This window comes from Pagrus pagrus, assembly GCF_965226575.1.
Source record: "Pagrus pagrus genome assembly, chromosome: 12".
Lineage (NCBI taxonomy): Eukaryota > Metazoa > Chordata > Actinopteri > Spariformes > Sparidae > Pagrus > Pagrus pagrus.
This window is the reverse complement of record NC_140196.1, coordinates 11,601,161-11,658,502: the sequence shown is the minus strand read 5'-3', so window position 1 is coordinate 11,658,502 and position 57,342 is coordinate 11,601,161. Positions and strand designations below refer to the sequence as shown.

At 39.5% G+C, this 57,342-nt stretch overlaps 6 protein-coding genes and 1 long non-coding RNA gene across 12 annotated transcripts; 4 read left to right on the top strand and 3 right to left on the bottom strand.

The window, feature by feature from the left end:
* The first annotated feature begins 528 nt into the window (after positions 1-528).
* Positions 529-5,390, top strand: LOC311266676 (RING finger protein 11-like). The gene is made up of 3 exons (XM_084369171.1): positions 529-1,162; positions 1,576-1,745; positions 2,733-5,390. Exons 1-3 carry the CDS (start codon positions 1,040-1,042, stop codon positions 2,902-2,904), a joined length of 465 nt encoding a protein of 154 aa, XP_084225297.1. The 5' UTR covers positions 529-1,039; the 3' UTR covers positions 2,905-5,390.
* Positions 5,391-7,113: 1,723 nt separating this feature from the next.
* rpe65a (retinoid isomerohydrolase RPE65 a) lies at positions 7,114-12,476 on the bottom strand (the record flags this gene model as incomplete). 2 transcript variants are annotated; one of them, XM_084368693.1, is made up of 14 exons in its annotated part: positions 7,114-7,503; positions 7,595-7,706; positions 7,802-7,896; positions 8,481-8,595; positions 8,681-8,810; positions 8,905-9,044; positions 9,138-9,270; positions 9,374-9,455; positions 9,539-9,686; positions 9,810-9,951; positions 11,173-11,280; positions 11,701-11,851; positions 12,005-12,087; positions 12,388-12,476. In XM_084368693.1, 14 exons carry the CDS (start codon positions 12,396-12,398, stop codon positions 7,358-7,360), a joined length of 1,596 nt encoding a protein of 531 aa, XP_084224819.1. In that variant the 3' UTR covers positions 7,114-7,357. The 2 variants fall into 2 exon arrangements, with proteins under 2 accessions (XP_084224819.1, XP_084224818.1); XM_084368692.1 differs by lacking the exon at positions 12,388-12,476 and having other exon boundaries at positions 12,005-12,110.
* A 1,893-nt stretch (positions 12,477-14,369) lies between these two features.
* LOC311266655 (uncharacterized protein) lies at positions 14,370-22,113 on the top strand. Of its 4 annotated transcripts, none has more exons than XM_084369117.1 (12): positions 14,370-14,657; positions 15,831-15,964; positions 18,690-18,805; positions 19,543-19,623; positions 19,736-19,773; positions 19,872-20,005; positions 20,125-20,203; positions 20,297-20,416; positions 20,506-20,595; positions 20,730-20,813; positions 21,187-21,352; positions 21,480-22,113. In XM_084369117.1, exons 1-12 carry the CDS (start codon positions 14,536-14,538, stop codon positions 21,666-21,668), a joined length of 1,353 nt encoding a protein of 450 aa, XP_084225243.1. In that variant the 5' UTR covers positions 14,370-14,535; the 3' UTR covers positions 21,669-22,113. The 4 variants fall into 4 exon arrangements, with proteins under 4 accessions (XP_084225243.1, XP_084225242.1, XP_084225241.1 ...); XM_084369116.1 differs by having other exon boundaries at positions 21,187-21,361; XM_084369115.1 differs by having other exon boundaries at positions 19,516-19,623.
* Positions 22,114-22,637: 524 nt separating this feature from the next.
* On the bottom strand, positions 22,638-34,520 carry LOC311266210 (ankyrin repeat domain-containing protein 13C-like). Its single transcript, XM_084368463.1, has 13 exons — positions 33,674-34,520; positions 33,513-33,554; positions 32,827-32,931; positions 29,526-29,611; positions 29,275-29,320; positions 29,115-29,181; positions 28,790-28,934; positions 28,569-28,700; positions 27,404-27,565; positions 27,219-27,298; positions 26,763-26,861; positions 24,158-24,258; positions 22,638-24,060 (listed from the first exon to the last, which is right to left on the bottom strand). Exons 1-13 carry the CDS (start codon positions 34,047-34,049, stop codon positions 23,930-23,932), a joined length of 1,572 nt encoding a protein of 523 aa, XP_084224589.1. The 5' UTR covers positions 34,050-34,520; the 3' UTR covers positions 22,638-23,929.
* A 79-nt stretch (positions 34,521-34,599) lies between these two features.
* Positions 34,600-36,595, top strand: znf830 (zinc finger protein 830). Its single transcript, XM_084368466.1, has one exon. The coding sequence runs from the start codon at positions 34,688-34,690 to the stop codon at positions 35,726-35,728; it is 1,041 nt and encodes a 346-aa protein (XP_084224592.1). The 5' UTR covers positions 34,600-34,687; the 3' UTR covers positions 35,729-36,595.
* efcab14 (EF-hand calcium binding domain 14) lies at positions 35,967-42,786 on the bottom strand. Of its 2 annotated transcripts, none has more exons than XM_084368464.1 (9): positions 42,042-42,786; positions 41,160-41,308; positions 40,857-41,002; positions 40,375-40,473; positions 40,158-40,265; positions 38,841-38,993; positions 38,178-38,286; positions 37,974-38,090; positions 35,967-37,547 (listed from the first exon to the last, which is right to left on the bottom strand). In XM_084368464.1, exons 1-9 carry the CDS (start codon positions 42,215-42,217, stop codon positions 37,369-37,371), a joined length of 1,236 nt encoding a protein of 411 aa, XP_084224590.1. In that variant the 5' UTR covers positions 42,218-42,786; the 3' UTR covers positions 35,967-37,368. The 2 variants fall into 2 exon arrangements, with proteins under 2 accessions (XP_084224590.1, XP_084224591.1); XM_084368465.1 differs by having other exon boundaries at positions 41,160-41,305.
* A 101-nt stretch (positions 42,787-42,887) lies between these two features.
* Positions 42,888-56,688, top strand: LOC311266692. Its single transcript, XR_014623757.1, has 3 exons — positions 42,888-43,037; positions 52,610-52,690; positions 56,164-56,688. It is a non-coding gene; the product is annotated as an uncharacterized lncRNA (long non-coding RNA).
* Positions 56,689-57,342: the final 654 nt, after the last annotated feature.

Here is a 57,342-nt window from a genome sequence, read left to right as displayed (position 1 = left end):
ACCAGAGAACCACAGGAGGCTACATATACTGTGCAGTCTGACGGTACACATTCAAAACACAATATTACATCGTTGATGGATTTAAATTGTGTTTATAGTGTTGAAAATGACATTAAAAATCTGACCCAAAGTGTACACTTCAAGAAAGTAAGAGAATCTGGCTGATCTTTTACAAAATAGACGCATGAAATAAAAAAACTGGCAGGATATATGTTTGCTGTGCAGGATTTTTAAATGTAAAACCATCTTGGATATTCAGAGTTTGTGTGGTGCTACCCAACTTCATTCCAGCTCCCAGTGTATCTTCAATAACTACATTTTTTTTTTTGGTGTAACATTTTTACATAAATGTGATGATCTTCTTAAATTATTATTTGTTTACAATAATGAATTATTAACATTAATCATCATTATTTTTAATTATGTTATTGTATTTATCATTGAAGAGGGTGGGACTCTTGGACACACGCATGAGGAATCAACCAATCACCGTGCAGAATCACACCCATACGTCATATCCAACGGACCGATAACATGTCCTCTGGTTGAAGAAAAAGCTAGCAAAGAAGCAAACTGTTTAATGTTACTCACGAAGTTTAAAGGCGGAGATGTCGCTACGCTTCAACCCGTAGACCGCTCACTGTTACAGCCACAGTTGCTGCTGAAGTTGACATTTTGCCGAAATTCTGATTCTTACGAAGGAATGAGCGATACTTATCAAGGAAGTAGCCCAGCTGGCTAGCGAAAAAGTAGCTAGCTAGGCTGCTAGCTGTCGTTAGCAAGGGAGTTCTTTGTTTTGTTTTTCAGGTGGAGGTCCGTGTAAACATGAAGAGAAACTAGTGTGGACACCTGCTTTAACGTTCATGTAGGAGTTTTATAATCATGTACATGGTGTCTTTGGTAGTAAGTAGCTGAATTGTAAACTAAATGGTTTCTGGGATATTAGAAAGACAAAAGTAACATTAGCAACCGAGAGCAACTTTAGCAACAAAGATCGGATTTTTAGCGTCGGGCAGGATAGGACTGGAGACACGAAGATATGGGCAACTGTCTCAAGTCTCCGACATCAGACGACATCTCTCTGCTTCATGAATCCCAGTCAGACAGGGCGAGTTTCGGTGACGGGACAGATCCAGACCTGGAGCCACCTCCGCCGTATCAGGTGAGGGGCTGCTAACACTGAACTTCCAGGGTATTGATTCAAGACACAAAGGTTTCTGACACACAAAGAGCAAGTGATCATGACAATGAGATTAGCTGGCAGGTAGTGATGGTGAAAATATGTATTTCTGTCGTGTCTTTGAGGATAATCGGTGACATGTCTGTGGCCTTTATGTAAGTCTGGCTCCAGTCCAGTACAGTCAGTAGTTTACCTGTGTAAACAAACGGATATTGGAGTCATTCCCACTGACTGGCCTGTCAAGACAGTCCAGTCCAGACCAGACAGCTGCTTTGTTTTTCAGTGTATCCCTGCACAGAGCCTCACCAGCCAGACCACTTTGTCTAGACACAATGAGCTGATACAGGAAGCTAACTGTTTTTGTTAAATGTTGGTGTTTCTTTGTCTTTTACCAGGAGCAGGCTCACATGCCCATGTACCATCCCACACCTAGTCAGGCCCGTCTGGCCACCCAGCTGACGGAGGAGGAACAGATCCGCATAGCTCAGCGCATCGGCCTCATCCAGCACCTCCCTAAGGGTGTTTATGATGGAGGGCAAGATGGCTCAGAGAAAAAGATCCGAGAGTGAGCGTTTTGCCTTTTTGCATGTGAAAAAATGTTGCAGGCCAACAGAGCCGAGCAATATTAACTGACTAAGCCCTCATATTTGTTAGAGCTGCACAATTAATCAAAATATATTTGAAGTTGCAATGTCTAATTCACAGAAGCTTTAATTTTCTGATAATGTACTGAAGCCATGGAAAGATTTCCTGGCCTGCAAATCTTGATCTCCAGATGTAAGAAAACATATTTAGCTTTAACATAGTACAGACCCCAACAAATGTCACCTAGTCATGATTTTGATATTTTTCAGTGAAAATAAAAATTGTGATGCGAAAATAATCATTCCCACTAATCATGAATCATATTGTAATTGTAATATTCGTCAAGATAACTGAAGTATTATTTTTTCCCGTATTGTGCAGCCCTAATTTTGGCAAACATGCAGGGAAAGCTTTAATGGTTTCATTTATTTAGCATGTCGAATAAAAACAACTAATAACCGCAGTACTGCAACTACCTATTATTTCAGCTATTAATACATCTATCAATTACTCTTTGATTAATCACTGTGTCTATATAGTCAGAGTCTATAATATCAATTTCATTTATATAAAGAAGAGAAAATCAGCAAATTCCATTAAACATTGAATAGATTATCAAAGTTGTTGCCACATTAATTTTATTAATAATAATTAATTTCAATATATTATATAATTAATTTATTCATAAACAAACAGTATTAAAGTTGTATAAAGCTATTATTATTATAACTAGACTATGATGCTGCTTTTGCTGAATCATTTTATTTATATTTTTTTGTATTTGTTTTATTTATTAGCTCTTACCTAGTTGTCTTTGTTCTATATTCCGTTTCTAGCCAAACAAAGTTTCGTTGTACCTCGGTTTAATGACAACAAAGATTAATCTTACTCTAAGTCTCAGAGGATTTACATTCTCATGTCACTAAATTAGCTGCTGTGTAAGCATTTTCTTTCATCCCCTTTTCAGGTGCGTGATCTGTATGCTGGACTTTGTATACGGGGACCCCATCCGGTTCCTGCCGTGTATGCACATCTACCACATGGACTGTATAGACGACTGGCTGATGAGATCCTTCACCTGCCCCTCCTGCATGGAGCCTGTGGATGCTGCCCTGCTCTCCACCTACGAGACCAACTGATCTTTCACCCCTCGCCCCCAGCTTAGGTCGAACACAACCCCTCCAGCCCCAACACTCACACAAACCCAACAACTGCCCTCTTATAGAGTGAGAGGAGCTAAAACATGTCTTCTCTGTTTTCTTGCACTTTGAAAAAATCTTAATCTACTCACCTAATGTTGGCCTTCCATGCCCCTTCTGGTCAAAAAAAGAAAAAAGCTGGTCTTAAACACCAGTTACACAGCTCAGTAAGGAACTGCTTCCAGACGACCCTGCGTGATTGTGTTTGTGTGTGTTTGTCATGCTGATGGTGAGCGCTTGGGATGTGCGTGTTTGGGCTGTTCGATGCATTTCCACTTGAGCCGGCCTCAGTGGTATTCCTCCCCAGTTCACCGTCATTCCCACTTTGTCACTAAAACGGATAATTAGGTTGACAGTTTATTGACCAAAATGTTACACGGTGTTGCCTGAAAATTCATTTTTCTGTGGCAACCGTAAGCAGAAACTTCCTCGACATATTGATCTCCCGGACATGCCCTCATATAAAACTGGCCATACACTTTGGAGTTATGGGAATACACAGCTAAAGTTTACACTGTTGGTGTTAGATAACAAAGAAGAAATTACTGTCCATGTAGTCAATACTACAGAAAAATTATGCACACGCTTAACAGAAACCACCCAAAGTTTATAAGTACACCGTCTACACCTAAAGGAGATCAAGGCTACATAATAACTGGCCACTCCAAATTTCCAGACTTTAAAGAAAATGCTTTGAGCTGAAGGGAAGATGACGTTGTGTAACATGAATGTTTGCCCAGACGGTGTGTAAAGTAGCTGGCAGCCAATGTAAAGGGCTCATTTGTGCACAGGTGGGTGGATCAGTCAGTCAAAAACTACAAATGCTTGCACACACTTTTCATCTGATCCAGAGATTTGCACTTTACTTATAGGACAGTATCTAAACAATATATTAATATATGTACCTTATAACCTTGCACTATCAATACTTCATTCCTTAATTTCCTGAGATGCAAAAGTTATATAGCTGATAAAAGAGATTTTCAAAGCTGTCAGTAGTCACGTCGAAGTAAGCCTGGATATGTATTTCATGAAATCTGTGATTCAGTAGTGTGATCCTCCGCTTCGTTCTGCTTGATTTTTTAAATTCCTGTGTGTTTTTGTGTGTAAGTGAAGGGACAGAGGCTTGCTTCAGTTTAAAGGAGACGTTCTACATTTCTGGGAAATAAGCTCATCTGTGACTTTCAATCAAAAGATTGATGTCACTCTAATTCTGTAAAGTAAGGAGCAGGAGCCAGCATGCCATTAGCCTAGCTTAGCATAAAGACTGTAAAGAGGGGGAAACTGCTAGCATGGCTAAGAATCTCAAAGGTATGCCTACAAGCACCTCTAAAGCACAATAATTGTTAGTTTTACGGGGACTTGAAAGTTTTTGGTTTTGTCACATCATTAAAAATAAATGTTGATTGCACAATGTAATGGTTTAAGAACAATGAATGAACGTTCTTCACTGTGCTATTCTTTCCCTCCACCTGGTATGAAATCTTCCAGGAAAATGAAGGCTGATTGGCACCATTTCTATCCATCCGATTATAAACTAAATGACTGAGTAAACTCTCATTCATCGTGTGTTGTTGGTAGTTGTTACTCTGAGGAATACGGAAAGCGATCCAATTGTCTAGCAGCAGCAACAATAACACCACTTGAAAAGACAAGGGAGGAAAAATCATCTGCTTGCACTCACAGGAGAGATTAAACAAATGATTTATAGTAAGTTTGTTAATGAGCTTGAGAGATGCAGGTGGGCCTTTTCTAGAATTTGGACAGAGCCATGCTAGCTGTTTGCCCCTGCTTCTAGTCTTTATGCTAAGCTTATTGCCTCTGGCGTCTAGCATCACACTAGACATACAGTGAGGAATTAGCACATTTCCCAAAATGTCGATCTGCTCCTTTAATAAAGAAAAGAGGCTACATTTAAGGAGAACTTGAACTTATTTTGAATCCACATTAGTACGTCACTCTCTTTAGTATACGTCACTTTTTTTGTTTTATTTCACCATTATTGATGTATTTCGTTGCTTAGTTACAGTTATTGATTTCCTTTGGATTTGTGGCATTGGATGGTGATAGAAAGGCTGTATTTTTTGTGTGACTTGTGTTTTATCTCCTTCCTTCACATTTTTGTTACGTTAGTGTAAAGATCCACTGAATATTTAGGACAGTAAGTATATAACTTTTACACTGGTCAAGCCGGACTGTGCAAACCTCTGTCCCAAATGAATTTCAGAGTGCAAGAGACTTCTTTTATGGTGTGATAGTAACAACTGAGATATCAACTTTTCCATTCAGCTTTTCCTTTGCTGTGTTTTTCAGCTTAAGTTTATTCTGAAAATTAATATTTCCTGTAATCTTGTTTTGTTTCTTTTCTTTTTGGAAGGCTAAAAAACCTTCATGTAAAAAAAATAAAATAAACAGGATAAAAAGCATATTTTTACTGTTGTTATTATTTAATCAAACGCATTTAAGAAATCAGCTGGCATCAGTCAGACCAAGTGGACTGGATTTGAGGCCTTATGATTACCAAAATGAGAGATTAAAGAATACACGATTGCAAAATATTCCCCTGAGCCTTTCATTACTTCAATCCTAAAATCTGGCAGTGGAGTGGAAAACGTGACTACATAATCAGGGTGATGTAGCAAGCAAGTCCATGCCATATTAGTAATGTTTGATGCTTTGTTTCCTCTGCTTGCATCAGCTGTGGGGGAAACATGTGAGTCAAATTGACTGTTTTATATGTGACGCACACACATCACAGTGGAATTGTAATTAAAAATTTGAAGGTTACAGAAGGTAAAACGCTGCGTGTACCTTTCCACACAAGGTCCAGTCAAACGATACATGTCTTGTCTATGTGCAATTCCGATCCCAAACACAGTTGGGACGCTGTGGTTCTTTAATTTTGTAGTTGCAGGCATCAAATCCAAAACTAGAATGGCACTCAAATTGTACTCACTCATAGAGACCAGACACCTAAAAACGCCTGATGTTGATGCTATGTTATTTGGCCTGCCCACCGGGCTTGATTTTTCCTGCAAAAGTGAAGGCCACATTACGGCACAAAGGAAGCGAGTCTGCCAACCAAACAGGAAGAGGCATTGTTTTCCCCGGTTGCACTCCGGAAACGCTCGGAGGGGGTAATTTGAAAAGCTGTCTATTTCCACTTTTAAGGAAAATTAGAAAAGAATTCCTGGATCTATCCCTTTAACCAGATCTGCATCAAAATTTAATGGGGTCTATTCTGGGCCGAGACTCATCCTCCACCCACGTTGCAGTGAAATCTTTGCAGTAGTTTTTGAGTAATCCTGCTGACAAACCAACAAATGGACACGGGTGAAAGCATAACCTCCTTGGTGGAGGTGATGAGTATATATTTACAAAGAAATAATGAAGTTTATCCGTTTGAACATTGAATATACTGTCTTTGTAATGTCTTCAGTTTAATATGGGTTGAAAAGGTTTGCATGCTGTTTTAATTTATCGTTACATAGCGTTCCAACTTTTTTAGAATCTGGGTTGTTCATGAATCTTGCATTGAATGACCGGGTATATGTTGGCTCATCATGACTTTACATACAGGGGTCACACATCCATCTTAAAGACATACCCTTTCTTTCTTTCTTTCTTTCTTTCTTTCTTTCTCTCTCTCCATTTGTTTTTCTTTCTTTCTTTCTTCAGATTAAGTTGTGACACAGTTAATCAGCTTTGCCGTTCTGCAAGACCTGCAGCTTTTGCCTTTTTAATCACATTCAGACAGTGTTGAGCAACACAATAGGGACCGACTTGGAAAGGTCACTCGTTCAAATGCAACTATAATAAGAATTTTGTGTGGCAACATTATAAATCTGTTCAAACATCTGAAGAATTTAGGCTGAGGGATTATTTGTAGTGTTAAACGATCTACAATATATCAAGAGACAGGCCTGTTTGTTATAAGAAAACACGGAGCATTACAACTGACCCTTATTTTAACATCTTGTGGCCTCACGCAAAGAGTGAATTCAGTGACATTTTCAAAAGTGTTTATATCCCTAATATGCAGTCTCACCGGGATTGAAGTCTCTGCTCAGTTTGCCACTCTGCTTCCTCGTACATAGCTCATGAACATATCACATAGCAGAAGAATACAAAACAGACACATGTTATGATTTTGTCAAATTTATTTTTTCAACCATTACATATCCGCAGCATGTGATCAAATCCATGTTTTTTCTCATTATACCAGCGCTGATAATTCAGGGTCAGGACATGGCAACTAGACTCAAAGAGGCGATTTGATTTGTGAGAACATTAAACCATTTTGTCTGATAAAGCTTTATTTTCCTTGAGATGATGATACATTAGTCATTATTTATCCTGTTTTAATACTGAGTGGCAGTTGAGAAAAGCACTATTATGGTTTGTACATCCCGTGAAAGGTGACGGGCATGCTGCACTCCACTTCCGCCCGGGCGATCTCAGACAGGTCCTTGGCGTTGAGGATGAGGAGGTATCCTGGTCTCTGGGAGCCGGGAGCCACCACGATGGTCAGCAGCACACCTGAGGGGACAGCATTACATTATCATAAAACCATTCTTATCATAGTAGGTGTCCGATTTGCTATATTATGTTTACATTGCTGTTGACATACCGTCATCCTCATCCACTCCATCAGGAGTCTGAACAAACAGGGGCTCTGAGGGGTAGGAGTCTGGTTCTTGCCATACCCAGGTCTCCTTGGTCTTCACATTCAACTTGCAGATCTACACAGGAATAAAGATCAAAATAAGTTAATGGAAAAGTATGTTTTTACACATTCTGTTATGTTTATAATTGAAGGTATTTATTTTTTATTTACCCTGTCTGGAATGAAATGGTTGAGACCCAGGCCGTAGGCGTACGTGTAGTTCTTCCCTGCGTATCTTTCATAGTTGATCTGAGGGAACTCAAAGGCTACAAAAACAACATGAAAATGATTACATAATGAAAATATTTCGGTAACAACAGGTCTACACATTCCATGATAAGTGGGTGGAAGTTACCATGTTACATTTGAAATTTCTTAAAATTATCCCAGTGCTAATCATTAATAATATTCTATTTTCCAATAAGAAGTGAATAAATAGATGGTCATTTCTTTAATAACATTTCCAGGAAACTTCCAACTAGTTTATATCTAACTTCCCCTTAGCAGGCCACTGTATATGTCACTAATTAGCGATTTATGGTGGCTAACTATAAAAAAAGGCATTTAGGAAAATTGTTCCAATGTCGGGTTGATCTACTGAAATTATAGAAATCGGTGAGAATGTAAAAGGTTAAAAACAAAAAAACTGTAATTGTCAATAAACTTTTGAGTCATTTATTGTGGTAGTTTGGAGGTAATATAAAAAATTAAAAATATGTTGCTTAGTAATTACCACCTACTTATAATGAAGTTTACGGACCTGTAAAAAAAATATTTCAAGAATGTACTAAACATTAATGTGTCCTCCATGACACACTGAGTGAACAAAGTTTGTTGGGTGTGTTTGCACCTTGGCGCGGCCCGGAGAACAGCACCTCTGGCTCCAGCCAGATCATCCCGTCAGCGTGCATCACCGCTGTGGCTGTGGTGTACGGCAGGCTGACGAGGTTCTTCCCCTGCTCCTCCTACGTCAAGTCAGAGATGAGGGTAAATAATGTGAGACTTTACATCTGTAGGTGGCAATTTGTGCGAGTGAAACAGTAGACTCACCTTGTGGACGTCCAGGGGAATAACATATCTGCGGACCTCCGGCTGTGGTGCCATCATGGCCGCTTTCTTCACCTCTTCCCAGTTGGCTCTCAGGTTGGCCAACCACAGGTAGTTGTAAACAAACTCAAAACTGCACAGATAATGAAAAACAATGTCTCAATCAATCAAACAGAAGAGAAACAGGATGGTTGGAATAAAAGTCCAGCATTTGGTTCTTTAGTTACCCTTTCCAACCACAGAGGTCAACAACAATGAAGCCTTGGTCCTCGTAGGTGTTGATGTGGTGAAACATGCCAATGGGAGCCCCTTTGAACTTGTGATCGATGTACTCTCCTGGGTATTTCCTGGCAATGTGAAACAATGTCTGCAAAACAAACATTGGAACAGATATCATGAGATTTCAGAGTGAAAAAAATTGTAAAATCACTTAAAATACAATTCTACTTCTAGGTCTTACTCCTTGAGCCTCGTTGGACTCAAAGCAGTCCATGTAGTTGGAGCCTCGGATGCTCCAAGCGCTCAAGAACTTCAGCAGGTTGATTTTCACCGGGGTCTCCACAAAGACAAAGTAGTTGTCTGACATGCCGAAGCTGGAAATACGAAAGGAGAGAACGTCAAAACTTTCTGCGACAACATTTGATTACACCAAGCGGCTCGCTGACAAAAATCCTGTGGGCTGGAGTCTACACACACCTGTGCACATAGGAGGGCTTGAACCTCTCAGCACTGGGGAACTGCACCACCACCTTGGACTTCTCAATGGGATCAGATTTATCTAGGGAAAAAAAGGCAGAGGTTGTCATATTTACTGACCTTGAGAAAAAACACATTTTATAAAGTGTTAGCTGTGATCCAAACCTTTCTGTGTGGGTGGAGTCCTGACAATGTTGTAGGCCAGCGTCGCTCCTTTCCCCATGCAGTTTCCAATGTTATACACCGTACCATCTCTCTCGATATGAGGATGGGCTGTCACTCCATTAATGTTGACATAGTTGCACATGTCAACCTAGAGTAAAAACAAGGATTTTTTTTAACTGGGCTTTAATATGAAGAGATGCACAGTATGAAGTTGAAGAACAATATCAGTTTTACACTCCTCACATTTTATGACATATTTGTGCTGATGTACCTTCTTCAGTGTCTCCAAGGTGTCAGTGTTCACTTTAGTGATGAAGTTGGTTTCTGTCACAGCATAATAATCCTCACCAATTGGGTACACGTTCACCAGGCAGTTGTCCGTGACCTCAACACCCTTAAAGTAAGAGAAGAACCTGCAAGCAAAATGAGGATTTCACATAAAGATGTTGTTAAGTACGGAAGCCCTAAAGAGCCATGCATTCATACATTTTATTTCCTCTGTTTTCCCGTGATAACGAGTTAATTTCATTTGTTTTCTCGAGATCTCGAGTTATTATATTGAAATAACAACTGCCGTTTTCCCGAGATAACAATATAATTAATTCAAGATCTTGAGAAAACAAAACGATAGTGTAGTATACAAAATCATTGCAGGAAACATCATTCAGTGTAGCAATGTCAGAGGAGCAAGAGCACATCGATCACCGCGTCACATATCTTTTCAATCAAGGCCTGACACAGGCTGAAATAGCATTATGCCTTGCTATTACAGATAATATACACATTAGTGTGCGTAATCTAAAAAGACGGTTAGCGAGGCTTCAGCTATATCGTCGGCGCAATCTAAGTGAGCCTGATGACGTTGTTAACTACATAGCTAGCATTATCTCGAGATCTCGAATCAATTATATCGTTATCTCGGGAAAACAAAGATTCGTTATCTCGAGATCTCGAGAAAATTATCCCGTTATCTCAGGAAAACGGCAGTTGTTATTTCGAGATAGTAAAGCGAGATCTCGAGAAAACAAATGAAATTAACTCGTTATCACGGGAAAACGGAGGAAATAAAATGTATGAATGCATGGCCCTTTAGGGCTTCCGTAGTTAGGTACAAATCTGAGATACTTTGCGTCTTTTCTCTTCATGCCGCTTTTTTACTCCACTTGATTCCAGAAGGAAATATTCTACTTTTTACTTCACCACAATTTTTTGACAACTGTAAGCACCAGTTAATTTAATTGAAGATTTTCATGCACAAAAGATATGAAAAGCAAGTATGAAGGCAGTATCAGGCACAAAGCGGTAGAAAATTAGAACCGCAACCAACTACAACAGTTAAACCTGTTTTTATATTAATGCATGAGTAATAAGATTCTTATCATATGATCTATAATAGTAACGACAGTCACAGGGGACATTTGAATATTTCCTCCACCACTGGGTAATGATAATGTCATGAGTTAATGAGTCTGGTGATGTGGCACATTCATTAGGAAAAAACACAATATACATTTATTGGATCAGTTTTCCAACTTTAAAGTACATTTTTGTGTCTTTTTCTTTACAATTAAAACCATCCGGATGAAAGTGAGGACAAGCTGGAGACAATTCTGTGTGTTTACATAAAAACCCACCTGGAGAAAATGTTTTTGCAGGGATCAGGGTACGCAAACGTCCCGAACTCTGTGATCACCACACGCTTCTCTGTGATGGCTCTCACGTAGGCATCTGTTCTGACAAACCTGCATGAGGGAAAGAATGGAGAAGAATCTCATGACAAAACATCATACACACATTTAAAAAACAAAAAAATATTTAATAGAAATTTATCGTTCAATATCTTTAGAACCTTCATATCCTTACAGGCTACCTATTGAATATAGGTGTTAAAATGGCAAATAACTAAATTTAGCTTTACCATTACCACTATCAACATTACCATGAGAAGATCAACTTGCAGAGAACTTGCATTGTGTCACATTGGATATCAGGTAACAGTTGTATGAGCAGCTTGATCAGAAAGGTCTGCACGGCATTTACCATGTAACAATAACATTAAAAAATGGAGATTTTTGAGTCTTGAGTCTCTGCAGGTTGATTCTGTTACGTGGCTTTAATGTAAACGATGCAAACAGACACTTGTTTTGTCTTTAAGGTCTTACTTTCGGAAGTAGGTGACCTGGCCATTCTTGAAGTCAAATTTGTGCATGAGGGCCTGGCCATCGAAGAGATGGTAGAAAGGTTCATCTCCAACCTCAAAAAGTCCAGGACCCAAACGGAGAAGACTTCCCTTCAGAAAAGAAGGAATCCTACCTGTAAAACACCAAACCAGAGATTGTTTTGTAAAGAAGGCATTCAGGGCCTAGTTTGAATGCTGGTGCTGTATTCTCTGCAATCAGTGCGGTATATGACTGTCACAGACTTATTTGCCTGCAGTCTATTTCTGTCTGAAATATGCAAACAAACCTGTGACTGTTGCTGGAAGAGGCTCAGCCAGTTCCTCACATGTCTCAAAAATCTTCTTGTATCCACCAGCTGGGTGTTCAAATCTGTTATCGAAAAGTGACGACATTAACCAACATTGCAAAGTACATTAAACTTAATTAAATTTCCAGCGAGTTAAATGTACGTGTCTTTTAGATGAAGTCACTAAAAGCTGAATTTCTGACTGGTCATGCAGTTCAGCTTGAACCTTTAAATCCGTCTGGAGCTCAGTCAGCTGCAGACACATTGACCATTTAAATCACTGTATTTAGTTTTCAAATATGCTGTGCCCACTTGTACCTCGCTGTAATCAACATGAGATAAAAAATTTCATTTTGAATAGTTTTGATTGATCAAAAACTCACCGGCTGACCATGTTTCCTTCTCGTTGTGGCAGCAAACAAAGCAAACTCTTGAGAAAACCTTCTGGTCACTTCTGAAGTGGAAGTCTCTGATCTCCCAGTGGATTTGGGGATATTTATTCGTTTAGTCCACCGCTGCAATGTGCCCTGTAAACCTTTCTCCTGACCAATCATGTCACACCATGAACAAGAATCCCATTGTGCCAATATCCTCTGCTGGATGACTCAGTGGGACCCCCACTGAAACCGGATTTATTGCAGAGAATATTTATTGCGCAGAATTGGCAAATGTGTTGCAATAGTGCATGTGATTTTTTCCCCTCAACTGTTCCGATTTTGTGTTTGAGGAGTTAAGCTGAGTCATACTGTGTAAGTGCAGTATATTTCAGAGTATGGATGTAGGGCAACAAAACAAAAGAAAGGGAATGTGTACTTCAAAATTTACTGTACTTTAATTTAGAACATGTGCAATCTACATTACTAGCCAGTACAAACTGACACACTTTCAGGTTTTAAGAGGTCTGAATATATAATAAGAATTGTGATAAGGACTTAACTTAAAAAAAAAACCCAAACCTCTTATAATATTAGTGCAATAACACCACTTTATTTTAGATTAAAGAATACAGAAATAGAAAAGATCCATTATAAAACAACAATAACAATGAACTTCCACTGCTATTATTAGGCAATCTTGAACAATGTGATGGTCACACACTGTTCTAATTGGACGAAATGTGGCCAGTGGTTCTTTGGTCAGAGCACAAAATGCCTTAACTTGCTTGTCTCGGTGCAACTATAATCTAGGTGTGGGGATTATGCTCGACGTAGCCTGAAGACAAACGCTGCATTGTTCCTCCTGGGAAAAAACACCATTAGTACAGAGAAAGTTTCACCAGAGGCAGTTTTGTCAGAGGCAGTGTTGTGACTTGGCTCCTCCAGCCAACACGTGGACTGACTTTAACCAGCAATACACAAAATCTTTATAATAATAATAATAATAATAATAATAATAATAATAATAATAATATGTTTTATTTATAAGTGCCTTTCAAGTCACCCAAGGACACTTTAAAAAAGCAAATAAAAACAGTCAATACATAAAGAAGACAATAGTAATACAAACCACGCAAAAAAAAAACCCAGTTAGGGAGCATCAGAGAAATGATCTTATGATCTATTAATCATGTGTTTTTTATTAATTTGGAAGACAATGTTTATTACAATCCAAACTCAAAGTCCACTTATCATGTTATTCTGAGGCTTTCAACCACATCACATGGTCCTCAAGAATGGATAGAGGCTGCTCAGTTGTCATGGATCTTCTACCAATTTATGGAGATCATGACACCTGCAGGTTTATAGATCCATCTTATGAAAACTTAACAAACAGCATCTTCTGATGAAAACTCTGCATTGTGATTGAGAGCTCCAGCAAAAAGCCAATTAGCAAATAGGAGCAAACTAGTTGTGGGCACGTGATTTAAAAAATCCAAAGGCAGATTTATCTTTTTTAGTTTTTTATTTAGTTTTAGGTTCTGGATGTGTTTGATCAGGTCAGCACATGGATCAAAAGCTGCAGAAAAACTTCCTTGAGTTGAACTACTTTCAATGCAAAAATGGAACTTTGATTAATATATATGGTAGGGAAAAAATGCAAGATATAGGACCATGTCATCATGACTGTGATGTTATAGGTAGGCCTATGGCCAAGGTATACATGCTCTACTTTCCCATTGTCCTTGTTTATATCATGTATAAAAGCGGAGGGAGACCTCTGTTGGTTATTGACTGAAGTTCAAAAGTTGACCTACATAATATCAGTGTCTCACAAGCTGGTGAGCAAAACTAACACAACGTCGATCAAGTAAAAGAGGTGAAAACAAATAATAATCCTGAAAACCTGAGATGTTTTCATGAATCTGTTATTTTCACTGCAATAGAGATTTAACTGCACGCATGCGCACTTCGCTCGGGAATTACAATATGGCGGCGGAACCTTACAAGTGTGTTGATGTAGTCGCTCGCTAACACCTAGCCCGCTAATTTCCTTCAAACAAGCGGCTTTAACCGCCAGTGGTTAACTGTTACTCTAGTTTAAGTTTACTTATTAACGTTTGTTTCGTTGTTTAGACGTTTTTAGTCGGTAAAATGAATTACACCACCAAGGTGGTCCAGGTGACGAATGTGTCTCCGAGCACAACATCGGAGCAGATGAGAACACTGTTCGGGTTTCTGGGAACCATCGAGGAGCTGAAGTTGTTTCCACCAGAGTGAGTTAACTAGCTGGTTGATTCAGTTGCTCGTTTACTTTCATGTCAATGCAGTCACATATTATTCGTGTAGTTTTTCCCAAACATTCGTTGAAAGGAGACGTAACAAACAAGGAGGCCCGACGTGCTAACCAGAGTTGTAGCTAGCAGTAATTTAATACTCCTAACCTGGCTAACAGTGTTGATCATGTCTTACACGAGTACACACACGTTTCTTTAAATTGTGGCTAATAGGGAAAGTTTAGCTGAAACAGCAGCTTAATAATTATAGCGAAAATCTGACAGCAAATATAGATTTTAAATTAATTTGGGCTGTGACTTTAACTCCTGTGGTATTTTTGTTTGTGCAATAGTGAAATCATACACCTTCTTCCAGTGTAAAGTTGAGTTTGTTAATCTACTTCAAGTATACAGTTGTGTTTTTCAGCGTGTTGTTTTCCTTTTATATCAGTGTCGATGAGTATCTTGGAGAAAAAAAAGTGTAATTGCTGTTATGATAAAAATAAGGAATGAATCACATACAAATACTCATTTGATTTATTATTTCCTAAGATTATAATTTGCCTGAGTAAGACAAAACTTTTTCGCAGCTCAATGTCACAGGTCTGATTTATGATCTCATATTTTCCCCTTACTATCATTATTACATCTTTGTGCATGATATACAACGATTTTCATTATTGATTTGTCTTGTGATAATGTTTGGATTAATCTAGAAATAGTTGAAAATGTGTGACCAATCAAAATTTAAAAACCAAAGAAGAAAGAAGTAGAAAATGGCAGCAAATTATCACGTTTCTTTCTTGGGAATGTTTGGAAATTTGCTTGCTACTGTCTTGATTAAATTTCTGTTATCTGACTAATCAATTGATCAACTAACTAACTTTTGAACTTACTACATCATTACTTTAATTTGAACTTTTTAACCACCAGAGCAGTGAAGTTGTAGTGATGAGACTCAAACTCTGCATGGTTCACATTTGTTTTTATGGCAGTATTGTGTGTAGATATCCGGATTTAATGGATGGACTGAATGCACTTTCATATTTATTTGTTAATGTGCCAAATCCACAGCGCGTTACGTTATCAAAAGACGTGATAAAACAAAGGGTTGTAATTTGATTGATTGCCATTTTGTGCTGTATTAATGCATTTATTTTACTTCCCCCACAGTGATTCTCCGATGCCGGTGACATCACGGGTGTGCTTTGTGAAGTTCCAGGAGCCAGAGTCTGTTGGAGTGTCTCAACATCTGACTAACACCGTGTTTGTGGACAGAGCGCTGATAGTGGTCCCGTTTGCTGAAGGTTTGTCTCTTTGATATTTCCTTGTATGAGTGGTCCATGTTGATCGAATGGCATGCTCCTTGAATAGTGAAAATGTAAAAGAGTAAGAAGGATTTCATCCATTCCATCTGTGAACTGCACAAATCCACTCACCTTGGTCTGTTTATATGAACTTTTTTGATAATTTGAATCATACTGGTAATACCATTCCCTCCCATTGTATGTAAGAAGAGTTTAAAGCAGACCTGTCAGATTTTTGGTATACTGTGTAACAAGTCCCAAACCAACACAATGATTTTTCATTTAGAAAAAACAACTGGATTTTATTTTTTGATGGGAAAGTACATATGAAGCTGTTTATGTCTGCCTGAAAAAATAACATCTGTACATTGAAATGGCAGTATACCAAAATCTGCTTTGCAGACTTGGAGTTGAACACTCTCAAGCTGCGGCCGCCACAGACACCTCAAAATTCAGAAGTGAAGTTGTTTGAACTCTTAACCATGTGCATTTTATTTTCTCCCCCATATTGGACTTTCCTCTGTTAAACTTCTCTCTATTTGTTATTTGTGTGTGTATGTGTGTGTGTGTGATTTTTGTAGTGAAGAAGGCCCTCGTTGATGGCTGAAAGTGGTCCTCTGCCTGCCAACAGGGGATTATAGACATTTGCAAAGGCCAGCAAGCATTCAAGTCCCACCCCACTCTTTTTGTGTCCTCTATTCTCTCTCTTTCTCTGCCTCCTCTTTCTCTTTCCTCCTGTCTAATTTATCTTCATCTTTACCCTGAAGCAGTGCTCATTTTGCATTGTTTTGAACGCTGCTTAGCCATTTGTTTTATGGCCTTAACGAATGAGGCTGGCAATATTTTAAAATTTTTGATGTCAGCAAAAATCTTGAAAAGACCAAAAGAGCATTGTTGTCCAGAAAACTATTAAAAGCCCATCAGTGAGCGACACCTTTGTGCTGGTTGACATGCTTATTCATTCTGATGCCACAGGCACCATCCTGTGGTTGCTTATAGTCGCTAGCACTCTAAATGTGTATTAATCCGCCACTGAAAATGTTCCCCACCAAATGCAGTATTTAAATCTTCAGTTCCCATTTGTTTTAGCAATCACTTAGCCTTCTTATTAAAACAAAATAATTTATGTGATAGTCACAGATATGGTATAGAAGGCAGAAAGAAGGGCTATTGTTGGTTTTGGTCTTTTCATGGGATTTGTTGAAAATAACCGACAAGCCAACCTCATCCTGTAACAATGTGCAAGTTAACCTTCAGAAAAAAACCTTTGAAATGCAGTAGGGCTGCAGCAAATTAAAATATTATCAGAATCACAAAATATTGCCAAGTGCAATATCCAAATGGCAGCAGTTGCAGTTTTTTTTTTTGCTAAAGGTAAAATGTGTGACAAAACAGCCTTTTTAATGAAGTATTGTATTGCTGCAGAGATGCCCTGGTCTACAAATCTCCCATCATCATTTTAATGATGAATAAACTTAAATAGTTTTTTTAATTGTGATGCAGAAATGATCATTCCTACTAATTTTGAATGATATCGCTCTTATAATCTGTTTCAAAACGATCACGATAAGGTTTATTTTTCTAACCGTATCTAAAGCCTTAAAGTGCAGTTATTTGGGTCTGTTGGCAAAAGGCTTTACAAACATATGGGGTGTGACAGACATACTTACTGAACCAATATGAGCAGCTTATTTTGGGACTTAGAGACAACACTAGTCAGTGATTGGTTTTCTTACACAAAAGTCAAACTACAGCTGCCGAGGTGAGACAATGTTGGTAAAATCTATTCTCTTTAACAGTGGTCTTCTTCTTTTGTTGTTGTGTTTTACAGTTCTTTTTCCTGGCTCAGCCAGTCCTGTATACCAGGCCCTGCTGAAAATACCATCCAACAGTTTTGTCTCCTGCAGCAATTTCTCTCTTCAGTGTGCATTTTTATTTAAATGTTGTCTTTGTTGTGTGTCCGTATCAAGGTCATGTCTTTTTGTGAAAGAGTTGTTTTGGGGGTGGATTTATTGTGACATGATTATGAGGTGCTTATTTGTTAATTGGGGCCATTTTTAAAATGAAATCAGTGGCTTATTGCAAATAAAGATGATACCATTTATTTTAAATTGGGCTGTGGTAGCGCAGATTAATCAAACCAGCTATCCTCTGCCTAGGTTTGGTTAATTGATGCAGTGGCAGGTAAGGATACTAGAAAAATGATGTACAGCCGGCACGCTACCCATCCTAAGTTCTGCTATTGTCAATAGTATATCTGACATTTGTGTTTTTGGTAAGTAAACACTGATAGCTTGTGTAGTGTTCTTGCCAAATCCCTAAAATTCTCTCTGTTGTGTGTATCTCGATTTTTCTCTGTGTGCTTTTAGTAGCGAAGCCGCCAACGTGAGTCGCTTGTTTCAGTAAACGTCTAAATGAAAATTGAGGGCACACCCAACTGGAGAAGCAGCTGTGCTTGCTAACGTTTGGTTCATGACTTAAAAAACACGTTCAGGTGATATATTCTTGGCAGTGTTCATTGGAGTAGTGTGATGTATTCCAGCAATAGTTATGTCACTGCAATGATTATGTTGAGTTAAGGGACCTCTTCTCTGATCTGTAAGGTAACCATTTTGTTGAAAATGCAGTGTGAAGACATTTTTTTTCTTGTCTTTTCCAACATGTCTTCTCTGTAGTTGATGTTTGTGAAACTCCCTCCTAATGCCTGTATTTTATTTTCCTGTAGGATCTATTCCAGATGAGGCTAAAGCTTTGTCACTGTTGGCGCCAGCAAACGCTGTTGCAGGAATTCTGCCAGGAGGAGGACTTCTTCCAACGCCCAATCCCATCCCCAATCCACCTGTAAGACTTCAAATTCATCGTTTGGTACAAATGTTGACTATGGGAAAATATACTAAAGTGCATGAGATTACAAAAATTGGTAGAACTTTAATTTATGATAGTGGGTATGCTGTGCATTTTAGCAGATAAGCATGCTCCAGATGATGTGAAATGATCTGGTTTTGTTCTGACTGTGAGGATTTGCTGTTGGCGTGCAGAAGCAGGGATGTCGTGTCACATCAGATTATGCTCTGTAGACTAGACAATCCCACCTAAAAGTCAATTTGATAGTACGGCTGCACGATATTGGAAAAAACTGACATTTGTTTCTCTGCGATTATATATGACAATATTTTATCAAACAAACAAAGCAGTAGGTTCGTGGTGCAGAGCTTCTTTGCATTTCTCTCGTAACCAACAAACTCCCTACATTTGAGGTAATGTCAAGTTAAGTAAGTGAATTACTTTGCATTACAATGCATTGTGCAGCAGTATTTGATAGTTCAGGAACTTTCGATCAAATCATATGACATTCATCAGGAGATGAGGTTAGGATCTGCTCAGTTATCACTGAAATTACATTACGTTCTAATTTGTGGCTTTTGTGTTACTGGGATGATGATTCAGAACTGAATGCATGGCCTCATCTGTCAAAATGGGGAAATCATATTAACACCATTATGAGTATGTGAGCACAACAGTAGGCTAGCATAATAAAAGTGCCTTTACAGGCTTGTATGTCTTTGTTTTTACCTCAGATGGGAGGGAACCCTTTTGGTGCTCCGAACATGGACGCAATGGCTGCATTTGGATTCCCAGGACCCAATATGAATCCCCAGGTGGGAGGTTTTCTCGAATGACCGTGATTATTAAATCTTTTCCATAAACTCGTTAAGTTAGACACGCAATGTATTTGACAAACCTTTAACCTTCTGTCCTCTGATTTTACAGGCTGCTGATCAGCTGTTAAAGTTCATGACAGATCCAAAGTAAGTCTTTATGAAGAAATTCCTTTGTGGTCTGACAATAGATGTGTTGGTGTCTTTGTAGTGATGATGAGTCAACTAACTAAGATCCCTTTGTGTAGACTGAATCCTTTGGCTGCAGGCTTAAACCTGAGTGCAAGCCTGAAGGCAGATGCATCTAATAAAGAAATTGAAGAGGCCATGAAGAGAGTCAGAGAGGCCCAGTCGCTCATTTCTGCTGCCATTGAACCTGGAAGTGAGTGTACAAAAAGCTGCAGTCATAATTCTTACCTTCCTAATTTTTGTATTTTTTAAAGTTTTTGTAAATTGTACCTTGACATTATTAAGTAATTTCTGTTTTTTTCTGTCCTGCAGATAAGGAGAGCAAAAAGAAGCGCACTCGATCCCGGTCCAGGTCCAGAAGGAGGAGGTCAAGATCACGTTCAAGACACAGGTGATGACTAATGTACATTATCTGAAGAGTTGAGATAGAGAGGCCTTTTGTATTTTGAGAATAAAGAGAAATCGGCAAATTATCTGATTGCAGGAGATCTAGGAGCAGATCCCGACGACGGTCAAACTCCAGAAACAGGAGGCGCTCCAAAAGCCCACGCAGAAAACGCACCCACTCCAGAGACCGGGGCAGGCGATCTCCAAGCAGATCCAGGTGGGTTAACTGTTCAGACTTCTTTATGGCAATCATAGCTAAAGATGTAACTGAGCATGTCTGAGTTCTTACATCAAATTCATCTACAGAGACAGAAAGAAGGATGATTCAGGGAGGAGAAGATCCAAAACACCACCGAAAAGCTACAGCACAGCCAGGAGGTCACGCAGTGCGAGCAGGTGAGATTTTTATGAGCTAAGGCAGAATGTAATTTAAAAATATATACAAACTTTTCTACTGCAGCCACCTAATCCTCTCAGTTTCGAAGTTGCAGAATAACATTCTCAGCTTTTTGTCCCGGTCTGCTACACAGGAGACGCAGGAGAAGTCGAAGCGGCAGCCGATCCCCTAAAATTTCTCCTAAAAGGAAAATCTCCAGGTCTCCGTCTCCTAGAAGGTTGGTGTATTGATGCTTTTTATTTGTATAATACCAAAAACTGCATGCCTATTGTAAGTTTGTGGTAATGTGTTTTTTTAAAACGATGAGGCTGCTTCCACACCTGTCCTGTTTGGTTGAAACAAACTCTGGTGTGTTTGCTTGTTTGGTTCAGTACCTCACAGAGGAACACAAGATTTGTAGTTAAGTACAGTACTTTTGTAAATGTGCTAAGTTACATTCCACCACTAGTGTAAAAACAGACCGGACCAGAACTTAAAGGCGACTCTTGACGTCTTTTCTTTGGTCCCGATCACTAAACATCCTTTGTGTGGGTACATCCAGGGCATTCTTTGACACCTCTGTCTCACCTTTTCCTCTCCTCCTTCTACAGACACAAGAAGGAAAAGAAAAGGGATAAGGAAAGGGAGCGCAACAGTGATAAAGATCGCAGTCGTGAGGAACCTGTACGTTCTGCTAGCAAGAAAAAGAAAAGCAAAGACAAAGACAAAGAAAGAGAGCGGGAGAGGAAATCGGATGGAGAGAAGGGAGATGTCAAGGTTGGTAAAGTACGTTTGACACTCAGGCTTCATTCGTACACACTGTGAGCTTTGCTGTTCTGATGTAGACAGACTTGGGGAGGTGTTCATACTTTTAAATATCTCATCCAGTGGTTTCGTTTCACAGATCACCAGGGATTATGATGAAGAAGAACAAGGCTACGACAGTGAGAAGGAGCGTGAGGACAGGAAGGATTCTGACGACTCTGCTCTGTCTCCTCAGTCAGTGGAAGGCAACGGTACAGCGCGGCTTGTGAAGGCTAAAGTTAACGGAGCTGACGATCACCATGAAGAGGACATGGACGTCAGCGATTAAGCGGCCCGTCCTGATTTGTCCAACATTATCCCTTTGTTTTGTTGTGAACATGTTACGACTTTTTTTGCCCACTGCGGTAAATCTAAAATGTGAATTGAGTGTGAAATGTATTGATTTTTCGTACTGAAGAGTCGTCTACTCTTTTTTGCAAATGCAGAATTGTCATGTTTGCCCAAAGACACCGTCATGTTGCTTTAAAATACCCAAATGCTTTTTGCCCTGACTAATCGGTTAAAACTGGAAGTAGGCTTTGCTTTTCTTGAGCTTGTGTTGTCAGGTGTTGTCACTTCTTCGCTTATCGAATCTTTACATTATTGTTTATTGTTGTGGTGTGTCGCTCAGGCCTCTTTCCCACATTCTCAAAACAGTTTTGCTTCTCGTTATCTGAAAGTGTTGTTTTATCAAGGATTTCTTTTATAATAAAGCCTATTTGGAGGACAAAGTCTTTGAAGTTATTATTTTGATTTTTGTTTCATTACCTCAGGTATGGGATTGTGATACGGATAAAATCCTCCACAGCAAACTCAGTTCAATAAACGTCCTCAATCGTGCCGAGTATACTTAGAAAATCACAGTAATACATTTAAGATGAAACAACTGAGAAAAGAAACTGATGTATATTTTAACAAGACGAGCTGATATTATTAATGAACTATTTCATAATAATTTTGTTTGACATTTGATGCTTTCAGTTTTTCAAATGAAAAAAGCGGCTTAAATCAAATAAACTGAATATTTAGATAATTTGGGCTGTTGGTTGACTCTGGGAAATTGTGATGGGCATCGTTTTGATTTATGACCTGTTGCATAGCAAATAGTGTAAAATACCTCATCATACATTGCCATAAACTAGTCCTAAACCGAAAGAAGGTGATAGATATCCCAGTTTAACAAAAAATGTGACAAATGAATATTATTTTGAAGTCTCTTATACAATACTGTCTTTTTATTATACTTGCACAAAGTCAGTTGAAACATGATGCTGGTGCTTTATTTAAAGGGATGTGAAGTAGGTATGGTTGCATTACATATTAGCTGAAGCCAGAGACAACTCAGTGGATCAGATCATTTCCCACCCGGACAGTTTTGGTGATATCCAGCAAAATCAACTTCACAGCTTAGTTTTACTCTCCTTGGATTGAAAAAACAAAAACAAAAGGAAAAATGCGCAGACTACCATCGAGGAGAGATTTTATAAGCACTAAAAGGTGTTTCAAAGTGTTAGTGTTACAACTTTTCCTTTATCTAAATACCAGTAAGTCTGCAGGTAATGTAACAAACGTTCAGAGAATATACCTTAAAGATGCATGTGATCCAGTAGGCCAACACAGCCATAGCATGCCTTAAATATACTTAATATCAGTGCAGTATTAAACTAAGAACAGTTTACCTGATATCCCATCTGGGTTCTCCCACACACAAACGTACATACAACAATCCTTGATACAGTACAATTATTCACTCGCACGGAGCACAGAGTCCATACTATCACGACAAACATGGAGACGGTTGAGAGGTAACATGAGTGAACCTGAAAACACAGGAGACTGCGTCCTGCACAGGGGAAAAGGCTTTGATATCGAACTGTTAAGAATGTGTTTTTAATGCTAAACTTTCTCCCAGCTGGTTAAAAACATTCTTAAGTACTGGAAATGTATTGCTACACAGTGTTACTCCTTTTGAGTATATATATTTATATATAGTACATCATTTATAAATGAATATTAAGCTCAGTTTGAGGATATAGCTATATTTGTGATTCTTTTTGCTATGAATTACAGATAAGACGTGAATAATGTACAGATGACGGTGTCAGTGCAGTTTCAGGAATGAGAATTCATTGATCAGTCCGAGGGGAGGAGGAGGAGGAGGAGGAGGAGGAGGAGGAGGAGGAGATATTAAAACAGTGAAGATGAGGAGTCCAGACTGCGTCTTCTGACAGCAGCTCAGAGCAGCGGATTGAGCCGCTCGTGTGGTGAAAAGCGAGCACAATGAAACCTATCACTCATTTCACATAAAACGGCTGCCAATATGCATCTATAAGTGAGATGTAACATCTGCTTGCATTGATTTGCTTTGGAGCCATCAGCAAAATGAACAAAAACTGATGAGTAAGATCAGTTCCCACCTTTTTTTTTTTTTTTTTAAACAGATAATATATATTTGAATAAAACGATACAGGTTTCCTTATTTTTGTTTTCCGCCTCCAAAACGTATCAGCTCTCTGGTGATTTCCTCTTAGCGTCAGATGTGTTTACAGGTCAGAGGTCAGGGAAGCGACTGGGGTCTTCTTTGTATTCGTCAGGGATGACGAAAATGGACTCCTCAAATTCGTCGTAGCGGAATTCCTGAAATGTGACAGTGGCTGTGATCGTTGGGAAGACGGGGATGTCTGCGAGGGAGAAAAATAGAAGATAACATTATTTTGGGGATTTTTCCCCTTAAGCTCACCCACTCGGATAAAAACAGGAGTAGGTCGGCACGCGTACCAAGTTTGACAGGAAACCCGGGCGGAAGTTTCATCTGAACAAACTCTCGCAGTTTGTTGAAGTGCTTGAACGGGGCTATGACCTCCAACACGTTGAGTAACCTGGAGGCAGAGGAAAAGGAGTCAGCAATTTGTTTGAAAGTTATTTCTAAGCAAGCACTTGCCGTTGGCTACAGACAAACTCACAAAATCTGAGCCGGAACAAAAGATAAATTAGGTCAAACTGCAAATCGAGACCTTGAGAGAATTATCATGGTTCAAACTTCAGGACATTTTACCTCTTGAACAGGAGTGTAAACATGTATGGAGATACGCTTGGAGATACAACCTTTTTTTTTCAGGATGAGTATGTCTAAGAGTTATAAACGCTTCTTATATTGTTTCATTTGAACATATTTGTGTTTTACAATTAAAAATGAAATGATTAGAGAGAAGTCAGTAAACAAGAGTCTACAGCTAAGATAGCAGCTCTGATGGTAGTACTAGAAGAAAAGTAAGAGTATCACCAAAGTCACTGGGATACATCCTCTGGGGAACACATTTTCAAGGAAATCCATCAGATAGTTGTTGAGTTTTTAAGTCTGAACCAAAGTGTAGGACCACCAGACCAGCATTTCAATGGCTAAACAAATATGTGTAGCAGAAATGTTTATAATCTTGCCATCTCTCTGATTTATCTTGTGACCCCGGGTTGGAAACCACTGGAATAAATGAATTATTTGTATCCTGACAGATGAGCTTTGACAGGTTTCCCTCAGGGTCCAGACAAACACTGGTTTTCTATTACAGTCACTCTACATCCCAGTCGTATAAGATGGTGAGAATGAAAAGTCGTGAGTCTGAGACTCAAAATAATGTGATCGGCTACAAAACCAACTTCTTTTTAAACATTGGTCTCTTGTTGGTGATTAATGGCTTCAAACTGAACATGTTAGGGGTAGAACATAAAACATATTTTTAACATTACAAAGCACAGAATGCAGAGGGAACAACCAAATCAAATTAAAAAAACATTAGCTATTACAACAGCTGGGTTTTTATTGTTGGCTCCATTAAGGTTCATGCAGTAGAGGAGATAAAGCAATTTACTACATTAGGTCCCAGTAATATTTTACAGCACTTCCTGTAACAAAACCGCGTCCTGTTTGAAGCCAGCCATGCCTCTCCCTTACATGATCAAATGAGTGTTCTTGGCTGCATAAAATCAAAACTCAAATCTGTATGCAGTTAATTTTATGTTACTTGACTAAACAAACAGGAAAATGCGCATCAATCACCCTTTCCTCTCAAGGCGAACAGCCGTCATTAAAACTTAAACTAGTGGTACGATTTACATCAGGGGTTCTCAGACTTATTACTCAAAGGTCTGGCATCTGATTTTATTCTAGGTCAGGGGCCCAGAACGATTCGCTATAATTAAACAAGATTTACTCATTTAATTGACTTCACATCCCTCACATCTCACTTGTTAAGTATTTTATTATTTGAAAAATGCTGCAGTGAAAATGATCAGAGACAGCTACTTGGGCACCTCTCGTTCAAGAATATGGCCGAGTTGGCAAATAACAACAACAGATTATTTAAGTAGATTTTTTTTTATTATTATTATTTAAATCATCTAATTATAAAAAGTGCTGTCATGAAAGAACAAGAAAGTGATCACAGATATACATGTAACCTGTCAGCTTTCATGCACTTTTGAGATTTTTGAGTTTATGATGTGCACCTGAATGCACCATGCAAACACTGATACAGTTTATCTATGGAGAGAAGCAGCTTGACTACAGAGTGACTACTCAGGCACAAACATTAACATGCCAGTGTGGCTGATAGCCTTCCCAGATTTAGTCACCAAACAGAAAATAGATCCAAATTTGGCTCTTGGTGGACTCTGATTCTGACTCAGACATATTGATCCAACTACGTTTACATGAGTTGTAGAAATTGTTAGGAATGAGATACAGAAAATGAGACACGATATGTATTTTAATAGTATTTAAGTGCAAATAGCAAATAATTCTCTGTAACGTTAATGCACAAACTCAACAGCTGAGCTGAGTCTGGACCGACTTGCTGTTCGGTCGGATTCGGGCCAGGGTCTAGACTTTACGATGATCCAATTTGCACTTTATTTGTATTTAACTACTTTACTTCCATCACCAGACAAAATAAAGCTTCTACAAAGGATAACCAGTGGTGGGCAAAAATAGCTGTCTTTATTACTTAACTCCCTTAAGAACCCTGAATCTGCAAGGCTCTCTATCTACAAACTGAACCCGAAACAGATCCCACAAGCGTGAAGATGCATGAGGAATAAGGCATAAGTGAATAGGAAATGAGAGAAATAAGGAGATTGTTCCTTCAAACAGCTCAAGCGCACTGTGATTTTGTTGTCACACAGTGAAGCAGTTGATTTGCAATCATCTGATCAGTGGTTACCCCACACAATCAGAGAAACCCTGGTATCTGCCTGGCCCAATTATCTGATTCATTTAATCTCTACACTACCCCTTCACTAGCGTCCCAAGCGTATCTGTGTATTCGCCCAGGATCAATCTGTGCAGAAAGCTTTGTAAATAGATCTAAGGAGGGAGGGGTGCACTTACGACTCGATGCCTAGAGGGAAATCCTGGCTCATGGCTACAGTGGCTTTGAAGTTCTTCTTGCTTTCCTTACACACAAGCTCTCTCCCAAGATGAGGTGGCCTGGAGGTTTGAAGAGACAAACAAACACACAAAGCTTTTTATAACCCATGACGGCTCACACGCGTTTCAAACTCGGATTTTCTTGCAACCACACGGATTAAATTTGTAATTATGACATCAACTGATGAAATTGTAGAAAATGCGAGATGCGGTCCACCGCAGCGGCCCAGTCGGTAGAGCGCGCAACCCACATGCAAAGGCTGTGTCCTCGCTGCAGCGGCCCAGGGTTTGAGTCAGACCTGTGGCCCTTTGCTGCAGGTCATCACCCCCCCCCCCCCATCCCATTTCCTGTCAAATCTCAAGCTGTCTTATCAAACACAGCACCAAAAAGGCCACATAAAAAAGCGAGATGCTTACTTTCCGTGCTCTGCGGTGATGTACTCTTCCCAAGAAATTGTGTTGGGCGCCGGAGCTGTGAGGGACTGTCTTCTCGCAGGCTGGGCACAAGAAAATATCAGTCAGTGGCATATTCACAGTCCTCAGGGTACCGTTACTATTTACCATCGGTAGACGAATCCAGAACACTCAATTCTTCCTCTCACCTCAAAATTCTGTTCACTGATGCTCCCTCCTTTACTCAAACTCTCCATGATGGCTTTATTCCTCAAGATGTCCTCCTCGCTGAGGTGTTCTCGGCGCTTTCGTGACTCGAGCACCAGGCCGTTCACTGAATAGAAGTCAGCCAGGAAGTTTCCAATCCTCTCCTGAGCGGAAAACGAGCAGACATCGGTGTTTAAGGAGGAGTTACCAAGTGATTTTAATACTACCACTGATTTCTTAAATCTAAAGCCTGAGGGTAGGACTGAGCTAACGTTTTAGGAGACAAGAAGATTTAAATTCCCCTTCTCTCTTATCTTCATAGCAAAACAAATCTCTTTTTAAGTTTATAAAACTACTAAACAGAGCAATTAGGTCTCATCTCTACAGCCAATATCTTCAAAACTCAGCAACTCACACCAAAAAAATCCTGATGGATAAATAGCACTGCTGGTAAGAGGAAAAATATGTTTTTGATTAGGAGGAGAATCAGTCGTTCCCACCCAGGGGGTCGAAAACCCTCCAAGAGGTCGTGAGATGATTTACAGGACAGAAAAGAAACACGCATAAAATAATTTTTAAAAATTCTATCCTTTCTCTCAAAACAGGATACTTTTACTTCTTAGGGACTCAACAATTTGAGAAGTTAAATCACTCGAGTAATACTTACTCTTACATTACTCACAACTCATTGTCATATGCAACATAAAACACAACTTATTGACCCACTTACATGTAATGTAGAGCCAGGCCGATATATCTGTTGGCTGATACTGTTATTTCTTGTAGATATCAGCATATATTTGGTGCGATTTGAAAACTTTGAAAATTTATAATTAATTCCCAGCGATGTTGTCTGTTTCACTGCACTGATGTCATTTCAGACAATAAAGTGTCTTGTTAAACTGTTAAACTTGTTAAACTATCCTGTGTCTGTTGAAGCTCTGTCAAGTGTTTGATTACTACATTTCAGGAACCTGGAATCCCTGACAGAAATGTGCGTATATCGGCCGATAGTGATATCTGTATTTTCTAGTTGCTAATATTGGTATCAGTATCAGTCACACTCAATTTGTAATGTTTTAACCCGTAAATCATTCTGTAAACTCTTAAAAAAAGAGCTGTTTTACTTTCAGTAATTCTAGTTCTGATTTGCCCCATAAAGCTTACTGTTTTATCTTCTCTGAACAGCCAGCCGATCTGACTACGAGAGAAAGTGATGGACTTGGTGGACAGGGTTGCAGAGTAGACATCACTGCTCATCAATATATCCACCTCTTCTTCCGTCTCCATCTCGGACTCCTTGGGGGCAGGACAGTGACAGTTACGCTGTGCTACTCGCATCAAACAGCTGATGACACAAGGTGAGACTGGTCGTACTGCTCACTCACCTCGTGGTGTATTCTTTGGTACACTTTTGCCTCATTGTCCAGAACCACAAAGGACTGGGAGGGCTCAGCATCGCCATTGAAAATGAAGCTGAGATCTCCGCGCTGACACTTCATATCAGTGAAGTCTATAAGAGTGGTGTCAAGTCTAAATCAAGAGAGAGGAGGAGGAGAGCAGAGTGTGAAGACTGTGACGTCCTAGTTTTTAGATCTAAAAGAAGTCTTTGACCTGGATAACGACCATTTGTTGCTTCAAAAACTTGAGTCTCTCACAAGCACAGTGTCAGCCTTTATCTGGTACACTTAACAATAGAATTGCACATTTTACCTGATATTAATTCCCTGCTTGTAGATTTTACAAGCATCAGACGGCAGCATACGGGACAACAAGGGCACTAAAACACACAAAAGAGTGTAAATAAATTCATCTGTGGCTGGTGAACAAGTATTTTATACTCTGGCTTCAACTTTATTGTGTAAAAACTCACCCCAGCTCTGAAAGTCCCAATGCAGCTCCAGATAAAAGTCTCCAAGCTACAGAAAAGACACAAACATGTCTGACGGAGGGATCCAACAAATACTCATACGACTGTAATTTCATGGGTCAGAAGAAAAGCGCAGTACAGTGAAGATTTCACATTATGCTTTTCAGTAACCATGTGCCCTAAAGGAGTCAAAGTTCAGTGATGCAGTTCCAAACTTGAATTTGGTGCGGAAGTGAAGCCAGTGTGATCCTCACCTCTCTGAGAGCTTTCAGCAACTTTGGCCTCTTATCCTCCACACTCTCCCTGGACTGCTGCTTTAACTTCCGCAGTATCGCTGTGACTGAGAAAACAAAAAAACAAATCTCAATTAGAAGTTACGCAAATGTACTGCAAAGTCTTTAGTACTGGCCTCAAAAATGCACAACCTGTCAGGCTCTTCGCATGTTTCTGGTGCTGAAAGGAGTCTTATTCACGCGCCGACCTGCCAGGTTTTCTTATACCGTGCGTTGTAGGTGTTTGTAGCGTAGAAGAGTCAAATGACTAGTCGATTAATCAAATAGTTGAATGAAAGAAAATGACTTGCCAACTATTTTGATAATCCAGCAATCCCTTTTAGACTTTTTTGAAGCAAAAATGTTTACATTTATGGTTCCAGCTTCTTAAATGTAAAGACTTGCCTCTTCTCTTTGTCATTTATGATATAAATGAAGAGTCTGATTGTTATTGTTGGCGTGTTTTAATGTTTTGAAATCTTATTATTGTTGTTATTGTTGGGGTTGCTGATGTTGTTGTAAAGTGAATATGTATTGTCTTTTTTTTTAAACTGTAGTGTCTATTTTCTTAACAGACGTGTTATGCTCCGTCTCCTGCCCAGGGACTACAGATATAAATAAGCTTATAGCTAACTCTGGTACAGCTAAGACGCTGTGCACTGTCCCTTTCAAATAAACAAATAATTAAAATGTATGAAAATAAATCAAGCGTCTTTGGGTTTTGGACTGGAATTTAGGCTTGGGGAAACTGTGACGAGTATTTATCACAAATTTTTAGGCATCGTTAATTGTGAAAATAATCGTTGGATTAATTTATAATGAAAATCTTTGTTGTAGCTCTCTGGCTTAAATTTAGAATAAGCAGATGTCCGGACAGATCCTCAGTGTACAGCCTAAGATGACGAAATGTACCAGTTTAACCCACTTGTCCACTTTTCCACCAGTGTTTTTCATATATACAGTTAATAGTAGGGTTGCGGCTAACAGTCACATCATTTATTCAATTAATTGATTATTGTTTCTTTTTAAAAAAAAAAAGAAAACGTAGGAAGATATTGGAAACTTTCATTCGATTTTTCCCAAATCCTATGTGAGGTCCTCAAACATCTTGTTTTGTCCAAAAACCCCAAAATATTCAGTTCACAATGATAAGAAACAAATAAAAGCAGGTAATCCTCACACTGGAGAAGCTGGAACCAGAGAATGTTTGGCAATTTTATTATTTAGTAATCAAATAAGTGCTGAATCAAGTGCTCAGTCAGATTTTAATATGGTGCTACTGTGACATGAGGAGCATCTCTACTCTATTACAACCAATCCCTGTACAGAAGTCTCATTTTACATGTTACATATATTTTCATCTGGATCAGCTGAAATCACTGTCTCATGAAGTGCAGCTCTGTCTCTCTCTCTCTCACACAACAACAACAACAACCACCACTTAATAATACAGGATGGACCACAACAAATCAGCATATCTCAGATGTATCCTGGTTATCTCGACCAGGTGGGGGGGACGTTGGACTGGACGTGACTGAGGAGAGAAATGCTGACGAGGCACTTGCTGCACTGGGTCATTTTGTCATTGCACACGCAGACAACCAGTGAGCTGCTGACGCAACGTGCACACGTGTGAAAGTGAAAGGTGATGACTGATGACAAGACTGCAGTGTTTCAGGAAAAGCTGTTATCTGCGCATTTAATATCAAGCACATGTTATTCTCCCTGTGTCCCTCTGACTAAGTGATAGCCAGCTGTGTGCTGCATGTTATTTAAATCTAAATAAAGCTGTGCCTTTCTTTGCGTGCCCTTGCTGATGGTTGAATATACCCAGCCCCCTTTCTGCCCCCCCCCCCCCCCTTTACCCTTAAGAATGATGTGACCTTCTCGAAGCAAAAACTCCTGGTCCCAGTCCCAAACCAGCCTGCCACAGCAGGCACAGAGAGCCGGGACGCATACTAACAAGGTTGAGGGTCATTGCTCAAACTGCTGGGCCTCACAACCTCCATCACAAGCTGTACAAGAAGATGATGCTGATAATTCACTGTTAGGATATCTATTCAGCCAAACAGCAATAACAGAAATTTGATGAAAACAAATGATTTAGTATGCGTCCCCTTTACTAGACGTTTAGCCTGGCCTTTATCTTTTATTTATCCTTGGTTATGTAAACAAAATTAACACCACACACGCACAAAAAAGGACAGAGCGGTGAAATCATCCCAAAGGCATTAGCTGGTGCCTTTCACATGTCATTTGACTCTTTTTCTCTGCATGTCAGATCTAAAAGCAGTGGCATCATTAAGCAGGCGAGTGACCGGGCCGTTAAGCTCAGGGCTTCCCAACACTAAGCCATCGTTCAGGCTGCGTTCCAGCCCATCTGGATGACGAGCGCTCAGAGAAAATCCCCACCTTTAGCTTTTTAGCTGGACCGGCCGTTTAGCTGTTGCTGCCTTTGAACAATTAGATGACTCATAAAAAGGTCCTTCAAACACTCGCACATAAGCCGTGACCTCCAACAGTATTTAAAGCCCTTTGCCTTTTTCCACAATTTGTATAAATAAAAAGCAGATGAAATAAGAATTGGTAAATGACGTGCACATATGAACCTTTGTATGGAGGAAATACTTTGATGAACTAAGATAAATAAATAAATATTGGAATTCCTTCTTGACTTGTTCTCTGCAACACGACTGGATTTCAACTGTGGGCAATACAGCTAACACACAAACTCTGAAAAGAAAGTGAAAAACTGCTCAAAACCCAGAGATGCCAAGCTTGTACAGAGGTATCCAAGAAGACTTTAAACTGTGCACACTGCCAAGAAATGTTTCTGCAAAGCACGGACTGTGGAGATTCAACTTTCATTGAGATTTTGTATTATATTGACTATGAGAGAGAATAAAATCACAACTTCCTTTTTCATTCGGGAAGTATACTCTATCATTCAGCCGGCAAAAGAACAAAGCAGAGCAATCCAAGCAAATGTGATACTGAACACACCACAACCATCAGGCTGACATTTACCAACACTGCTACAATATTAGCATTCATGCAGAAAGCCATTCCAGATGTCAGACTGACGAACCGACAAATAGTGACTAAAGCTGACATCATCGTGACGCCGTTGCAAATTCATAGACCCGTCAGATATGCAGCACTCAACCTTAAATGTTACAACAGTGAGTGCATGATTGCAGGTATGCTGTGGAGATAACCACCAACACATCCGAATATGAAAACTCTAGGAGAGCAGACAGCTTTTCGAAGCAGTGCAACTTACTCATCTGCCTGTCGCCGTAGCTGATGGCTTCTGCGAGAGGGCTCCATCCCTGTGCATTCTTGATCTTTACGGGAGCGTTATGGGCCAGGAGCAGGAGGGCACATTCTGGAAGAAAAACACATAAAAATAATCATAGAGACAAATGTGATAATGTCTCATTTATTGTGATTTCTGTATATTGACAGAGTTTTTCATTCAATGTTGTTTAGAGCAGAAAAGTTGAATGTTAACTTTGTGACAGTGTCTATATAAAAGATGTAAACATTCAAACAGACTGCTGATCTTTACGTAAAGATCATTTATTACGATCAGCATCAAAAATAGTACCTCCGTCTGTACAGGACGAGCCATTACAGCCTACCTACTTTGTTACAGCAACACTGCAGAGGTCAGATAAGACATGCTGAGTGCAGCAGGAGTACAAAAGCTTCTCCAAAAATCTGTAGGGGAACTGAAGTGGTTTTAAAAAAAGGGCCTTAAATGAGGATGCTAAATACTCTTTAACAGAGCCACATGACGACAGATGCGTGGCCCTGGAGCACAGCAGATTTGGTATAATTTTCCGGGCTAGATTACCCTCTGAGAAGCTTTTTTGTTCATTTAGGTTAATCCTGCGTATGACAACAGGTTGTTAAGATTAGAAAAAAAACCGAGTTAAATCCATGTTATCACTCTACCAACTTTACCTTTGTGGCCAAGCATCACAGCCAGGTGAAGAGGTGTGTTACCTGAAAGAGAGGCATGATAGTGATTAACAACAATAAATCCACCTGTTCAGAGACACTCGTTATGTAACGCATTTGAATTGATTAATACAACAAAAGAAAAACAATGGCAGACAGCTCACCATGCACATCTTTCTGAGAGATGCTGTGGGTCCTGATGAGAGAGGAGAGCCGACGCACATCTGCCTTGAAGACACACTCATGAACAGGGAAGTCCAGGTCCTCGCTCGTGAGGATTATCGGGTTCTTATTATTATCATTGACAACTGTGCTGATGGACGATGAGTTGCCGTTGATGTTGTTTGCATTGAGCTGCTGTTGCTGCTGCAGTGCTGAGGTTTTGACTGCTTTCTGGAAAGCCTTGTTGGATTTGAAATGGTTCCCGGTGCCGTTAGGGATAGTCCCGTTAGAGGTCTCATCGTACGTGTCCATTATCTCGTCATTTTTGTTTGGTTTGTTGTGGTCCTTTCGCAAGGTGCGTATCTTCTCACCTGTCATTGTGACTACCGTGCGTTCACCGGGCTATACTAAAATAACTGCTACAGGCTGGTGACTAAAGATGTGGCACAAACCCGGGAGGGGACAGTCAGCAGGTATAATTTCAAATGAGCTTCTTAGCTATTTTGAAACAACAGCGACGCTTTCTCGTAGCTGGCTGCTCCCTGTTCAAATAGCGTTACACCTGCTGCCCACGTTAGCTTTAGCTCCCAGCAAACGTTAGCTAGCCAGCCCACAATAAAAAATGAATATGGTGGGTGCGGCGATGAAAACAGAAAATAATGCTAAACATAACAGAACACACACGCACTAAATCAACATGCAGCTATGAGTGAGGACGAGGAACAAACGGCTACATCGTTGTCTCTTCTACCGCTCCTTGGACGTTTTAAATGGTATCGATTCAGCTCGCTTTGCGGCAAAATTCAGGCGAACGGGATGGTACAAAAAGCCAGCTGAGCAGGAGCTACATCCGCGCTAGCATGCTGCGAGTTGCGAAATCTCGCGCGAGCACTCTACATCCCAGTTTGAACGCGAGTTCATGCAGCTGACGTCATTTTCATGAGACGCATTTTTCTTGCAACTTCAAGAAAGCAGCTAGTTAGCTGGCTAGCAAACAAGCAGCGTTATTTTCAAGAATGGCGACCTCTAAGAAGGGGAAGAAAGTTGTAAATCAAGAGGAACTCCGGCGCTTGATGCGAGAAAAACAGCGGAAAACAACCGACAAGAAGCGCGTCGAGTCTCCTTTCGCTAAATACAACAGTCTCGGGCACCTCAGTTGTGTCCTGTGTAATGTGCAGGTGAAGTCAGAGCTACTGTGGCCGACACATGTTCTCGGAAAACCGCACAAAGAGAAAGTTGCTGAGCTGAAGGATGGAAAGACTCTACCGGTGACACAACAGAGTCAGCCGCTGAAGCGCAAAGCACCAGAGAACGAGGACCTGAACGGGAAAAAGGCAAAACCCGCGTCGGGTGCAGGCCATTCTGCGTCAGGGCTGCCGGGAGATTTCTTCGCGAAACCCAGCGAAAAGGAAGCTGTGCCTACTCAAAAGTCTGCAGGTCTGAGTCTGTTGGCTGGTGTTTATGATGAAGACGATGATGAAGAAGATGCCGAAGAGGCAGGCCAGGCGGGAACCACAAATCCCCCACCCGAGAAGGCTGAAGCCGCAGGACTACCATCTGATTTCTTTGACAGCTCCATCCCATCCACGCCCGCCATCTCCCATTCGGGCTCCATCCTCAAAGCAGACATCCAGGAGAAAAGCGCTGAAAAGAAAGACAACACAGCCGAAGCCCTGCCAGAGGGTTTCTTCGACGATCCCGTGAGAGATGCTAAAGTGCGCAACGTCGACGCACCCAAAGATCAAATGGACAAAGAGTGGGAAGAGTTTCAGAAGGAGATCCGACAGGTGAACACAAAGTCAGAGGCTATCGTGGCGGAGGACGATGAAGAGGGCCGCCTTGAACGCCAGATTGATGAAATTGATGAACAAATTGAGTGTTACAAGAGGGTTGAAGTGCTGAGAGACAAGCGGGATGTGGTGAAGAGCAAGCCTCTGCTCAGTAAGGATCAACATATGGAGACAGATGCCAGCAATGATGATGAGGAAGAGGAGGATGAAGAGGAGCTGCTGGGGCTTTTGTCCCGGGACTGGAGGGCTAAAGATGCACTGTCCTAAGTTCCCCAAGTGCTTATATGACCCTGGAAAAGACTGCATATGAATCAGGGCTGAGAGAGGTATTCCAAAAACTGTAAATATCTTTGTGAAAAAATCTTCACCACATCTTTTTGTATGTATCAGACTGATTTAAATATGATGCAGTGATGTACAATATTCTTGTAAGACACTGTTTGGTGCCACTGGAAAATGAGGTTTCTCAGTTCATGACTTAAAACAACAGATTGACCACAAATCAAACCTTTAACTGTGTGTTTATTCATTGGTGCTCACACAAAAACACATTCATAAAGTCCCCCATGTACAGTAGCAGCATGGATCCAAAAATCTTACGTCATGATGGCCAAAGCTGTTACTTGTTGAGCTCAACTAACCATTGTCCTGCAAAAACAAGGAGTCGACTATGTTAAGTATATAAATAATTGGTTCATGTTACATCATAAGCAACATGCAAAGCACAACAGAATTATTTTTAAAAAATGTACAATGTTGAGATTAAGACCGTAAAGTAAATTTTACCAACCCGACCCCTTTCACAAGATAATTTATTGAGAATACATTTAAACCATTTTTACAGAATACAACAAGTTTGTTATGTAAATACACCATTATTAGGCCCATAAAAATGGAATAAAATGAATCAAGTAAAGAGTGATGTCAGTGCGTCTTATACTACCTGTTACACATTGTGAGCAAAGTGTGCCACCTGTCTGTCTACTGCAACTTTAAACAAGCAATATCTACGTCATTTTGTTATTGCTACATATGCCTCACAAGTTACCACTTCAAAACTTTCTGAATGATTCAAAGTGTTCATAGCCCTTCGAAACTTGTAGAACTGAAAACTGAAGAAAAAAAAAGCAAAAATACAGAAATGTACAGTTGGACAAAACACACGATTTCAATCAAAATGTAACAACTAATTGAAGATAAATGAGGGGAAGAAAAACACTAAACAGAAAGAAATCTGAAACTTTGTTTAGGACACAAGTCCTCACCTCTATGCTCAACTGTGTTTAAGTTAAGTTAGGATTTGTCTAAAAACCAAACAAAAGACTCACGAAATTTCTGTTTCTAGTAGTCATTTGTAAACATTCATAAAATTCTATCTTGGGTTCTATAAATAAGGTTCAGGTGAGTTGTACCAGGTGCTTATGTTGATGGATGGGGAGATCTGCAATGAAATGACAATTACAGCCTCCAGAGAAGCTTGGTACACAAAGATTTTACACCAAAAGGAGACAGACTGAATGACTAAAAGAAACAAAAAAACAATACAGGTGCAGGAAAACAGCAAGTCTGATAACCCAGGGTGGAAAACTGGAGTCAAAATAATTTACAATTATTTCCACAGTTTATTTCGTATTTATCATGGATTTTGCTAAAATAACAGCTAAATATTTTGCATACTCAGATGGATTAACTTTAAAATTTAAGCTCATGTTCTGTAAAGAGGTTGTGTTGAAGTGGCTCGGGGAGAGGAGGTGAGTAGGGGGCATGCCAGCGCCGTTGTTCCACAATCAGTATGATAAATATTCAGTTCACAAAAGTGCAGCAATTACAGAAAAGGGTCGGGATCTCCGAACCCCCAGACCCCGCTGGGTTTTCAATACTGTTCACTGCTGTCAGTGAGAATGTGCTCATAAGCCTACAGCAGCTCTCAGCTCCAGCAGGGAGTACCTCCGGTCCCCGTCACTATCGAAACACTCCATGGTATGAGCTCTGGGCGTTGATCTTCCAAATACTTTACTCAGGCCGTGATGGGTCAGTCCGCGTGAATCCTGTCCAACGCCTGCCTGCTGGAGGATGTCTTCCAAATCTGTGAAAAGAATAGTTTCTTCAGATATATGCCAACACCGGTTTGTCTGTGAGAGCACTGCAAAACTGAATATAACAATTGAGAACCTTTAGTTCAACATATTTGGAAATACACTTCTTTGCTTTCCATTCTCATGTCTGGTTGTTAAATATGAAGCTCATGCTTAGCTGCTGGCTCAGCATATAGACTGAAAATGGGGAAACGGCTAGCCTGGTACTGTGTCAGCATCTCAAGTTTACAAACAACGAGTTAAAGTTTTATGGGGTGTTATGTGCCAAGTATTTCTTGGCTTGGAGCGTTAACTTTCTAAAGTCTTGTGCGGTTGCCAGGCAACCAGTGGAGACTTAATATATCATAGACTTACATTTACTGAACAGACCTGAGAGCGACAAAAAACAAAATACTTGTATTTTCTCTTTTATTCACCTTTTTGAGAACTGACACCTGGCAGGAACACACTCTTTGGACATCTTGTTGCAGCATTTCTCTTAGAGCGGTTTAGAGTTGAGAAACGTGGACGTCTGCTCGCCTGAGGCTCTGCCTCTGTTTAAACAAAGGAGAAAAAAAGTATTAAAATGTAACCGATGAAAGATAAAACTGCTGCAATAAACACTTTTTCCTGCACTGCACCTTGCATATCCTCAGGTGTTGCTTTGGTTGGTGTAGCTTCATTCACCATCTCGGTTGCTGGACTTTCATCAGTGATTGGCAGTTGAGCTGCTTCTTCATTTTCTTTTGACTGTAAAGCAGATGGGAGGTGACATGTAAAATGAGTCAAGTTGCCATTTAGTCTCTAGGCCAGTGATTCCCAGCCAGGGTACGCCTGGGGTATTTCTGGAGCTGATTGGAGATACGTGGAAAGATTGCAGAGTAGCTCAACTAATCGGGAAAAAATGAAATCACCATTTCTGTATCAAAAATAAATATAATCAGATACAGGTATGACACCTGAACATCGCATTGAGATGGCTAGTTAGCAAGCAAACACAACACAATTTAATACTGTTTTACTTTGTTTATTTGGCTGACCCTGCCACTTTTCGAGCCTCAAATAGTGTTCTGGCGACCTTATTTTCCCCTGAGAACAGCTTGTTTATTCAATTATGGAAAAAAATAAATATTTTTGAGTTTGTGCTTTTACCTCATTAATATTGAAAGTATTAAACATCTGAGTTTAGATTGCCTCTCCAAATCTACATTGTGCCCTCTAAGTTACCTAAGACAAGGCTGATCACAATACCACAAAGGTTTGACTTTTACAATGCGGAAATTAAGTGTGTGAACATTACTCACACTTTGCTTTGACCCGTTTTCTAATGACAACACTCTCTGTTGAAGATCTGCAACCGTAGAGAGGAGGATGTGGATCTGCTCGTCAGCCTGCCTTTCGTGCAGCTCCTCCGTCTTGTTAGCTTCACTCACAGCTTTTCTCAGGTTTGTTATGTCCTATAACAAAAACAAAAACAAATCCATGTAAAGTAACCATTTCTATGACTTTGTGAGAATCATGGACATCCAGTTACCAACACAAGAACACACAAGGGAAATTTGTTGTGAATTAAAAGAAGAAAAAAAAGATGTGTGATCAGGTTAAGTGTGCGCCTCATAATCCAAAATTAAAAGACTACTGAGGTCTCAGCCAGCTAGCAATTTATCACTGACCACATGATTATTGACGGCACTGTATAAAACATGATCTTCTTTTCCGTTCCTATTTTGCTTAAAAAAAAAATAAAGTGGAGAAAACATTCTGCAGTTGTCTATGACCTAGTTTTACTCAGCAAACCGAAGCATCTAAGCTCCCAAAATAGATTGGCACTTGTTTCATGCATTATGAATGAAAACCTGACGCATGGATCCAAGAAATGACAGGACCTTCTTAACCCGACGACTCCTTCCATGTAAGCCCAACAAGAACTGCAATATATTCATGCACGCTGGATAAACAAATAAACAAATTAATCTGGCAGCGACAAAGTTTGTCGCGGCTTCTGGTTTGGATTTCTGCCACAGTTAAGCAGATCAACCGACATTTCATGAGCGGAATCATCTTGGCTATATGCAAGTACACTTGCCTCAATACAGAGTGAGAAAAATATGCTGACGCTCCACTACAACCAGCAACTGAGAAGAAGTACATTAGACATTGGTGCACGACTAATTCATTTAGACACTATACACTTTTAACTTGTTTTGTGTAAACACGTCTCTCCATACATTCACACATAAATAATAGATGAGAACAGCAGCCTCCGCCAATGCTTTCATTGAGTGTAGAGATGTAAGCAAAAAAAAAAAACCTGTCAAGCTGTCGTACAAAATCAGAGAAATCCTGCATCAACTTGGTCTCATTAAAAATCCATCAGCTTTGCTCAAGTGAAATAGGAGAGCTAGCAGCCCTATACTGTTTACAGTATAAAAAAGACATAAGCAAAAGTAGGTAATATGAAACCCTCACAATAATCTCCAAGTACTCATAAAGATGTGTATTTGGAGCCCTGGAAGATACCTTGAGGTTTGCAAGCACTCATGTCCTATTTAATCTGAACAGGTTATCATAAGAACTGTCAAAATTAGAAACAATTACAAATGTCACCAGCTTGAATTTACCACTGTCTTCTTCAAGTCGTCATCTTTCTTCTGATTTTCAAGAGCAGCCTGCATAGTCTTCACGTCGTGCTGTACACTTGTTAGCGTGCTGCCAATTGTTGCAACACTCTGGAAAAGAAAAACACTCTGTGAGGTCACTTATGAAAGCATAAATAGAATCTTTATAATAGATTGTCAACCCAATTTCTCTTTTAATTCAATTTTGCTTTGCCTTTACCTTTTGAAGCTCTTCAACTGTGGTGGGAAGGCTAATTAAATCAGCAGCTGATTTCAAGTTAGCCTTTAAATGGTTTACAGCAGAGTCCAACAGACTGATCTGCAGGAGCAAAATGACACAACACATTGAGTTTCATCTCTGATCACTCAATAACCTGTTTTGCAGCATCATGGGAACAATTGCATATTTGCTTGACTGGCTGTCTAATTGAGGGAAGCTATGAGGACTTGTTTTTACTACATTTGAAATATGTTGTTGTCCAAGCATGTGCAAAATATACTGCTCACACTTTCACATTCTTGGTTTACACAAACCAGAGACATTATACAAAATTGTTCACTATTAATGTTGTAGTATCAAAAGTGCATGTACTGAAGTATGACAAGATATTCTTTAACACTTTGTCATGAGCTCTAGTTCGTTCATCACTGTGTGAATGTGTTACGACGGCTCCAAAACCTGTATTGATGAAAACAACTCACCTTTCGGTTCATTTCTGTGAGGTTAGACCAAAGCTTGCTCAAACCCTTGTCCCCATTTTCAAGCTCGTCAAGCTTTCTCTCCTTATTTTTCAGGTCCTCACTTAGTTTTGGTATTTCACTTGATGAAGCCTTCTGGCTGGATTCCACTGTTGTTACACATTAGAATATGTTATCAAAGACAAAGAAAACGATTTGTGACTGTAACTTTGACATAAAAAGATTATGTTTCCAAAGAGCACTGAGCTTTTATGAATGTCACAAGGTGTCCGTGCGTCTGTGTTTGTGTGTGACAATAAATCTTACTGCTGTGCAGCTTTTCTTTCATTGCATCTAGATCTTCTTTCAGAGCAATCTGCATCCATATGAGTCCAGCACAGGCCATAACGCAGGCAGCGAGTATGATGAACAGAAACAGGGGGTAGCACACATTGCAGCACTGTGTGTAGCTTCTTCTGTAAGGAGAAGAAACATGATCATGTAAGACATTACAACCGCACAGCCTCTTTCATTTTTAATGAAGGAGATATTTTCAGAAGCCTGCATGCTGTGTCATGGGAATTATGGGAAAACTGAGAAATACGGTTGCTTTGACATACAATATTAGCATATCATACTCATGCTGAATGTAGTATTGATTACCTCTTATGTGGCTCATAACAGGCTACAGAAAAAAAGCCTCATTATTTTCTTAGTGCGCAGCATGTGTGTAATCTGACCACAGAAGAAGAGCGTGTGCATTGATCTGGCAGTACTTATATTGTCTTTGATTTGATCACTCATACCCATTTCTGTGTGGTTTTGGTCTCAGAGACTGTGTTGCTGTAAAAACTTCATCTTTGATTAAAAATTCAAGATTTGATAAGTTGAGTGAATAAGAATGAAGCAATATGTACTCTGATGGTTCCAATGTGAACAATCTACTACAATAAAATAGTAACAAAACAACCTGGCAAATACAGGTTAACTATATTAATGCACATACACAGTTTAAATGGCTGTCCTTACATCCAGTGTCGTGTAAACCAGTTCTTTCAACCATCTTGTTTAACTCGTTCATATTTAGGTCACACATACTTTGGGAACTTAGTACGCAGCAAGTGACAACATTGGCGTTATTGACTGAACAAAAACACACCCAAACTTTATCTTTCGCGACAACAAAGCGTTATTAAAATCATGACTCACTTCCCAAAGTTAGCGCCGCTGCTCAGGTTGTTGAACTCGTCTCCGTCCGAGCTCGAGTCGGACTCAGAGTCCGGCGGCTCGGTTCGGAGAAGTCGGTGACCGGAGCCCTTTTTGGTCTTCTTCCTCTTGCTGTCCCCGAGTCCGATCAGGGCATTCAACTCCTTCCTCTTCTTCATCTTCTTCTGAGGGGTCAGCGAACCTGCCGAGCCCGATTTAAACCCGACTAAATCCAAAGTTTTGTCCAGTTTGGTGGATGTTGTCGTTTGTGTAGCGGCTAAGCTAACTCAATGTTCTCTTGCTAGCTTGAATTTCAACCACGCAAGGTTGCTAACGGATATAAACACATCGGACTTTACCGACTGGGTGCCCTACTCAGTTACACTTATATATATATATAAACGTTCAACAGATGTTCAGAGTTACGCTACTCTCCCAAAAAAGCGTCTCTAAAACAACTTTTTCTACTAGCTGCCGGTAATCGCATACCTCCGTTAGCTAACTCGGCTAGCATCTGACACCTTGCTAACGGTAGCTAACAACTGCTGGCTATCGTTACTGTGCTGTCACATCGTCTCGGCGTGGTTTATAAACACCTGTAGCGAAGTCGCTCAGTTTACAAGCACCGCCAAATGCTTTTAAAAAGATAAACAGCAATAAAAACCTATCTATCATAACATCACAATATGCGGCACTGTGCTTCCAGCAATCTGTCCTGCTGTCTGTATTGTTTGGGCAGGGGCGTCCAAGTAACCTCGCAGCTGATTGGTTCAAAGAGCAGCTACAACTTCCGGTGCCGTGTTCTGCCAGGGAGCGACAGAGAGCATAACACCACGCCGCCAACGACAGCCTCTTTCTGGACACGGTTGCAGCACAAAATCATGAAGAAGGTGATGTTAGTAAATTAAATTTGAAAAAGTAGAAAAGGAGATGGCGATATCAGTGATAAACACGTTAGATTTAACAAGCTAAAGGCAACAAGAAGGACTTCCGGGACAGGTAACTAAAGCTAAAGTTGACTGTGGTTTATAAATAACAGTCGTGCTAGGTGCCAACTAGCTAATTTCAAACCAGACTATCTGCAGTCACTCACTGTCAATTTTATTTTATTTCCCAACTTCAAAGTAAATTTAATTAATCTTCCAGTATGAATTACACACTTCATTTGAGTGTGTGTTAGTGTTTTTGCAATAAGCTTTTATTCTGCTCATTAAATACCCAGAGGTTTCTTTTTTTAAATCACAGGGCTAATTTCAAGGTCCAGTGAAATAATCCCAATGGAAAGCAGGTCATTTTTAAAGGTGCACTATGTAGTTTAAGATTTTAAACAAAAGAGAAAGGTCGTCTCCATCTCCATTGACTGATTTTTTTAAAATGCCTTAACGAAGTAAATAAATAATCTGTTTTCGTTTTCATGACTGAATAACCAGACTGACCTTAATGGACAACAGCGATTCATACTGTTTCACTGTGTTTATATTTGGCGGACCCTGCCACCTTTCTAGCTGGGGACCTTATTTTCCTCTGAGAACAATTTATTTATTCAGTTATGGAAAAAATAACACTTCTAACTTAGTGTTTTTGCTAACTAAAATTGTTAAAATTAAAATTCTGAGTTTGAATTTCTGCTCCAAAACTACATCGCACCCCTTTAATGTTAAATATTTTCACTTTTTTCTGTTTGCAGTATTTGTTTTTTCTAGTTATGTTTTTTAGTCTATGGACTGATAGTTGAATGTGATTTCATCATGCTGAACCCATTTGATACAAACAAAAAGTGTTAAAACGTTAACACTTTATAATAACCATCATTAATAAATGGTACATTTATAGTTAATTATACTTTAGTTAATAGTTATTTGATTGTTAACAAAAAATAAAATGTTTTAGAAATAATTTATTAAGCAACATCAACATCAATTGCATCTTTATAATGGCCATCATAAAAATGTTTATGGATGAGATACACAGTATTTATGAACCATTTTAAAAGTATTATAAATATCACTTGCTACTTTTCGTTAATATTAGAAAATATCCTTAATGATAATGATTCCTACCACATTGCCAGTGATCAATCGGCATTACTTGTCAGTAGAAAAATGAGTGCTATCAGAATACGTCTTAAAATACATATTGCTTATAACATGTTTAGTCTACAGTGTTACAAACCAGAGAAAAGCAGCAAATACTTTCATTTGATGAACATGAACTAGCAAATGTTTGGCATTTTTTATTGATTAATTACCTTAACAATGCATCACTTATCAAAATTCACAGTAATTTTCTTGACACCGACTGACTGATGATGTGACTAATCGTTGGCTCTAATTTTCACATTTGTAACTTGTTTGTAGTTGTATCAACAGGTCGTCCCTCGAGCCCTTGTCATTTTTGTTTGTGTGTGTGTTTTGGTGTTGACATAATATTTTCGAGAATACACCACATCCTAGGAAACAGGATTTAATTTTTTGTTTCAATTCGCCTCGTCCAGCAGGGGTCTGCCAGAAATCCAGCTGACCTGGAGAGCTATTGGGCTGACCCAGCAAGACACATGGACTGAGTAGATGCAGGGTTGCTGCAGTGTGGCCTTTAGCTCTTTTTCAATGAAAAGGGACTCCCACTGGCCTGCCTTTGGCTCTGAAAATATAGTCCTTTATGTGGCTGGACCCCCGTACTACCATGGCACAATACTAATAATAATGACACTGAATGAAAATCTCCACACTGGACCAATTTACAAACACACAATGGAGCTGAGATGCTCCTCAGTATCTCAGTATGAGTTTTGTTATTGAGTTGCAAGAGATGAGGCCCACTGCTGATGCTTTATTATCCTCAGAAAAGAATTCCTCAAGGCAATGCTTGTCATTTCACAATAATAGCATGATGCCACCCACTCAAATACAAAGCTAATGTTATTATAGCTTAGTCAGACTGATGTGCCTGCCCTGTTATTTAAGTGCATTAAACGGGGGGGCAGCCGCTGCATTGTTTTGAATGCATTTATTGTGAATCCAGTAGAGTCATGTAGAAATTCAATCAGCGGCTCACCCGCACTCAGAACACCTGGTGGGGGGACAAACATCACGCTGAGAGCCTGCGCAGAACCCCGCCAGCATGAGGCTGCAAATCAAAGCGTCGGAGGTGTTTCATCTCTTCGTTGGTGTCTCTGTTTTTCATCCGGGGTTAAGACTATAAGGATGACACTTCAACTTATGGCTCCTCACATCTACAGCCACGAGGTAGGGAGCATCAGGCCTCTGAAGCCCACGACTCTGATTACTACAAAACACTTGTTTTCACACTTTGTTCACAGCAGGGTTTCTCATATTCTCACCAGGAGTGATTCCTGCAACTGTCAGCTGGGAGCTGCCGTGGGTGCTGACAGAGAATGTAAATAGTGGTGGCACGATAGGAAATACTGAATAGAATTGACTGCTAATTGAAGGCTTTCATCTGACATGGCAGACTATGTGAATACAGATTATTGTCAGTTGGAAGCAGTGCTGCTGTTAGAATACCAATTTCTCTCACCAGGCGCTGTTTTCCTCGTTTATTTAGAATCTTTCAGCCATTATGTTGGATGACTCAACTAGTGGACATGAAAATGTAATCATGAACGTATGCCTGCTGACATGGGATGGGGCCCGCGTGGTATTTAGAACTGTGAGACACGCTTGAATTTACGAACTTCTATCTCTGACAGCCGCCGTCTCATGCAAACACATAATTTACAGTAAAGCACAAGCTTTGTTGAGCTTTCACGGGGACGTAAATGCATGCGCATTTTTTCCCTCAATTTCTTTGAACTGTTTTGGTTTTATTTATTTCACATGAGAGGTTTATGTCTGTGCTTTTTTGTACAGAAAGCCAAAGTCATGACTTCATGTCCGGGTTAGCCTCTGTTCCACTAGCTTGTAACTCAACACAGTTTCTTGTTCAACATTTCTTTCATCTGTCCTTCTGGAAAAATGAAGCATGTTCCTGGGGTTTACTACAGCAGTTGCTGTAAGAAAAATGGAAACAGTTGTGACAAAGTTTATTTTTACTGTGTAAGCACAGAAAAAGTGCCAATGCAGGTACTTGGTTCTGTCCATATCGTTAAACTCACCAACACTGTCCTCTTAAGTATATTTTTAACTCTTAAAATAAAAAATATTGAATAAACAACGATAATAGATAATTTATCAAAAACATACCGTCCTGATCTAAACATGTGACACGAGCCACATGACGTGTTGAATAAGGCTCTGTTCAAAGGCTGGATTTTCAACTATTAGCGCTAATAGTAAAAACTGTGATTTTCGATGACATTTCCTTGCTTCTGGAACAGGACTCAGAACTTCCAGTTTCGTTTTGGCTCTCTATTGGTAAGAGAATTTTTTGACAAATCAGAGCTCTGTAGGCAAGATTAACACTGGCTGCGTTATCTCCCTAGATGACGAGCTAGCTACCCAGCTAACTCTAAGAAAAATAGCAGCAGAAATGGCAACAAGAGTGACGAGTCTTACAAAGATATGTTTTTCTAAATCAACCGGAAAATTACCAAATCCTTAATTGACATATTGTTGTGATTGTTGAAGAAACGTTAAGTGTAAATGAAAATGATGTTGTCAGGAAATTATGTAACAGAACAGGGCTGCAACCAGCAGTTATCTTCATTATTTATTAATCTGCTGTTTGTATTTGAGATGAGGGGTTTACTCTTTAAAGTATTTGAAAATTGACGCAATAATTTCATACAGCTCAAGCTTGAACGAGGTAATGTTTGTCATTTTTGTTTGAAAAATGTCTTAAATGATTAATCAATTATCACAACAACCTCTGATTAATTTTCTGCAGATCAACAAAGCAATCAATCGACTGTTTCAGGTCCTAAAAACAACCAAATTAGTGCCTCTCTGCCTAATTGGAAAATGGACTTACGTGAACACAACGTCCAGCTGAGTGAACAAAATGAAATTCAGTGTTAATCAATTAAATGTTAATCAGGCTGTTTTCTCTGCAGCCCTCTCGATGGCCTAATACAGATGGGGCTTAGTTGGAAAAAGGTGATGTAATTTACTTCCGTGCACCAATCAGGATTTAGCAACAATTGAATCAGGATGTGATAACAGTTGGGGTTTGTTTGCTGATGTTGCCAGGTAACTTTCTATCAAATATGATCAAACCGCACCCATGAAGTTAGCAGTTTAGTTACGTCTAAAAGTTTACATGTTTACAGTTTGTCCAGTCTACTGACCACTTCTGACTGACTTCACAACACTTGTCACATTCTCACACGTTCTTATACTGATGGCAGAGGCTGTCATGCAAGGTTGGATTCAGTATTTCGCCTTAGGATACTCCAATTAATGCTCTACCTCCTGAGCCAGAGCCACCACAAGAGTCACCTGTGTGCAGAAACCTCACGTCAGCGATGTCACTGACGCTCAGTAGATGTTCTGAGCAGTTTTAACCACCTGCTGCAGAGCCTTCCTGTCCTGTTTTTATGTTTCCAGTCAGCAAGCTTTCTATTGCTGTAAAAGTTTACAAGAACTCGGCTTGGGAATTTTGCCTTCTTAAATTTCCTGAAGAAATACAGACATTTATGAGCTTTCTTTACCAGTGTTGATTCCCAGGAACCATAAACTGTTCAACTGCTCCCCTTCAGCTCCACTGATGTTTAAACTCAAAATTTAATTACTCTCTATACTGAACTTTAACTTTGAATGTTGCTTATTTTGTCATAAATATTTAATGTTATAGAGAAATATTTAAGATTTGAAGCCAAATTATCGGGGGCTTTAATGCCGCAGTGAGAATAAGAAGGCGCTGAATCAGTTAGTGTGTTTTTATTATGTAATAAATATTTGTTTTGAATGTGAGGGAATTATTTACACTACTTAAACTTTTATTCTATGTGTTTTCTCCAGCTGCTTTGCTGTAGGGAGTCCAATCTTACATTGGACAGCATATTCACAACACGAGTAAAGTGAGCCAAAAAAAAAAATAAAAATGTTGTCAAAGCTGTGAGTGATCCGTAGCATTTGAGTGACCCCCGTCCCCACATGTCTTGTGTCAGTCAGCCTGGCTTGTGGAGGCCCTCTGTACAAAAGTGAATCAGCAGGGGGCAATGTTCTCACATCAAACAGTCCTAAACTGCAGCACGAAGGCAACACTTGAGTCAAGGACAGAGGAGCTCACCATCACTGGCAATGGCAACAATGCAAATATATTTCATATCCAGCACACAGTGGTCATCATTGACCATTTTTATGCAGTAACAATGACTATCCTTTACCACTATCCTTGTGATTGTGAAGGGCTTGTACACCTGAATATTTTAAACCCTGCCATTATTAGCCACATACATACACAGTCAGCTATGTTTAGGCAGCAAAATGCATTTTAGATCATGTTGTGATTAATAATTAACGTGATTGTAACGTTCGCCATTGTCGGGTAGCCCGGAGAATATTTTCAGTGCAGAGGCAGAGACGAGAGTGGGAAACGACAGTTTGACGACTATTTGCGGCTTTCAGTGCAGCTCCCTCAGTGTAGAAGTGTCAGATAAATGCTTTAAAAGTAAGAAGAACATGTAGGAGACAGGGCACATCATGATTTAGCGCTTAATTCTCTGTCTTCTGTCACAGCGCGGCGACGCTTCACTGTAGAGGCCGCCACTGCAGTGATACAGCAATGGTCTGATAGCATCTAAAACAGATAAAAGGGAATAGATTAATATATTAAGCATATGAAAGAGGTGAGGGGAAAATAATCAGACAGGGATCATCCTTTGATTGAACATTTGGGTAAAGTTCCAACTGTATGCACACTTTAACACAATTTGTTGTGTATGTTAATTCTGTTGCTCTTAAACACGTTTATGTAAATCATCAGGGCCTCTAATAAAGCAGTTGTACTGATAGGTCTACTGCTGGAAATATCAGACATTTTAAATTCAATGAGATTTAAGGATTGGTTTCACAGACAGACAGCCAAAGTTCCCCTTTTTTCAGTGTATTAGACCAGGATTAGTTTAATCCATGTCTGTGAAATAGGTCCTTCATTTCCCTGGTAATGTCTTCAGTGCACCTGGTGTCTTCTCCTTCGTTTTAAAGGTTTTCTGTTATTTGCTGTGGAAAAAGAAAAAGAAAAAAAATCACAATAAGAGATCATTTCAATCCACATAATCACATTTTCCTTTTTTTTTTTTCTTTTTGGGAATGGTTTCAAGCAAGCTTTCTGATCTGCAGCATAGTCAAAGAGAGGGGCGGAAGAAGAAGGAGACAAAACAATAGAGGCGAGCAGAGGAAGAAGAAGAGAAACACTTGACATGTCAAGGAAATCACGGGGCTTAGAGGGGGCGTAGAACATCTGATGGGGAAAAAATTCATTGAAGTTTTGCCGATTTGATTAAAAACTGTTTATGTGAGTGATTACAGCATGACGGAGGGGGAATAGATTTTATTGATGGCAGCATACGTGCAGATTGACGCTCGGAGAAGACAAGAACAGGGCTAATTTCCCACAACTGTTTTAATAAGTGGAAATGGATTGCACAGATATTGTACCTGTTTTTCCAAGAAACCCCTCAGAGTCCTCGGCGGGGGTAAATTGCGGTAAACAGAAATACTGCTCTGGCCTAGATTTCTCTCACACAGCGGCTATTTTATTAAGCACATCCAGCTTGCAGCAGCAGACCAGACTCCCTTTACTGCAGCTCATCTGTGACATGGGCTGATGGGTTTTGCGCTCTGAAATGCAGCTATATGCATTCGCTGTAGCTGCCGTTATCAGAGATGGAAATTCTGAGTTTGTACTTCCTGTAGTTTCATTATATCCCTGCTCGTTGTTCACCTTTGATATTCCTGCTCCTTTCTTTCTCGAGTTTTCCTAGAAAATCTACTATTGACAGCTTACATCTGTCTGTTTCACACTGCGTGGTTTAAAAAACATCTCCAAGGCAAATACAGAGGGAGTTATTTTTTCCCTCAAAGACAGGGAGTGAAATGTGACATCCTATCCCACACACTGTAATTTGTAAGTTGTATTGGCAGTTGCATAAACTGAATTGTGTGTGTGTGCGTGTGTGTGTGTGTGTGTGGCTGCAATCTTCTTGAGTGCAGTTGTTATAGAGAGTTTAACATTTAGGGTAAATGTGGCTAGTGCAAGAACATTTTTACCTAAGTAAAAGTAGCGGTGCCACAGAGTAGAAATACTCTGTTACAAGTAAAAGTCCTGCATTCAAAATGTTGCTTGAGTTGGTAATTGCATTGTAATTGAAAACTAAAACTATGTAGTTTTTGGGAAGACATTTTAATCAGAAGAGAAAAGTCTTCATTGATTGATTTTTCCTGCTTCAACAAGCAAAATAATCAAATTGTGATTTGTGATCCCAATTGATTCTGAATTTCTTTTCCAAAACTACATAGTGCAGCTTTAAGTTCGACTGAATAGCTTATTTTCTATTATATGTTGTAAGTAATTAGTTCATCATATTATGTTTATGAATAATCTGAATTAGAGATCAATTTCAATGTTCTATTTTTTTTTTCTTTTTTAGGGCTGAATACCATCATAAGTAATCAAGGAGACCAATAACTAATATTTTTGATACTACATTTGCAGTAAAAATCTTAGTGTGAAAATATAGAATAACCAGTGATAGAATGTAATTAACTACAGTACACTCAAGTACAGTACTTAAGTACATTTCTGAGGTGCTTTACTTGAGTATTTCCATTATATACTTCCATTCTTCTGCATTTATTTGAGAGCTAGCTCCTAGTTACTTTGCACATTCAGATTATTCAGTGTTGATAGGCTATTACTTGTAACGTGACTTGTAACCAATCAGGTAGTGTTGTGGGCGGGACTTTGAGTGAGACCACAGAGTGGTTACTGCCTACATTAAATTAATTTATATTATCAGCAGGGGGTCACATTGAATCTGCAAAGAACCTAGTGACTGAAGGTGTCAAATGAATATAGCAAAAAGTACAATATTTCCCTTTGAATAGTAGTTAAGTCGGATAAAGTTGATGGAAATAGAAATACTCACTTGCACTTGAGTAACATTAACTTCAAAGAATAGGTGGTATATTTGTTGTGCACTTATTTTTTGCAGTCCCACGAGATTTCTCCCAAATTTTTTTTTACACATTTTAACAGAACTGTGTCTCCATGGGAGAGTGTAAGTTTAACAAGTGAACGAAAATATGTGTGAAAATCAGTGTTTTGCTAACTGGTTTTTGGTGTCAGTATCAGCTAGTTGCGTGATTTTCCCCTCTAGAGTCTAATTATCCTGATCTAACTTTAATAATTCTACTAACTCTAACACAAAATGTGTCAGGTGTGAAATTTTAAATTATTACTCTCAGCATTCATAATGCCTTAATTGTGGCTGCTAGCCTGCCCGTTGCATTGACTTTACACATGTGGGGTTTGAACTAACAGGAACATCTGCTCAGTGTTAATGCAGGCTGCACCTGATTGGAGAAACTGAGAGTGCAACTACACCGAGCTAATGGTCTAATCACATCCATACACACGGTCATGGGATAATTACAGCCTTATTACAGTATTTACTTTTCATTTACTGTAGTTTAGCCAGGAATTATTCAAGAAAACATCTGACTATCAGGTGCAAACCCAACGGTTTTGAGCTTTTTGCTAGATTGTAGATGGAAGATATTTAAAAAGAGAAAACATGATGTAAGAACATTTTTAGGTTTTCTTTAAAATGGTTGGATGAGAGAGAAAACAGGCTGGTCCACGTTTCCTCCAATGTAAACAAACAACCGGCAGAAATGCATTCTTTTGCCTTCTGATCATCATCTTAGTCGCAGAAACTGGCACAGCTGCGTTTGGGGAAGAAACAAAAGAAAAATAAATAAATCGCACAGACATTTTAAGCTCGTCTCCAACATCATGCGGTTCTTCTATCTGAACGCCGTACTGTGCTGTTATTTGCTTGTTTGCGGCCATTCCTTTCACTCGCCCGATTCCTGCTAGCCTCCCTCAATCTCTCCATTAATGAGCTGTTTTTTCGCCCTCAGAACTATTGCTGACTGGAGGGGTTGTGGGTTGTCCAATGCATGAAAAGCGCAGGAGGGGTGTCACTTTATGAGATACTGGATCCGTGGTGCCTGGCAAGGACAATCACAGCAGCACCCTCGGTGTCGTCTAATTCTGCAAAGCCTTGTCTGCTTGCTTTGTACTGCAAGCAGCAGCCATGTGCCTCCGATTCACTGTAGAAGCGATTCACTTTCATGAATGGTGTAATGCATCTAATAATATTCCCAAGATGGTTACCGATTATTGCGAGTAACAGGGATGTGCCCTAGTTATGAAACAGCAGAGCATCATTGTTTTCTTGAGATAATATTGTCTGGAGAACAGAAGGGGAATTTTAAAATAGTTGTTATGTGAAAACACAAGTTCCTCCTCTGCACGTTGGATGGTAAATGAAATGTGCTTCTTACTTATGTTGAGGTGCAGGCAACGCCGTTTAGGCTCTTTGTGCTTTGGCTGCATTCATCTACTGTCGAGCTGAAGTTGATCTGCAATTCTCTTTGTACCAGATCCTCTCCCAGCATCCACGATCCAGACGCACGAGGGAGAAACCTTGACGAGGCGCATAAGAAGAAAACCAGCACATTTGGGTATGACTAAAACCTTCAAAGCATTCTCAGGCAGCCAGATCTTTTTTGTGATTCAGCCTATAGTACAGCACATGGAAAAAGACATTCTATCTTTTCGGCAGCATGTGTTATTTGTGTTTCTCTGGACCTCGAGGTCCGTGGAGCCCCCGCAAAAATGAAGTGAGAGCTTGCAGCAGCTGCTAGACGGCGTGTAAGCATAGAAATACTACCTCCTCTGATGAGGTCGAGAGGAAAGACAAATTTTTTTAAAGGAGAGAGGAAATAAGAGGATTAAGTCTGATAATGTGTGTGCAGCCTCCCACTAAGACAAGTGTGCCCTGATGCAGAATACCTGTGGCTTGTGTGAGGGCCTGTTTACAACTGATTCATAGACAAGACAAAGGCAGAGCGGTTGATTGGTTGGCGGGGGGAGGGTTGAGAGAGGCAGATGTGATGTTTTCTTGAATAAGTAAAAAACATGAAGAGCGGAAGGTCAACAGATGCATTCAGCACAATACTGACAAGGACTAAAGTATCATTTGATGTCTCCCTGAAGTACAGATTTTCAAGGGTGAAATGCACGTTCTGAATCTGAAGCTTATTTTCTTTAAACGTGTCCAAACACCTTGGCAGCAGACAGGCTCCCAAAGCATCCGGAAAATGTTTAAGAGTGAATTTAATGACCGTGGAAAAAAAGTTAAAATGATCTAAGAAATCTGATTATCAAAGAAGACTTGCTGTTCTAAGTCGCCGCCCTTTGTGTTCACCATGTGCAAAGGATTTACTGACAAACTTGCATTTGGAGCACATTCCAGCAAAGAAATGTTCAAGGTTAACTCAGCCCAAATTTTGCAATTGAAGTAATTAGTCAACTGAGTGGAACACATGTTTATTTGCTTAAAAAGAACCAGACGGAATATCCAAATGTGGTGGATGAATGCCAGAAAAGAAACTATTCCCACATTCGCCCTATTGTCAAATCCAGGTAATAAAGGCTTTGATTGATGAAGACGTTGGCAGAGCAGTGAAAATCGCTCCCTGGCCTTATTTACATACAGTAAATCACTGCCTGCAGAGTGAGTGATTTGGCATTTGTGCCATCCGCAAACATTAATAAGACATAAATAAATAAAATGAGGGAAGGTGATTATGTATGTCTGTGGGGATTTTTGAAGCAGGATGTCTCTGACAAAAGGGCTCCAACATTTTGTACAAGCTTCCCTCGCCAAGCCTCTATCTGCTCCCTAAGTCATATCAGATGTTTGGGCTTTATTGGGACTTGAAATAGTTATTAGCCCGAGCACCCACCCTGCTGGATTTATCTCCTGCGAAATAAAGACCCACACAATAATGAGCACTGCTTAGTGTGATATCTGTTCCCTCTATTCACCACTTTTTCTTTCTTTAAATCAAAAGCGACCCCCTTTCAGAATGATGTCAGGCTGGTGAAATTGGAGTTAATATAGGAGGTAATATATCTTTTGACTATCCTTGGAATACAGTCGAGAATATGTGAAAAAGTTTACAGAGCCACCGTTATTACAACTGAACTGCTAAAATGTCTTTTTCAGTGGATTAAAAGAAAATCTCCACTAAACAATGAACAACCACAGTTCCTCTGAATAGAAGCCCCACTGCCGTGTAGGAGTACAGCCGGTCTGCTCAGTTGTCCTGAAAATCTTCAGCAGGAGGGATTACGAGAGAAGGTGGAGTGGTTGCGCCGTCCAATGCATGTTTCCTAAATTACACTATGCGGGTCATTTCCATAGGGGGAAGAAGTCGGCCTGCGGCGTATCTAATTTGTCTATAATACCAGCAGAACTGGAGAATCTCCTGCCAAGCAGCATCTCAACTTCAGCCTTTGTCAGACATCCTGTTGCCGGAATTGCAGAATCTCCGCCAGAGTCTTCATGCCAATATTCCTACGAATCAAACCCAAAAGAAGTATCGCTTTGGAAAGATTGTTTTATGAACATCTAACAAGTTCTGGTTCACAGATCCTAACGTGTTTAATTGATAATTTAGTTATGACAGCAAATGCAGATCCAAAACACAGAAAACATGAATCATTTTTAATATTTTTGTGATACTTTTACAATTTATTGGTTTTAGTTTTATACACAAAATGGCAAAAATGTATGTTTTTAAGCTTTTTTAATGGACAGGATTAGTCAGTGTTATAACTCATAAAGATATAGCACACCTGAACAAAAGCAGTGGGATAAGGTGTAGATGACTGTGGTTGTACAGGTTTGAACATGTTGGGTAAATGAGGGAATTGCTGAATAGAGCTGCAACGATTAATTAATTAGTTGTCAAATGAAGCGCCAACTATTTTAATTATCGAGCAGAGTGACGAAAAAGTAGCAATTCTCAGCTTCCAGCTTCTTAAACGTGAATATTTCCTGGTTACTTTACTCCTTTATGACGATAAACTGAATATCTTTGGGTTGAGGGCAACGCAAGACATTCGGGGACACATTTTCCACCATTTTTTACCTAAAAACTAACTGATTAATTGAGAAAATGACTGACAGTAGGGATGTCATGATATCACGATATTCACGATAACCATGATATTAAAACAGGACATATTGATGATACAATACACATATGATAATATCATGTGATTAATCCAGCAGAGATGTTAGGTCTTGTACATCTTTTGTTTTGTTAATTACGTTGCCTTTTCACTATTCATTACGTGGAATTTTTCTATTTTTTAATTTATTTATATATTTATTTATTTATTTTTTTTTTTTTACAGTTTCACAGTTATGGCTACAGACTCCACCTCCATACACTTTTATTTTTAGGGTAATTTATTTGCCAAAAAGGAGAAAATACACAGTAAACACAGTTAAAGATGAATGTCATTGCTAGCATAAAAAAAAACCTATAGATATCTTGATAATATCGTTATCATGATTTCATTTTGCCACGATAATCGTGTAGTAAAAATCTGACATCATGATAGCCCTAATTAGCAGATTGATCGACTATGGAAATAACAGTTAGTTGCAGCTCTACTGAATAGATCATATAGTAAGTTCATTATCATGGATGACTTATTGAATCAAAGAAGGCTGCGTTTATTTTATAATAAATTAAATGTATTCACCCTTAATGCAAATGTCCAGGCCACAAGATGCTCGATATATTTCTCATTATTTTAAATATTTTATATATAAAACATAAATATATAATTTAAACATGTATAAAAGTGCCATAATGAAGGAGAAGTGTTACTAAAAAGTGTAGTATAAGTACACGTGTTAGCCATTTTTGATAAGGAGGATAAAACTGTATAAATGACGTGAGTTCAGTCTTTCATGATCTCTCTTTGCAGCGGCAGCAGTGTGTTTACTTTCTTTGATAATGCTTTACATTTGAAAACGCCCTCTCTCTTTTGTAACTTGCCAGTTTAAAGCTCTGACATGTATGCGTTTCTTTCTTTCTCCCTCTCTTTCTTTCTACCTCCTCTACACATGCAGTTGGCACAATGGCCAAGAATGAAATACATGAAACCTCGGACTCCATGGAAATCCCATTCATCGGCAACAATACAGAGAAACCTGGCATAAAGAGAGGGTTCTTTTTCTCCACAGGAGGAGGAATAAAAAATCATTAACACCTCTGCATGTACAGGAAATGTACAGTCATGCTGATTCTGTATAGCAGGAGAGTTAAAAAATATCATTCGATAAGTAGCAGGTGCCATGGTAAGCATTAATCTGTGTGTTTTAGAAATACGACCCTTGCTGCGACTGAGGCTGTCACTGTTTCTACACTGTTGTCACGTGGGTGCAAAGTGGCAAAAAAGATGGCAAAGCAAGTGAAGTCTTTTTTTTCTCTGCCTGTCTCAAATTGCAGTGGAGCAAAACTGCACCAAGAAGCTTTTACCATTCAGGTGTTGGTCAGAGGCTTGGATGTGCTTGACTATTACAAATTGATTACAGGGCGAGTGATGGCCGCTAGACCTACATTTAGGAAAGCTTTCACAAGTGAGATCTGAGATTTTATACTTCCTTCGTATATGCTACAGTGAGACTGCTCCCTGTCGCTCAGGGTTACCAGCTGCTTCTCTAGTCGCGTTCAAAGTTAGGCTCAGGGAACAGATCACGACTAACGTGAACTGACAGGGAGGCCAGAAGAATGTCAGACTTTTTTTTTTTTGGTTAAGTTTTGTAATTTTCTAGCTGCATCATAAATCTAATTCTCTCTTCCGTGATTGTGTGTATTTCTGCAGAAACCTCCTTTTAGCCACAGATGAAGGTTAACCTTTGCTTGATGAGAAAGAGGAAGTAAAAAGAAAAGATGAGAAGATGGTTAATTTTTTTTTTTCTTCTGTTCCTGCTTCCTTTGCCTCCTAGTTAACATTTATATTATAAATAAAACCTCCCAAAAATAGAGGAAATAACCTTTTGTTCTGTCACAGGTAAAACAGTTTAAAGCTTCGAGCCCTATGACAGACTTTTTCAGTCTAAATACTCAAGTTCAACACCTACTGTAGCTTTCACTGTGTTACACAATCCACCAAAAACATAGTGGTGGTATTAATAGCAGCTGTACTTCAGTTGAATAACAATGAATCTCCAAATTAATTAATTAGAGCAATGACATACTGTAGATCTACACTCAAAGAAATTAATTAGACATGACTAAAGTATAAC

What these genes read in the sequence shown, in the direction of transcription:
- znf830 (XM_084368466.1), top strand. Translation starts at nt 34,688, where the DNA reads ATGGCGACCTCTAAGAAGGGGAAGAAAGTTGTAAATCAAGAGGAACTC.
- LOC311266210 (XM_084368463.1), bottom strand. Translation starts at nt 34,049, where the DNA reads ATGACAGGTGAGAAGATACGCACCTTGCGAAAGGACCACAACAAACCA. An exon ending in TTCCCTCTAGGCATCGAGTC is followed by an intron (nt 24,259 to 26,762) that starts GTAAGTGCACCC and finishes CTCTGCCTCCAG; the next exon opens with GTTACTCAACGTGTTGGAGG. An exon ending in CGGGTTTCCTGTCAAACTTG is followed by an intron (nt 24,061 to 24,157) that starts GTACGCGTGCCG and finishes TCTCCCTCGCAG; the next exon opens with ACATCCCCGTCTTCCCAACG.
- LOC311266655 (XM_084369114.1), top strand. Translation starts at nt 14,536, where the DNA reads ATGAATTACACCACCAAGGTGGTCCAGGTGACGAATGTGTCTCCGAGC. An exon ending in AGTGGTCCCGTTTGCTGAAG is followed by an intron (nt 15,965 to 18,689) that starts GTTTGTCTCTTT and finishes ATTTTCCTGTAG; the next exon opens with GATCTATTCCAGATGAGGCT. An exon ending in AAGTTCATGACAGATCCAAA is followed by an intron (nt 19,774 to 19,871) that starts GTAAGTCTTTAT and finishes CCCTTTGTGTAG; the next exon opens with ACTGAATCCTTTGGCTGCAG.
- LOC311266676 (XM_084369171.1), top strand. Translation starts at nt 1,040, where the DNA reads ATGGGCAACTGTCTCAAGTCTCCGACATCAGACGACATCTCTCTGCTT. An exon ending in AGCCACCTCCGCCGTATCAG is followed by an intron (nt 1,163 to 1,575) that starts GTGAGGGGCTGC and finishes GTCTTTTACCAG; the next exon opens with GAGCAGGCTCACATGCCCAT. An exon ending in TCAGAGAAAAAGATCCGAGA is followed by an intron (nt 1,746 to 2,732) that starts GTGAGCGTTTTG and finishes TCCCCTTTTCAG; the next exon opens with GTGCGTGATCTGTATGCTGG.
- efcab14 (XM_084368464.1), bottom strand. Translation starts at nt 42,217, where the DNA reads ATGAAGAAGAGGAAGGAGTTGAATGCCCTGATCGGACTCGGGGACAGC. An exon ending in ACGACTTGAAGAAGACAGTG is followed by an intron (nt 38,994 to 40,157) that starts GTAAATTCAAGC and finishes TTTTTGTTATAG; the next exon opens with GACATAACAAACCTGAGAAA. An exon ending in AAAACGGGTCAAAGCAAAGT is followed by an intron (nt 38,287 to 38,840) that starts GTGAGTAATGTT and finishes TCTGCTTTACAG; the next exon opens with TCAAAAGAAAATGAAGAAGC.